Source organism: Microtus pennsylvanicus, chromosome 8 (assembly GCF_037038515.1).
Source record: "Microtus pennsylvanicus isolate mMicPen1 chromosome 8, mMicPen1.hap1, whole genome shotgun sequence".
Classification (NCBI taxonomy): domain Eukaryota; kingdom Metazoa; phylum Chordata; class Mammalia; order Rodentia; family Cricetidae; genus Microtus; species Microtus pennsylvanicus.
The window spans coordinates 94,448,628-94,520,716 of record NC_134586.1 but is presented as its reverse complement, the minus strand read 5'-3'; the positions used below and the strand labels follow the sequence as shown (position 1 = coordinate 94,520,716).

The following is a 72,089-nucleotide window of genomic DNA, read 5'->3' as shown; positions in this document are numbered from 1 at the left end:
TTCCAAGCCCTTTCAGGTTTATGTGGATTTAGTTAGCACATGTTGGAGTGCCAATCTGTTGTATGAGGTTGCTTGTTCGTTTCTGGCTGCTCAAACTCAAAACAACCACACAGAAACTGTATTAATTAAATCACTGCTTGACCCATTAGTTCTAAATTCGTTTTGACTAACTCTTACATCTTAATTTTATCCATTTCTAGTAATCTGTGTATCACCACAAGGCTGTGGCTTACCAGGTAAATTCCTGTATCTTTCTTGGTGGGGCTAAATGGCTTCTCCTTGACTCTACCTCCTTTCTCCCAACATTTAGTTTAGTTTTCCCCACCTAGCTCTATTCTACCCTATCACAGGCTCAAGACAGTTTCTTTATTAGCCGATGGTATTCACAGCATACAGAGGGAATCCCACATGGTGTGTGTGTGTGTGTGTGTGTATGTGTGTGTGAAAGAGAGAGAGAGAGAGAGAGAGAGAGAGAGAGAGAGAGAGAGAGAAAGAAAGAGAGAGAGAGGAGAGAGAGAGAAGAGGGGGAGGGGATACAGATATGGTGAGGGAGAGAGGGAGTTTACATTGTTTAGAAGTATATTAAAGCAAATAAACACTGCCTAGGTAATAGGTAAGCAAGATGGTTCTAGGCATTTGTATGAGAACTCTACAGATAAGCAAGTCTTTGGGCTAGCTCTAGACAGAGAAGTGGGTGTAGATATGATGTGGGTATAAAGATCAATCGAGTGAAAGAAGTTGAGGGTTCTTATTAGGAAATGTCAGTTATGATTTGGGAGTCCAGTAAATTCTTGGACCTTTCTGTTGAGTCAGCAAGATGGAAACCTATGGTGTCTGGAAGTGCGCTAAGGACCATAAAGTTGAGGGTACAACTGCACTTGGACTTCCCACAGGGCAGGGAATCCGGACTGCTCTTCAGATTTGAGAGGGAGGGGGAATGGAGTGGGGGGAGGGGGAGAAAAGTGGGGCAAGGGGGAGAGGAGTGGGGAGGGAGGAGTAGGGAGGAAAGGAGTGGGGGAAGGGAGAAAGGAGTGGGAGGTGAAGGAGGGAAATGGGAGGCAGGGAGGAAGTGGAAATTTTTTCAATAAAAAATAAAAAAAAAGAATTTGAGGTTAATTATTTGAGCAATAATGAGGAACAAAATGACTTACCTCAGACCAATTGTGTGAATAATAAATAGCTATGTAAAAAACAGAAAAAAAAGAGCAAGTAGGCTCGAGAAAATATCCTCCACTTGGTAGAAGATGAATCTTTGAGTTCTTGAGGCTCAAACTGAGTAGATGTGGCTCATCCACACAAAAAAGGGTGTTGATTTTACTCACGTTAAGTGCCTGACTCATCCTAAAACATCCTCAAATAAACATCCAGAAAAGTGTCCAACTATTTGGGCACTTTATGGTTCAGGGAAATTTACAATGGCTACAGTGTGAATATTTGTGACCCAAGGTATCTCATCATTGAAATAGCAATGCTCAGTACTGATATAAAGAATATTATGAAACCAAGAGCTGAAGTTTCTAGGGAGGTAATAGGTACAATGATTTTCATTTGCCATTCATTTCTACCATGTGCAGACAGAAAGGGCACCAGCTATCAGAAACTGAACCCTCACTAGGCAGAGTTTTTCTGTGACATGATCTTGGACTCTCTCACCTCCATGAAAAGCTAATCTTGCTATTTTATAAACCATGTGACCTAAAAGTTTCTCTGAAGTCAGAGCAGCAGCAGAAAGCATAGAAAATTAATGATGCCAGCAGTGGAAAACCTTTTCTTTGAAATAAATAAAGAAAGAAAGACAACTAAAGTTCTCCTATTTAGATTTAAAGATGTAACTTGAAAAATTGAAGGGAAAAAACCCACATTATTTCTGCAGCAAATTTCTGTTTCTTCCTTCATACCTAATTAGACTCCTTGAAATTGCCACAGCATCATATCCTACTGCTTCTTCCCACACATGCAATATGCTAAAAATGCCAGAACACTCTCTTCCCTCAAAACCCCATGCAGTCATGGACTCATTTGCCCCCAAGATTTTGATTACTCTGTATTCTGAGTACTTGTTTGGCACCCATACTTCATATGAACATGGAACAGGTTCTTTCTTATCAGATACCAAATCAAATGGGTCTTAGACTTTCTAGCCTCTGGGGAGACATATTTCTTTCTCTCCTATTCCCCCTCCGCTCCTTTCCCCTTCATGCCACTTTCCTCCCCCCTCCCCTTCCCTCTCTAGACACCCCTTCACATCTCATATAGGCCTGGCTAGTTTCAAATACTCTAAGCCTAGGATAGCTTGATCCTGATTTTCCTGCCTCTACTTGAGTCAATGCTAGGGAGCATTGGGAAGAAGTGAAAGCACTCCTGTGGTCATGTGAGTCTGCAGCCCGATTTTGCCTTTTCACTCTCCCATAGGGATTCACTATGGGAATATGATTAAGCGTCTCTTGGGAAGCCGGACTGTAGAGTAATTGGCCTGTCCATAACTTGTAAACAATGACCACATGTTCATCTGCCCTGGCTTTCTTCCAAGGAATGATGGTGATTAGCAGACTTGTTTTTGCACAGAATCTCACTATTCTTGCTTTTATTGTGTGCTGTTGAGCTGACATTGACAATGTGTTTTTCAAAATAAGTTTTCAAAAGGCTAAAAATAGAGCCATAATATGACTCAGCTATACCTCTCCTGGGCATATGCCCAACGGAAGAAGTGTGAATGAGAATGCAGAGTTTCCCTTTAGTCTTGGACTATGTGAGGCCAGGAACTGGAGAGCAGGGGTTGGTGAAAGTCACAGGAGATAGATGTGGTTTCTGGTAGGCTTCTGGGAGTTGCCTTTAAGCTTACAGCCTCCCCATGGGAGTCTGAGCAGAATGTGAAGATGTAAAGCCAACAAAGCCTGTTCCTTGCATCTGCCCTGGTGTTCCCCAAAGTTTATTTAGTGGCTTTCCTCCTGGTTGGGGGTCTTAGGGTTTTCCCACTGCCTAAAACATACCAAATAAAGAAAGGTCAACAAATACATTTAATAAGTAAGAGGAGCAATGCGGTAGTGGGTAGGCAGAAGCTTTAAAATTATCACCTACAATCCTTTTCCTCCAGACTGTAAAATTTCCCTGTAATATTTGGGCTAGATTCATATCAAGAAAGTAAATCTAAAGCCTTGAATATCAATAACCTAGAACAGAATAATAAGCATCCCTCTGATTTATAATTTCTTTTTGTATTTTATTACAGTTTCATTCACTTGCTAGCTGTTCACCGTCAGGGCGAAGCTCTCTTTCATTCAGGTTCGTGTACTCTTTGTCTATGTTATATTATCGTGGCATTCTGAGACATTGCTTTAAGTGTTTATTAAAGATTTAAAAACATACAGATTGCTGTAATTTAAATGAGAAGGTGTTGTCATTTCTCTATAAAATGAGTGAACTCTTTTCCAAGGGTTTGTCTTCTTAAATTGCCTTGGGAGAGGGGGGAAAAAGCCTGTCTGTGTCCCTTGCAATGTTATAATTGAAAGTCAGCCCAAGGTAGGTGTGATCAAGTTCATAATAATCTGTCACTACCGACTGAAAAGCAAATTAAGGGAACCAATTTATTTCAAAAGATGAAATATGAAACTTCTTCCCCCATAGAAATGATATAAATTTCTAGAGATCCCTTAATGACATTTTCACAATTCTCCCACAGCATGCTGTCAGGGAGGGATTTTATTCGATCATAATAACCATGGTGAAAATACAGTTGTAGGGATGGGGCACGGCCCAGATGGTATAGTGCTTGTCACATAAGAATGAACACCTAAGTTCGGGTCTCAGACAACCACGTAAAAAGCCTGTTTTGTACCTCTAATCCCAGGACTGAGGTAACTGACTCAGGAGGGCTTTGGAGGATTGCTAACTAGCCAGTCCAGCTAAACTGGTGGGTGAGCTTCAAGTTCAGTGAGGGACTTTGTCTCAAAAATAAAGTGGAGGGAGATAAAGGAAGAAACTGACATGGACCCCTTTTCTCCAAATGTGTGCACAAACACAAAAGTTTGTATACACGTGGTGCATAACACAAAAGGAAACAGCAAAATAGCAAAAAAAAAATGCCTCCTGATTGCTCAGGATGGAATACTTTATAAATCCACAATTCACTGTTATGAAATTTGTAAAGACAGCATTGTTACATTTTATTTTTGATGCTAAAAGCACAGGTTAATTCCTATTCTGTTATTCCCTATGGGACACTTACTTATCTTCTGGGTAACATCAAGCCTGCTCCTTCTCACATTCCACCAACACAGTTAGAAGACAGAGACACAGCTGATCTCATAAATAAATGGACATCAGTGTCAGACCGAAAACAAACAAGAACAAAAACCCAAACTAAATTCAAAACAAACCATATGTTTTTGAGGTTGAAGTTAAAGCTTTAAACAGAGAAATCCAAGAAGCCTATATGCTACTAACAATGAACTATTAATGGATGATATAAAATAAAGATCTGGCTCATTGCCTGGCTCCCCTAGGAATTAAGTGTTTACTTAGGTCAATTTATATTCCAAGCTTAAGATAATTGGAAAAGATGCTGAGAATTCTCTCTAGTCTCTTTCCATAAACATCCCATGTTGCCTGCTGAAGGATGTGGATAAATTTGTCTGTTACTTTCTGCCTTGATATAAATGGAGAGAAATATACTCATGAATGTAGTTTGAAGGACAGATAAATTAGGGTGAAATTCAGCCTTAAAAATTAATATTTCCATATACCATGCAGGTCTTGCCACTTTATAATAAAAGTTTATTTATAGAATTCAGTGTCAAAGACCATCTGTACTATTTTTTTGATGCAATATGTTCTGATTTAATAATGTCAACTCTTACCTAACTCAGGTTTTTGTATAATAAACATCTAATCAAAATCTCAAGAAGACTTTTCAAATCATTTACATATTGGCCCTCAGAAGGTTATTGATACACCAGATTTTTGAAAAATAGACTTTTTTTGGATTTTCGATACCAGGTTTCTCTGTAGCTTTGGAGCCTGTCCTGGAACTAGCTCTTGTAGACCAGGCTGGCCTTGAACTCACAGAGATCCACCTGCCTCTGCCTCCTGAGTGCTGGGATTAAAGGCTTGCGCCACCACCGCCTGGCACTTAAGTAAAATTTGAAGGTGTTGAGCATTGCTGGTGGACACAAGCTCTTCTGGCACTCGGTAAGTGGAGGATGAGTCCTGAGCACAAAGCCAGCTTGAGCTACCTAAGATTCTGCCTCAAAATGCCAAAAGAGCAGAGAATTACTCACCTCATCTTATGGTTTGGAAATGAAAGGTGCCCTCCCAATTCACATGTTCAAGCCCTTGGTCCCTAGATGGCAGTGCTGCTTTGGGAGGTATGGAATCTATTGGAAGTTGGCAGACAGACCCTTATGGATTCCAGCATTTGAGTGTTATAGCACATCTAGTTCTGGCTTAGCTCTCTCCCTCTGGTTCCAGATCCTCCAAGGTCCAAGCTGCTTTCATGGCAGCCATGATGCCTTCCTTGCCATGATTGTATCTTCTGAATCATCACCCAAAATATATCCTTCCTGCCTTCCTTAATTTGCTCCAATCAAGCATTTGACCAGAATGAAGAGAAAATTATCTAGTGCATCCAGCATGTACAAGGTTCTGAGGGATATCCTCTTCTACTATAACATACTTATGCAAAGAAATCAGTAACGAAGTCGTTTATCAATAGAATGAAGACCCAGTCCATTGAGTACAAAATACAACCTAGTATGGGACCCAATAGTACATGGTAATTGAATGCATGACAAGCCTTACATATTAGAAGTGGCATCACAAGCCAAAAATGAGATAGTAAAAAAAATGATTGTGACATCTATGACTGTGCATATGATAATATAAGAGTATATCTCAACTTTAGTTTCTGTCCTAAAATGAAATCTCATAATAATGTCTTAAATATAACAAATGAACCTTTTACATATATAAAGGAAGATAAACAAAGTCCTTTCTTATACTCGGTGCAGAAACTGTATGTACTGAAAACCAATGATGCTACTTGCAAAGAACAGGTATTCCTAGTCTTTTCTTAAAAGAACTTAACACCTAGCCTAAGTACAAAGCTCTTAGAATGCCTAGGGAAATTACTGAAATACTTGGAAAACATATGTAGCCAATTAGTGAGAATTGGACAGTCTATGGCTTGGAGCAAATTAAGTGGTGTTCAACTTCACAGGAACTAGAGAAGAGCAAGAGGAAGCATAACAGGTGCATATGACTTTACAACCCTTTGCTTTGCAATGTTGAAGAAATCAGGCCATAATCAACGGTCATGTAGATGAGGAAAATCACCAACTAAGGTTTTGGAAATCACAATGAAAATAATTTTCCCAATACATAGGGAAGATAAGTATGAACTTTGACTACTGTAGGCCCATATTTCTGTATGGCACAAGAGCCATTAGCCCAGTCTGAGCTGATCAAGTAACTCTGCAAACAAGCTGTGTCTGTTTAACAATAGCCAGGATGTGCTGCTCTTACTTTCTTTTGTTATAAATGTAGATTACCTGAGAAGAGTGTTGGCTGAAGCTGATGACTTAAGAGTTAAGAGGTTTGTTGCTTCCTCCCTTTGAAATTTGGAGGATGTCTTATAGAGATGCTAATTCATGGCCTAGGTGACTGCTAGCAGACAGGTAGATGCAGACTTGACTTGAGCCCATTCACCTGGTTGCCTAGGAGACAGCCTAATGTGTTTTCCCACTCAATTGATGTGATGATATATAAGGTGTTTGGAGAATAAACGAGAGATCTTTGGAGAGAGATCTTGCCCTTCCATGATGACCGTGTAAGCTGTGTCTGATTATTCCTCGTGACTCCGTTCCAGTCCAGGTAGGGAATCTGTGTTGAACCCACATGGCCTCCAATAGACTACCAGTAAACCATGGGACTTTTAGATAGGTACTTCACCAATTGGCTGATTAATTAAGCACATGCATATTTAAGTTCTGTTACGTGACGGGCATGTGGCTTTGTGTAGGTCTGTCAGGGATGTTAAGATGTTAAAATAAATGAACTTACACAATGTTAGTATGTTATAGTAAATGCCCCAGCAACATTAACATGGGACAATGAGAACAGGACTCGAAGAAGGTGCTTTTAAATAGGTTCCAGAGTGACTACTCTGAAGAATGGATATTTAAATAAAGGTGTCAATGGGCTTAGAAAGGGGCAATGTGAAAACCCTGGAGGAGACTGGAGAGGTTGAGCAAGAGGTTAGATATCATGGTTAGAGCATAGCTGAGTGAAAGTAAGAAAAAAAGAGACGGAGCGAGGTTTGCCTCTGGGGTTGAGGGTGTAGCCTAGCGATGGTAAGCTTGTCTAAACTCACCACTCTGCAATGGGCCACCTTGACATCTGACACAGGATAATGAAAGCCTTCCAGCCCACAGTAAACAGTTTGCTCTATAGTTGCCTTTGCTGTGCAAGGGTTTTTCCCCCGCAGGATCAGTGTATGGAGGGCAGAGAGAAAGTTCTGCAGATTCACAGGTGCGACGAATTGGTGACCATAAGCTCTGGGGTTTCACCCATGGAAGAGGAGAAACTGTCAATATGTTTGAGGTTCTATAAGAGCAGTGGAATAATTAGAGATGAATTCTCTAAGAATAGACTACCCTGCCTAACCTGGAAACAATGTGCAAAATAAAGTTACTTTTTTGTTATTTATTTATTTATTTTAGTGTATCAGTGGTCTGTCTGCACATATGCTTATACACCAGAAGAGGGCATCAGACCCCTTTATAGACAGTTGCATGGGTGCTGGGAATTGAACTCTGGAAGAGCAGCCAGTGCTCTTAACCACCGAGCTATCTCTTCAGCCCTTAAGTTACTTCTTCACAGGTGAACTTGAAGGAGGTGTCTTAGGCTTCACACTTACTCATACTCTGCAGATAGGCAAGCATAGGTAAGAAATGTTGGATATTTGTGAGCTGGCAGATGTGTAGAGCTCAAGTGTCCTATGGTGATAAAAAGTAGACCTATGTGGAGGAAGGTCTAGCCATAGCTGTCTTCGAGCCTTTCAGAGGGAGCAAGGCCCTAGGAACCTGAGCAAGCCAGCAGATGCCGCAAGTTGGAAACAGAATCTAGCTGCGCACTCAGTGATGCTGTTCCCTCTAAAATGTGCATTTTAATTGCCAGTTGGAATTAAAAATTTGAGATGATTGAAGTTGTATTAAGTCTTATGTTAATTTCTAGATACTGATCATTTTCCTTAGGGGAGCTTTTTCCCCTTAATTGAATAATTTGGCTAAAATTTCTCTTTACTAATCATTTTGGGTTTGTTTTTCCCCAAGCAAAATGTGCTCTTGCATTGATGTAAGTGTAGCGGCGTAAACGAATGCAGACAGTTTGTAAAGATATATATAGTTTTAATGTAGAAATAGACTTACAGAACCACCGTTCCCGCGGAGACCAGGAAAGTAGAAGAGAGCTCTCGGAGCACGCTCGCCAAATTTATAGGCAGACATTAGCCCGAGGCGAACACGCCCCCTAAGGGGCGGGACTTATCCCTACATCTCCCCTTTTTGTCTAAATAAGACAGAACTAAACCAAATACAACTACATACAATAACAACAAATAATAAATATAACAAACAATATTGAGAACAAAAGCTTTGCTAAACATTCTATCTCAAGGAGCCTAAATAATGTAGAGAGTAACTACAATTATATAATCTTCAACTCCATCAAAGATCTCAGAAGGGAATAAATATTACTTAACAAACGAGATATATCCAAAATGTGCAACAATTGACAGAGACAACTGACTACCTGGGCAATCACCCAAAGTCTCGTTTGCAATGTTGAGTCAACCAATTTTGGCTAAGGCCTAACATAACTGACATACCATTATTAAAGACAAGGAACTTTTCAAAACTATCTTACCCTGTCTTGGCAGGATATGACAGTCCTGTTTTGTCCATTGATGCACGTTCTGTATCTGTGTCAGTGGCTGAGGTATAGGCATTTCTTTGCCCAAAGGCCAGTTCTGCCAAATAGAAAGGCTCCAGGTGGAGTGTCTTTGGTGCTCAACATTCTCTCGGGAATGGAGTGGTATTGCCAGGAGCAATTGTGTCTCACTATCACGAAACTCTGAGTTAGATTAAAGGCCATTTTCTACAGCTCTTTGAAGAGGTTGAAGATTATCTATCTATACTGAGTATAATCTCTCTATATCTAAAGAACCTGATTAGTCTGATTATAAATGACAAACTTAGATGACTATTTATCTATATAATTCTCAATATCTATCTAACTTAAAGACTAAGACAATAAACAACTGTGTAACAAATGAGGATAATGACCTCCAAATATAAACACTGTACAAATATACATTGCAATATGGTAAATATATATCAATGCACAAACATTATATAAGTATCTTAATCAGAGGTAGAAATGTACATTGCAATATGGTAAATGTATACACTATATATATCAATACAATATATGTCAATACATAAAAATGTTTTAAACAGACATAGAAACATGCATGCATACAATAGTCAATATAATTTAACTTTGTTTCAATATACAAGAATTGATACCAATATATTTGTCTAAAAGCAGTAACTCACAATTATAAATCTATTATCCCATCATTCCCTCTTTTTTTTTTTTTTTTCAAAATGATCCCTGAGCTTATAAAATTCCTCCCCCAACCTCCCAACCCCTAAATGATGTCCCTAAACCCAGGGGTAAACTTTACTGGGAGAGGGGACGTCGTCCTCTAGAATTACTTCCAGCTGTCATAGGGGCGACGTTCTTTCTGGGGGATCCTGTGAAAGTAAAATGATGGTTAAATTTCAAGATCAATGTCTTTTAAAATTGCAAATAGTCTCTGAGTATTTTGTGGAGGTCTGGCCAGAATGTTGTACAAGATGTGCACCATTTCAGCTAACCAAGTTGGGATCGTCTTGTGCAGCTGGTATCCAAAACAGGTCTTGTAGTAGTGCTATCAGTATCATGACGTCATATCAACCAGGTAGAGTTGTTGTTGTGGGGCCCCATCTTCTTCCTGGAAACTTCAAATGTCACTTCGGGAAAAACTCATTGTTCATTGTGAAAAACTTAAACATTAATCATATAGACATATATATATACATACATATATATATTCAATAAAAGGCATGATACATATATTCAATGAAAAGTATGATAGATATGAAGAAAAGGACGTTTTTTAAACTCATATTTCTTTCTGTCCCATATCATGGCTCTTGACATGAGACAGAAACTCCAGAAACTCTGGGTTTTTCTCTTACTAACAGGCTTGGAATTGGAGAGGGACTGAGCCAGAGTCCAACTTCAAAACCAGCTCTATATATTTATAAAGAAATGTTTAATAAGATATATAAATAAAAATTAATACTTACAAAATGTGTCCATCCATCAGTAATTAAATATTCAGGGTCCCTCAATTTCTTTGAAGATGAGTATTTTCCTGTGGAGATAAGAAAAGAACCCTGCCTCCAAACCTATCTGTATTTCTTACCATCAGTATGTTCGCCATCCTTATGAAAGAATTGTTATTTATCTTTTCCAAGTGGCTTCTCTTCTTCAAACCGAACCTTTATTAATTTTGATGGTATCCATAATTTTTCCTCACCTGTGGAGATAAGAGCAAAACCCCTTCCCCAACGTAGCACATATCCTGGCTTCCATTGTGAGGTCAGCACATCCTTGAAATAAACTGGTTGATTTAGTTCAGTAGACTTTTCCATTATCCAATGTCTTTCTGCAGCCGTTGTTCCCTTCTCATTAGCGTTGAGAAAATTCAAGGTTAACAAAGCATTATGTAGCCTATTTCTGGGGGTGTTTTCCACCCCTTTCTGTTTGTTCAACATATCTTTTATAGTTCGATTTGATCTTTCTATGACTGCTTGACCTGTAGGATTGTATGGTATACCTGTAACATGCTTGATATTGTAATAATCAAAAAACCGTTTCATTTTCCTAGAAACATAAGCAGGACCATTGTCCGTTTTTATTTGTGTAGGTATACCCATGATAGCCATGACTTCTAATAAATGAGTGATTACTGAATCAGCTTTTTCTGAACTTAAAGCAGTTGCCCACTGAAAGCCTGAATAAGTGTCAATGGTGTGATGAACATATTTTAATTTGCCAAATTCTGCAAAGTGGAACACATCCATCTGCCAGATTTCATTCCTTTGGGTGCCCTTTGGATTAGCCCCTGCAGGCAGTGGCGTTTGGTTATAGAAAGAGCAAGTAGGGCATTTCTTTACAATCTCCTTAGCTTGTTGCCATGTAATTGAAAACTCTTTCTTCAAACCTTTGCTATTAACATGATGTTTTTTATGAAATTCAGAGGCTTGTAGCACACTACCAATCAGTAATTGATCAATTTCTGCATTACCTTGTGCTAGAGGACCTGGCAGACCCGTATGGGATCGGATGTGTGTTATGTACATAGGGCAAAGCCTGTTCCTGATCAAATCTTGAACCTGGAGAAACAATGAGGTTAGTTCAGTATCATCAGGTATAAATTCAGCAGTTTCAATATGTAAAATAACTCTTTCTGCGTATTGTGAATCTGTAACTATATTAATAGGTTCTTTAAAATCCCTTAGCACCATAAGAATGGCATATAATTCTGCCTTCTGGACAGAATTATACGGACTTTGTTCCACCTTATCCAAGTCTTCTGATTTGTAACCTGCCTTCCCTGATTTATTGGCATCAGTATAGAATGTACGGGCTCCAGTTATTGGAGCATCACGGACGATTCGAGGAAGAATCCAAGAAGTTCTCTTTATGAAGTTAAGCCGCTTGCTTTTTGGATAGTTGTTATTAATGTCTCCCAAAAAATTAGCACAAGCTCTTTGCCATGGTTCATTATCTTCCCATAATTTCTTTAGTTCATCAGCAGTGAAGGGCACTATAATTTCTGCTGGGTCTATGCCTGCTAGTTGACGAAGTCTCAGCTTGCCTTTTATAATTAACTCAGAGACTTTTTCCACATAAGTTTTCAGTTTCTTACTTGGTTTATGTGGTAAAAAGATCCATTCCAAAATAATATCATCTCTCTGCATTAAAATTCCTGTAGGAGAAATTTTTGATGGTAGTATGACAAGAATACAATCGAGCTCTGGATTCACCCTGTCCACATGTGCCTGTTGTAATTTTTCCTCAATCATTGTCAGTTCCTTTTCTGCTTCAGCTGTTAATTCTCTGGGACTGTTTAAATCTTTATCACCATCCAAGGTTTTGTTCAAATGAATTATTAGATCAGGTGTTATTCCAATAGCTGGTCGTAGACTGGAAATGTCTCCTAACAGTCTTTGAAAGTCATTAAGAGTCCGTAGGCGATCTCTCCTAATTTGTGCTTTTTGTGTCTTAATTTTTTGCAAACCTATTTTATAACCTAAATAATTAACAGAATCTCCCTTCTGAATCTTTTCAGGAGCGATTTGCAATCCCCATTTAGGTAAAAGTATCTTTATTTCTTCAAACAGTCTGTTCAAGGTATCCATGTTTGAATCGGATAACAAGATGTCGTCCATGTAATGGTATACTATAGATTTGGGAAATTTCTTGCGTATTATTTGCAATGGTTGGTTCACAAAATATTGGCACAGGGAGGGGCTATTTAACATACCCTGGGGGAGAACGGTCCAGTGGTACCTCCTCGAAGGTTGAGAATTGTTATAAGTAGGCACTGTGAAGGCAAATTTTTCTCTATCTTCTTTTTGCAAAGGTATAGTGAAAAAACAATCCTTTAAATCAATAACTATGAGAGGCCATCCTTTTGGTAATAAAGAGGGCAAAGGAATTCCAGATTGCAGAGGGCCCATAGGTTGAATAACCTTGTTGATGGCCCTGAGATCTGTCACCATTCTCCATTTACCTGATTTTTTCTTAACCACAAATACAGGAGAATTCCAAGGGCTGGTAGATTCTTCTATATGTCCAGCATCTAATTGTTCTTGTACCAGCTGTTCTAAAGCCTGTAACTTTTCCTCAGCTAAAGGCCATTGCTTTGTCCATATTGGTTTCTCAGTCAACCATTTTAGAGGCAAGGCTGTTGGTATCTCTGAAGGGACATCAATTGCTTGTTCTTGTACAGCCCGAATGGCCGGTTTTCTCCATTTGTAATATCTTTTAATATTATTCTCAGAACTATAGGCTCTAGAAGTAGCAGGAATGTTAATTTCGGTATTCCATTGTTGTAATAGGTCACGACCCCATAAATTCATTGCGATATTGGCTACATATGGCTTTAATTTTCCTATTTGTCCCTCTGGCCCTATACATTCAACCCATCTCGTGCTCTGCCTTACTCGAGATAGGGTTCCAATTCCCAGGAGCTGAACATTTACATTCTGAAGAGGCCAATACGGATGCCAAGATTCTGGGGTAATGATACTTACATCAGCACCTGTGTCCAGCAGGCCAGTAATAAAAATGCCATTTACACACACTCTCAGTTTAGGTCTTTGATCATTTATAGAAGTTTGCCAAAACACACGTAACTTATCTTTCTGATCATTATTGCTTGTAACAGTAGGCATGGGGCTTCCTAATTGTCCTGATGAGGCACGTTCTCTGCAGAAACTGGATATGACTGAACCATGTTTGCCATGGGGGCCTGTGAGGCCCCCCCTCTCACGTTTCCCGACTGTATCAGGTTGCCTTGTCTATCTCTTGTAGACCTGCATTCATTCGTCCAATGTCTGCCTTTTCCACATCTTCTACATAAACCTGAAGGCTGAGTCCTCCTATTTCTGTTATTTCTAGAAGATGCATTATTATTATTATTGTTTCTGAAAGATGCATTATTATTATTATTATTTCTGAAAATCCGTTGTCTACAATTCCTTTTCATATGACCCATTTTGCCACAATTAAAACATTTGGTATTCTGGTGTCTCCTTTTACCATTGGAAATTGCTTCTTCTACCCATGCTTCAGTGCCATAATCAAATGTATCAACATTGAGTGTATGCAAGACCCATTCTTCCAAAGGCGCTGATCTGAGCTTTAAAGGCCCCAAAATCCTTTTGCATTCCACATTTGCATTTTCATAAGCCAAAGACTCAATCATTATACGTCTTGCTTCTGGGTCAGATATCCCTATTTGTACAGCCTTAGTTAATCTTTGTAAAAAGTCACTAAAGGGTTCTCTCTGACCCTGTTTAACTCTGACAAATGATTCTATTCTCTGTCCTGGGTCTTGTACCCTGTCCCAAGCCCTTAAGGCTGCTGTAGTACACATGGAGAGTGTGTTTTCATCCAAATTAGCTTGTTCCTGAGGGTCGGAAAAGAGCCCTTCACCTATAATTTTATCTAGGGAAATGTCAATTCCCTTTGCTTTTTCCTGCTGTTCTAAGAGTTTAGCCTCTTGCCTGAATAAGCATTGCCATTTCAATTGTGGTCCACTCTCAAGTACTGCAGAGCTCAGCTGGAGCCAGTCCAAGGGGGTTGCTTTGTTTGTCGTGGCCCAAGATCTTAGCATCTCTTTAACAAAAGAGGCTTGCATCCCAAAAGTCATGACAGCCTGTTTAATTTCCTTGAGGTCATTCATACGGACAGGCTCCCATGTATCCTCCTTGATGACCCTAGGGTTTCTGGAACCAACCACCTTCTCTGTTGTTATTACTGGAAAGGCAGGTAGAGCTGTCGGTAGAGCTTTGTGGAAATTGTCCCGGAGAGATTTACCCACAGATGTAGTTAAAATTTGCCCTTCTACCCTTTGCTCTTCTTCATCAGAATTTAGAAATTCCTCAATCTTTTCAATTCTATTCACTATTGCCTTCTGCAATGTCTGAATCTCCTGTCCAGAATTATGTTCCAAAGCCTTCATTGAGGATTCTAAAGTATGAAGTTTGTCTGTTAGAGATAACATCTTATCTTTGGACATAATTTTTATGGCATAAACTGTGCCTTCTTGTATTGACACTCTTTCCATCAATTTGTCATAAGCTTTAGACAAAATCCAATTGTCACATTCAGCAGTTTTGATTCTCTCAGTTAATGTTTCATTTCCTACAGAAAGGGACTGAATCTTATTGTCCAAATCAGCTGTTCCCTCTTCCATAGTAATGAATTTCTCCTTAATATCAGCCACTAATGTTTCAGTTCCTACAGAGAGGGACTGAACCTTACGATCCAGATCAGCTGTTCCCTCTTCCATAGTAATGAATTTCTCCTTGACATCAGCCTGGAGAGCCTCAAACTGATTCTTGAGAAGATTGTTATCAGCCTGGAGAACTTCAAACCGATTCTCGAGAAGATTGTTATCAGCCTGGAGAACTCCAAACTGATTCTTGAGAAGATTGTTATCAGTCTGGAGAACTTCAAACTGATTCTTGAGAAGATTGTTATCAGTCTGGAGAACTTCAAACTGATTCTTGAGAAGATTGTTATCAGTCTGAAGAACTTCAAACTGATTCTTGAGAAGATTGTTATCATTCTCAATTGTTTTTAAGCGTTCTATCTCTGCCTTAAGAATCCTGGATTCGTCTCGTAAAGACTTTATCATATTTCTATTATCAAACCATTTGGTGCCAATGAAAACTACGAATCCCAGAAGGATCCATAGAGGTGGCGTGACAGACACCTCTTGTAAAATCTCCCACATGGTACAATTAAAAAAACTGTTAAATTCTTGAACAGTAATGTGTTCAGACATTTTATTTATAAAAGAAAAATTTTTTTACCTGCAATATTCGGTTCCTGCCAGTTGTTGGTCTCTGTGTTTTTGGAGCCTGTCCTAGAACTAGCTCTTGTAGACCAGGCTGGCCTCGAACTCACAGAGATCCGCCTGTCTCTGCCTCCCAAGTGCTGGGATTAAAGGCGTGCACTACCACGGCCTGGCAGGCCTCAAACTCACAGAGATCCGTCTGCCTCTGCTTCCCAAGTGCTGGGATTAAAGGCGTGTGCTACCACTGCCTGGCAGGCCTCAAACTCACAGAGATCCGTCCGCCTCTGCTTCCCAAGTGCTGGGATTAAAGGCTTGTGCTACCACTGCCTGGCCGGCCTCAAACTCACAGAGATCCGCCTGCCTCTGCTTCCCAAGTGCTGGGATTAAAGGCGTGTGCTACCACTGCCTGGCCGGCCTCAAACTCACAGAGATCCGCCTGCCCTTGCCTCCCAAGTGCTGGTATCAAAAGCGTGCGCCACCACTGCCCTGCCAAGTCACTTTGTGTCAGACCAAATCTGCCGCTGTGGCAGCTTTTGTTGCAAAACCGCAGGTACTTAAACTTCCGCTAATTCAGGCAGTGGGGTTCCGCTGTAAAACTTAGCCAAGGCAGGCAGAATGGGCCTGTGTGGCCGAGTATGTCTCGGACTCGGCACTAGGGCCGGAGTCACGAACTGAAAAACAGCACCCAGGAGGGTGCTGTGTTAGCTAGCGGGCTACCCGCTTGAGTCGAGGGCAAAATAGCCCGACGTTGGACGCCAAAATGTAGCGGCGTAAACGAATGCAGACAGTTTGTAAAGATATATATAGTTTTAATGTAGAAATAGACTTACAGAACCACCGTTCCCGCGGAGACCAGGAAAGTAGAAGAGAGCTCTCGGAGCACGCTCGCCAAATTTATAGGCAGACATTAGCCCGAGGCGAACACGCCCCCTAAGGGGCGGGACTTATCCCTACATGTAAGACATTTTATAATTTCAGAAACATGTTCTTAGATCATATCTTTAAGTAAAAATCTAATTGTTGACATTTATTATTTTAGTGGGAACTTTAGTAGTTTGGTCTCTATCTCATTTTATCTCATTTTTCTTTTTAAAATCTTTTTTATTCTGGGATATTTTTCTCCTTTCCTTTCCTTTTTTATCTCTAAGTCAGTTTTATATCAGCATGCTAGGTATGTAGGGCCCAGTCATGAAAAGCTCAATAGAGGCCCGATTATCCTAAGGCAATAACTGGTTTCAGAAAAGACCACAAACTGAGACCACCCACACAATACCCAGGAACAGACCATTCAAAAGAAATTTCTAAAGTTCCAAAGGAAATTCCTAACATTCCAACCATGATAGACAGAATCACCTGAAGTCTTTTAGGCCAGCACACACCCATCCCCTTTCAACAAGATGTCCCTAAACAAATGGCAGCCAATCAGGGTTCCTGAACCTTAGAAATTCCTCATGCCAAACTCTGCTATGATAAAACTCTCACCCCAACTGAGCTCAAGGCTTTCTTCTCATGCCACTTCATTGTACACACGAAGAATTCAATTTCAAACTTGTGTAATTATCTGTTCTGTCCCTTTAAGAGACAATCCACACCCACTCCCTTCCTGTTTGCAGCCTTAGTCTCTCTCTTCTCTTCCCATCTCCCTCTTGGAGAGGCAGGTTCTCTCTCTCTCTCTTTCTCTCTCCCTCTCTGCCCTCCTCCCTTCCCTTCCATAACCACTAAATAAATATCCAATCTCAGTCTGTATGGTGTGCCTATCTGTCTGTCTCTCACTTGCTGCCCATATGGCTAGCTGCAGCAGACGCCCCAGAGACCAGCCACCTTCGGAGACCTGACTCGTGTTCTCATGTGCTGTCCCTGCCTCTAGGACTGGCTGTTCTCAGGACCCCGTGCCCACTGTGTGCCTGCTGGGATCCCGCAGCAAGCTACTAGGGGATCTGTAGCAATTTTTAATTTTTTCATTACAACTTGAATAAAGACTCTTTGATTTTACATAAGGGATTTGGTCTCCATGGTGGTCTTTGGAGGTCCCTATGATCTGGGCTTAACAGGTACACAGACCTCTTTAGTTCCCACAGTTACCAAGTGCACAACTTTAAAGTACCTCACTTTGGTAGCTTGCAGGGGACTAGGGGTACCCTAGGACACACGTTTTTCATGTTTAGAACTGAGATAGTCTCCATTACACTGGATCCAATTGGTCAGCATCCATGTAATTGCAACTGAGGGCAGAGCTCCCCTTGCCTAGGATAAGGATGGTACTGCTACCATGCCAAATACTGCATGAGAACAGCATGATCAGTTACAAAGCTAAGAGTATGAGGAATCTGAAGAACACCCCTGGCCAAATGTCCTAATGCAATGCATCTTTTCTCTGCCTGTGTTTGTGCTGTGTTCAGACCCACTGTGCCATCAGCTATAAAGCCTGGGCAGTAGGTAGGATGGTTGGTGTTGAGCGCCAACTTCAGGACCTAGAATAACCTCGGAGATGAGCCTCCAGGTACCCTTTCAGAAGATTATTTAGATTAGGTTACATTCTGGGTACACCTGTGAAAGATTATAGTGATTAATTGCAGTGGGAAGATCCACCTTAAGGTATGGGCTTTGAAAGTGAACTGAGCAGCTGCTCCAAATTCCAGCTGCCATGACTTCTCACCACGATTCAGAACTTTCAAGTGGGAACTAAAAGAAACTCTTTTTCCCTGGAGCTGTGTTTGCCAGGGTATTTTATCATGACAACAGGGCAAATGAGTGGCACCGCATATATATGTATTATGTACTATATATACTGCAATATATAACTTCTATATTTTATTTATTATCAGAAATGTTTTTGAAATCAAACTTAATAATTAAAAGAAATAACATTTTGTCTTCAAACTTCCTTAAGTGATAAGATTTTCCTTATGGGTCATAGGGCACATCTGCTTTGTTTACATAAGCTTAGACTGTTTAGAGGTAATGGTTCACAGCCATTCTTAGTGTATCATTTTGTTAATAAATAATTATCTATTATTTTCATATTATGAAAATAATTTATTAATAAAAATCATTTATTATTGTTGTCGGGACAATCTTTAAAAAATGTGAGGGCACAGCTGAAACCCTTCTGAGCTGAATCATTTGCAGAAAAAGTCTTTTCTATATTAATATGAAAATTTAATTAGTACTCTGTAAAGTTGTGTATTAGGCAGAGGAAAGGCATGCCCAATCACAAGTATTTTTAAATAAGTGGTCTAAGGACTTGTAGAGAATGTCTCTCACCCCACCAACTAGCTGAATATCATCTATTACCACATTGTTCCCATTGGCTGTGGGGTGGTTTTCTACTGAGTATAGAATCTGACTGTTTTCGTTTTACACAGTACAGAGCTATTATGACAGAAGACAGTCTTCAACCTCTGGACTTTTGTGCAAAGGTTTAGCGTCTCTGAGAGGATGTGAAAGTAGTTTTATTTAATCTATGCTTTTTGCTTGCTCTCTTCAATAACAGTGGATGTTAATAAGACTTCTGAGTTCTCAGAAGCTAGCACATACAGAAATTGCTCAGTTAGGCAGCCATAGGAAAACATTTTCATTTTGCAAAGGGTAATATTTTGAGTTTAGATCCAAGAGAGTCGTGATTATTTTCTTATCAGTTGAAAAACTAATTAGAGACAGTGTTTATTGTATCCTAGGTTTCCTTCAAACTCTCTAGTTTGCTAACTGGAGATTACTTGGCATTCTCATCTTCTGCCTCCACCTCCTTCTCAAGAGCTGGGTTTATGAGTATGCACCATAACATGTAGTATAAGGGGTGCTGGGTGTGAACCAAGGTTTGCTGCATGCTAGGCAAGCTTTCCATTGGGCTATACCTTCATCTGTAATGATTCTTAATTTTACTTCACATTCAGCCACTCACCCTTCAGTCTATGGAGACTTTTTGGTTCAATGTATTTCTCATCAGTGTGGCATAGAGTATAGACAGAAAAAGAAAGAAACCCCAGTCTCTTACTCAATAAAATTACTTGTAACAATACAGCTACATCAAGTGCTACCTGTAGCCAAATACTTCTTCAAGGTTAATAATAAATGGATTCAAAGTACTGAGCAATACTGAGGAATAGGGAGATGAGTGTATTCTTCCTACTAAAGCCACTGAGAAAGGCTTTGATAAGTTGATCAAATTAGTATATATATATATATATATATATATATATATATATATATATATATATATATATTGAACTTCCTGAATATCAATATAGGTAGAAGTATCCCACCAATAAGGGCTGGAAAACTTGAGAGCTCCTGGCAGGGAGATAGACCAGAGGGGCTTTGAGGAAAACTGGAATTCCCAAGCTCTTCATTGATTAAGCACAATTTACAGGTCTGCAGTGAGTACATTTCAGTGGTCAGAGCCCCTTTTCTTGGATCCCTTTGTACAGATCTGCCTTGGAAAACAGCTTTTAAAAAATAGTCAAAACAAATTCTTTCCCATTGCATTTATAGACTGGAAAGGCTCCTCCCTAGTTCTTTCTCCTAGGACACCAAGGGAGGTCATCATCTCCTTAAGACATAGTGAACGGACTGTGAGTTCAAACCTATGATAGATTGCTGTGGTTTGTGGCTATTGATCAGTACTGCAGAGAGATATTTTAAGGTAATTCTACCAGTGGATTAGCGCATCGAGTCAGACACCAGCTGTGAATCTAATGGTAGAGGCTAGCCCATGGCTGCAGTTAAATCCTGCCTTTACTGCTGTATTCCCCCGAAGCACAAAGCTACCCACATGTATGGTACACAATTAAACCAGTGGACATTTTGCTGCTAGATTGGTATTTCTGGTCTAAACACCTCTGACTGTGGTTAGCTACTGGAAATAAAGTTTAGCCAGTTCTTGAAAAATCAAAAAGTATACCTGGAGACGCTGCTTGCTGCCCAGAGCTGCCAGAGTCACGCCTGCTCCCTTTGGTAAGTACACTCTTGGGAAGCATCATTCCTCAGCTTTTGTCATTGCAGGGCTAGGCAATGGGCAAGTGAGCACCGCGCCTGCAGTTCAGAGCTTAAACCAGCCAATCCTGCATGGCTTTTTGTGTCCTTCATGGTCCTCAGATTTCCTTAAAGCCTGAGCTCTGGGAACTCTCCTCCTGTTCCTCTGCTTCCCACTTCCTGCCTGCTAAGTGATGCAGGGGAATATCCTTGCTGCCCCCTGTAAAGGACTGTGTTCCTCCTTCTGGAACTTGTAAATAAAATAAATGGTGTCTTCCTGAGCTTTCTGTAGTTGTACTAGAATGGTCATCTAAATAAAGAATGGAGGAAGGAAGAAAGGAAGGAAGGAAGGAAGGAAGGAAGGAAGGAAAGAAGGAAAGAAGGAAAGAAGGAAGGGAAAGGTGAATCTCTTTCCTATATGGTGATATTAACTTCCTCCTTGTCTCATAAAATCCAGAGTGATTCTTAATTCTATAAACATTCCTAGTTCTTACAAAACCGTTGAAACCATGTGACATCAGAAGGTATGAGCTTAGGAAGCTTGGAATATTTTCTTCAGGTTTAAGTGGGAACAATGTGTAAGGAAACCCAAGACTAAAGGTCTATGATACATGGGTCAGTATATTTCAAGATGTTCTTCCAAGGGCGAGTTATCAGCAATGATCCTCAGGGCACCCAATACCTCTGACCATTTTCTTTTTCCATTGTGCAGAGCATTGTATTATCAAAGCCTTTGCAGTGAAGCAGGGACACATGACTAGTTCTGACCAATGAAAAGTGAGAGAGAAAAGGCCAAGTATAGTTTTTGTTTTTCTCTTGTCTCTAATGTACACAGAAGGCCAGGTGTTCTCCACAGGATAGCTTCAGTGAGCACATAGGACTTTTCGATAAAAATGAGAAGATCCTCAGATATCTTCTTTACTATTTTAGTTAGGTTTCTTTTTGAATAATAATTTTACTCATTCTTTAAAAATGTCACATATGAGTATAATCCTTTACTACATTTCTCCAACTCCCCCTGAGTTCTCCAACCTCTCTTTGTCTTTGTCTTCACGTCACTGTCATCATTGTAGTAATAAGGAGCGGCGGGGCTGCGTCCCCAGCACCCAGGCAGCCTGCTCGACTACCTTATGCCCCTAAATAACAATACACAAATTGTATTCATTTAATCACTGCTTGGCCCATTTCTACCTAGCCTCTTCTTGGCTAACTCTCACACCTGGACTAGCCATTTCTAATATTCTACGTAGCACAGCTAGGTGCGCTTACCGGGAAGATTCTAGCCTAAGTCCTTCCTGGGTCAGAGCTTCATTGCGTGCATCTTCCCTGGAGCGGGGAGCATGGCGTCTCCCTGAGGCGTCTGCTCCCGAGAGGAGAGCTGTGGAGTCTGAGCTCACTTCCTCTTCCTCCCAGCGTTCTGTTCTGTTTATTCCTCCCACCTATCTTCTAACCAATGAGGGCCAAGCAGTTTTTTTTATTTAACCAATGACCTTCCTCCATCACATCATCATCATCATCATTATTAATTATCAACCTGAGTTTCTAACCAACATTATCTCATGGCTAATCTGGTTTCAGTGACACAAATTCACCCAGATTCTTCCACCTCCAGACCAAATTGAAGCAAACCCCAGTACCACCCAATTCACTTTGATATGTTTCCCTGTATGTCTCTAAAATATTACCCTGAGAGAACAGGTTTAAATATGACTATGACACATCAGTTATGACCACTCTTAAAGAAGACACCATCAAATATCCCCAAGGTGCCCTTTCCTCTATCTGCTCTCATATTGTATGTGCTGGCCTGTTTTTGTCAGGTTGATGTAATACTAGACCTACCTAGGAAGAGAGAAGCTCAATTGAGGAATTACTTCTGTCAGATTGGCCTGAGGACAGATTTGTGGGGATATTTTATTTATTGGAGTTGTTGTAGAAAGAGCCAGCCCACTGTGGGTGGTGCCACCCCTCGAACAGGAGGCCTTGGGTTGTACAGGAAAGGCAGATGAAGAAGCCAGGGGAAGCAAGCCATTAAGCCACATTTCTCTATGATCTCTACTTTGGTTCCTGCCTAGAGTGTCCTGCCTTGAGCTCCTGTCCTGACTTCCTTCAGTGATGGGTTGTAGTCATAGTCAGTAAAACCTTTGTTCAGCGTTTTATCACAGCAACAGAAATCAAACTAGAATACTGGATGTCTTGTTTGAATTAAGGAAAATTATAATTTAGATATTTCAGGTATTCAATATGTCTCTCTGCCTTAGAAAACACTGTGGATCTCCCTCCTTCAATTTTTTTTTGGTTTTGGTTTTTGTTTTTAATATAGAAATCTATTTTTACTCAAGGAGTCCCATGGTGTGAACTTTAAAGATTGTGTCTCTATAGAATGCTTTATCACAATCTCTTCTCCCTGGGTTTCTTTTCTGTTCGAAGTTACATGTGAACACTCTGTGAAGGTGAGAGATGGTTTTGTGTCCTGACTGCTTTACAATGCTGGGTGTGTATCCATGTCAATTTGTTTACCGTTGGGTAGCTTGATATTATGTGATGCTGATTGGTCATCACTGGATACTATATTGACCAATTATTGAGCAGAATCTATAATATGTTAATGTCAGAATTGTATAAGTGTTCATTCGTATCTTATATGCAATGTGTCTACAACAAAAATATACTTCTTATAAACTCTTTGCTTATTCTGAGATGCAGTTTGATGGGGAAAATAGGATGGATGCTAAATTTAAAAAAGTAAGATTCAGTTATCTCATCGGCTTTCCAAGAAGTCTTTTTGTTTACTATAAATGGAAAAACCATTCTTTCCTCTGCATTTGTTGTGTTTTATTTATCTCATTTTTAATATTTATTATCTTCACCTGTATGTGTATCTACATATATATACATATATATATATATATATATATGTGTGTGTGTGTGTGTGTGTGTGTGTGTGTGTGTGTATGTATATATCCATATATACATGTATCCATGCAGATTCATTCAGAGAATAGAAGTCAATATTGGGTGTCTATTTCTCTTGTTCTCTGCTGTATTTCTTGAGGTGAAGTCTCTGAAATTTGAGCTTACTCCTTAGATAGATGGGTTGGCCATCAAGTCCCAGGCCTGCCTGTCTCTGTATCCGATACTTAGCATTGTCATTACACACATGACCACCTTGCTGGCTTGTACATGGTCGCTGGGAATTTGAACTTATGTTTGAGCAGAAAACACCCTACCCACTGACCATCTTCCACAGACCCTTAGGTGTGTTTTATTGAGTTTTTTTTTTAGATTTTCCATCCAAAATTAATGTCTTATTTGCTACCAAGTTTATAGAGATTTCCATATCCTTAGAAAATCAGTGGAAACCGAAGTACACTTTTTCTACCTGCTTTTTTGCAGGGAAGTTTCTAAAAGCACCGACATTTTATATCTACATAGTGCTGCCTTGTACGGAACATTAAGCCTACAGCTCTTTTGCTGTCTTAAATAGTGTTCCAATAAATAGCTTTGTGCATACATCCTTTTCATAGACATGGCAGCTGTCGCTATGATATCTGGTTCTGCCAGCAACATTGTTGGATTAGAGAAGAAAAGAAATGCATATCCAATCTTGCTAAATGTGGCCAAGTCCCCCTCCTAAAATCCCATAGCCTTTGGCAAAGCTAGGGGCAATGTGAGCAAAATCTGCTTCCCTGTAGTTTTGCCAAAAGGGTATGTGAACAAGCTTGAATTTTTAACAACGGAAGGATACAGAAAGCACTCATACTTCAATGTCATCTTTCATTGCTCCCGAGGCTCTTTCCCCCTTTCTTACATTTCTATACAATTGAAGTATTCTTCTTCTTCCAAAGGTGAGCTGGATTTTTCGATTTCTCTACATATGTGTTTATATATGCGGGCAGGTGCATGTGTACACACATGTTTCCATGTATGTGTACAGCTCCCTTTGCTCATATATGCACATGTGGGGGATTGAATCTTGATGCTGGGTGTTCAGGTGTCTTTGTCAGTTGGGCTTGCTCTCCACAGTTACCAAGTCCAGGAAAATTGGGGACTCTAGAGCTTACCAATTCTGCTGGTCCAGTCAGTTTGTCCCAGCATCCTTGCATCCCCATCCCATCTTAGGACTGCAGGCCTAGTCTAGCTTTAGCTGAGTTCCGAGGATCTGAACCCCAGGTGTTAAATTTTGGGATAAGCATTTCATCCCCTGAGTCATCCCCCTAGCCAGATGGTCCTATTTTGTGAACATTTTTCTATGAGGTAGGCATAATTTTTTCTTTATCAAGAGTTTCCTATAAGGCTTGCTAACATTTCATTTTATATAGATTCTCCTGAGGTCAATTTGATTTTTGCTCCCCTATGAGTAATTTAAAAAAAAATTAAAATGTTCTTAATCTCTTTCTATTAACTTTTAAAGGCCAATAGTCTTATTCTAAAATCTGGTGCACATTTTTAATGTCCAAATTTAACTATCTTTTGTTTTTGAAAATGTTATTAATTGTTCTCAACTGACTTTACAGGTTTGTTTTTTGTTTTTTTTTTTTAACAGACTTAATTCACTTTTATTTTCCTTGTATAAAAACCCTTATATGGCGGCCACAGCAGGAGCCTGGGTCCTCTGAACAGAGACTCTGGTGTGGGTTTTCACAAGATGGTCAGTGAATTCCTGATAAGGAGACTTGGTGAACACAGTCTCTATCCAGAGGTCTGGGGTCAGGTAGCTGTAGGTCTTAGAGATGTCATCAAAGGTGGCCTTGGCAAAGTTGCCCAGGGTGGCAGTACAGCCCCTGGCTGGTGTGTAGCAGTCATCAATGCCAGCCATCATCAGTAGCTTCTTGGGCACAGGAGCGGAAACTATGTCAGTGCCTCTGGGGGCAGGGATGAGACGCACCAGCACAGAACCACAGCGGCCTGTCGCTTTGCAAGGAACAGTGTGGGGCTTGCCAATCTTGTTCCCCCAGTAGCCTCTCCGCCCAGGGACAATGGAAAGCTTGGCCAAGATAATGGTCCCTTGGATGGCAGTGGCTATCTCCTTGGAGCACTTGACACCGAGACCTATGTGACCATTGTAGTCTCCAATAGCGACGAAAGCCTTGAACCTGGTCCTCTGGCCTGCCCTAGTCTGCTTCTGCATGGGCATGATCTTCAGAACCTCATCCTTTAGGGAAGCTCCCAGGAAAAAGTCAATAATCTCAGACTCCTTAATGGGCAGGGAGAACAGGTAGATCTCCTCTAGGGATTTGATTTTCATGTCCTTAACCAGGCGGTCCAGCTTGGTGACGGAATCCACACCTTGTCTGCAGCTTTACTTCCGCGAGCCCCGTGGCCTCTGCCTAGGCCACGGCCTTGACCACGGTCTAGGCCCATTAGACCGCCACCAAATCCTCCTAATCCTGGGGCCCCAGGTACTCCGGGCCCTCCTGCTGCACCGGCATCTTCCACTATTTGGTGTTTTTCAGAAGAAGAAGAAGCCACGTGACAGGCTTATAATCTATTCACGCCCTGGTTTTCTCTCCTAGATCTGTCACTTGTATCATTTTGACTATTTTTGTTTTCTTGAAAGTTTTGTTTTAAAATGCCTCCTTTCTTATGAGTTCTGTTTAAGGTATAATATTTGGCACTGTTCATTTGTTTTCATAGTCCTGTTGTAATCTTGATTTCTGTAATAATTTTTTTTCTTAAACAAGGTCTCGTTTAGATTAGGCCACCCTCAAATCATTATTAAATCAAGGCTACTTCAAAATCCAAATCTCCTGCTGCCACCTGCCAAGTGTTGGGGTTACAATCATGCACCCCACAACTGCTTCTTCTTTCTTTAGCTTTGTATAAGATATTTTTCATATCTAAATATAATCTTAATTTCATATTTCACATTTGCAGTTTGTTTACTATATTCTTTTGGTGAGTGGCAATGTTATGTGTTCACACACAATGATTCATGTGATTATGGAACCCTGTAAATTCAGAACTGTGGTGAGCATTCAACCTAAACCTATTCAGAGGCTACAACATCAGGAAGATCATCTGGTTCTTAATCCGTATTTATTGTTTTCCTATCCCCTTTTGTTCTTCTTTTCTTCCTTCTCTCCTTCTTTTGGTCCTACATTTCTTTTCGTTTCTGTTTTTGAGACAGGGTCTTGCTGTGTAGACAAGTCTGGCCTCAAACACGCTAGCTTGTCTAGACTTGTCTTTTTTGTTTGTTTGTTTGTTTGTTTTTCGAGACAGGGTTTCTCTGTGGTTTTGGAGCCTGTCCTGGAACTAGCTCTTGTAGACCAGGCTGGTCTCGAACTCACAGAGATCCGCCTGCCTTTGCCTCCCAAGTGCTGGGATTAAAGGCGTGAGCCACCACTGCCCGGCCTAGACTTGTCTTGAAGTTATGTGAATTCATTATACTCTTGACTCTTTTCATTTCTGAGATAAAGCACCATGACTGAAGTTGACTTATGGAAGAAAAGATTTATCTGGCTTAAAGTTCTAAAAAGAAAGTCCATACTGGAAGAGGAAGCCAGAGGTCAGGGTAGGAAACGGAGAGATCACATCTTCAACCACAAAAACAAAGCAGAGAGAGGGGGAAACAGGTGTGGGGCAAGACGCTAAACTTTCAGATGAAACTGAGCATGCTCAGGGTGGTACAGCCTTAGACAAGACTACATGCTTTCAAAGCACCCTCCTGTGGTGTAGTCTCTGCAGCAAGGCCGTATCTATGCCCCTTCTAAAAGTTACATCAAGCAGTACCATCAAGGGACAAGAGTTCCAAGATGTGAGCCTATGGGTTAGAGGGTATTTCTCATTCAAACTATCACACAGGGCTTGCAGGAATGAGCCACCACACGCAGCAACAATATTCTTTCTTAAATACATTAATGTTTTACTTCTAATGAGGAAAAATAATGATCTCAAGAGACACTACACATTAAGGACTGTCTTTATAATTTACTCTGGGGCAGATTTTGAAGTTTGCCTACACATTTTCCTAAGACAAAATGATTAATGAAGTTTTTTTTTCCATCTTAAACTATTTTCTATGCTATTTCACATCTGGCTCTTCTTTTCACAGATATTTCTAGAAATAAAAATAGCAACTGAAAAGAATATCTGTAGAAACAGCAAGAATCAGATTCAAAACTTACTTTGTAATTCATTTTGAGCCTTTAGGTTTTCTATTTAACAACAGGTAACATAAAAATGCTGTTTCCAGAAATCTGTAAATGTTCCAAATCTGCAAATGTTCCAAACAACTTGGTCTGAAATCAGAATCTCATGCAATCAACTCCTGCTGTACAGGAGCAGCAACTGAAATTCCCCAGCTCCAGTAAAGGCGTTCACCTCGCTTCCTTTGTCATTTGCTCACTGGGACCGTTGTGTCCAAAAATCACCTCTAAGGTTGTGGCTGAAATCAACACAATGTTATTCTTCAGGATCTTCTAGAAGTCTGGCTTGGGTATTCCTGGGTGAAAATCAAGGTTTTCATGGAGCTTCCTTTTCCGTGAAATCTTTGTGAGAGGATTTGGTCATCTTTGCTGTTGCTGTTCTATATTATCCATCCTGCAGAGCTGCTGCTGTTTCATGGCTGGGTGTCCTACAACGGCCCTTATGGTAGCCTTCTGCTGCCAGGCAATGCTGCCATGGGAGGTGGTAGAAACTTACCTGGGCCCTGGAAGAAGGAAGCGAGGTCTTTAGGGGTGCCCCCTTAAAGAAGATAACAGTCCTGTATTCTGATGACAGATGAATCGTTAGAGGTGATTCCACAGATGAAAGATGACTAGCCTAGGCAAAGATATAGTCAGCCTTGCTCGCTGCAGGCATGGGGAAAGATGGAAAGATCAACTTAGCCTTGCTCACTGGAGTCATGGGGAGTGCCCGTTTTGCCTGATCAAATCTTTCCTCAGCTTAGCCTGGATTTCCTTGAATTTGCCTTCTCTTGGTTTCCTGAAAAAGCCACACAATCTGTTGGTCAACACTTTACTGTGCTGTATGGTAAAACAGGTGTACGGTCTCAGCACTGGGGAAGTAGAGATAGGAGGATTGGGAAATCCAAGGCCATGCTGAGCTATATAGTGAGACTCAAGCTCGAATGAGCAAAATTAAATAAATGAAGCATGCTAGTAAAACCTGAGTATCTGACTCAATAAATTCCTTATTATAGGATTGTCTTTTACTTTATCCATCATTTCTTGACTATCTCCTATGGGTGCCAAACACAATGAAAATGATTTTACTCTCTTACACTTTCTTTGGGATTGAGGGGGAGATACAAAAGTGTTTACTATAATAAGGTATATAGTATAACAAGTCAAACATTCTAACAAATATTCAAAGAAAGAGATACAACAGAATAGAACATTTTACAGGTGTTTTGAAGCTGAGTGTAGAGTGTGGAAACTTTGAACAGTAAGGTGGAGCCTTTTCAAAATCATTGTATTTTACAAAAATAATGATTCTACTTAGCAAAATTCTTTGTGTTGTAGGAGTTGGCTCTGTGGCTTTCTGAACGAGTGTCTTTTGCATTAGGGATGCTTGTGAATTGGCTTAGCCAACTTTGATAGGGTTCGATATCACCTAAAGAACTTTGGATCACCAATGCCTGATCGGGAAACTAGGATTTAGTAGATAGAAGAGGTCTAGCCACACTCAAAGGAGAAAACGGAATCAGAGATCTGGAAAAGGGTAGTGGTCAGGTGAGACTGAAGAACAGCCCAGAAGACCACTCAGGCAATGAAAGAAAGGAAGGCAATGGACACAGCTGAAGAGACAAGACTGAGGCCATTTAAAGCCCAGGCCCCATCTTTGTGAGAGCCTAACCTAGAAGGCACCCTAGCCAAGGTGCCCCATCCCATGTATGCCTGTGAATTCAGAGAAAAGCCACAACAGGCCCCAAAGCTACCTGACTTCCCAGAGACTTGAAGACAGCCAATCCAGAAGCTAGAAAAAAAAAAATTTGTTTTTTGTTTGTTACAAGAATCCTCTCTTGTCTTGCAATCTGATAATTCCAAGGCATGTAACTCCCTACTTGAGATTTTTCCCCTTAAAGACTCCCTGTGCTGTGAGCATCCACTTAGTCGGTGAGTGGGAAAAAGCCCCTGCTTTCAAGCCTGTACCGTAAAAAAAAAAAAAAAAAAAAAAAAAACCTTGGGTAACTGAATGGGAAGTCGGCTCTGTGGTGGACTTGCTTGCATGAGGGGCGGGGTGGCAGGAGTCTCACAACTCAGGCATAACTCAGCAATCAGGATTGGCTGGAACCTGTGGGCTATGGATAGCTTGCCAGGCCCCTAAGAACGAACTCACAAAGAAAGACCACACCCACTTCCTACTACATCTCTGTGAAAACTTGCCTTTACCCATGCTTTACATATCCTCATCTTTGTTCATCCTTTCTGATCTGTCACAAATCTAACGCCTTACAAAACTGATGGGTTGTTGCTGTTATTGTTGCTTTCCTCTACAACCGTTCCACTGACATCTCTTGGTATGTTGGAAGATTTCAACAATTCCATATGGCTCTCTGAGATAAGCACGATTAACTCTTTAATGGTGAATTACACTTTCTTTTGGATTTGAAAAGAATGGACTCCCCATGTTCCCATGGACATTTCTGGGCATTTAGCACAGGACTATGTTCTAAGCTATACCTAGCTGCCTGCTTGTCTGGGCTAGCTTCCTCCCACATTTTCCTTCTGTCAAGACACTTGCCTTTTTCAAACCCAGTTAAACATTGAATCCTCTGGAATGTTACTTTTCACCCTCTCAGAGGGTGCTATCTCCAACCCAAGGATACTGTTTTCTCTATTATGGTCACACTTAGCTTCGAAAAGTTCCTTTAAGGCACAAACACATTTTATTCACTTTCATTTGTTTATACTATCCAGCACAGATGTTTGAGAGGGAACAATGCACGTTTTCTTCAGTTAAAAAAATATGAAATAATTAAAGCTAAAGGAATAACATTGCTTTCTTCTAAATTTTAAATGGAAAGAAATTGGAAAATATGGCTGGCGAGAAGGATCAGTCAGCAAAGTGCTTGTTTTCCAAGCACTGAGCACATGTGTTCAATCCATAAAAATCATATTAAAAACAAACAAACAAAAAACTCAGTAGGCATTTGTAATCCTAGCACTCCTGAGGGAGAAGCAAGAAAAGAAGCCCCCTGGCGCTCACTGGGTAGACTGGCATCTTCCAGGTCACTAACAAAATGGGACCAGGGTATAGCAAGATGGCTGGAAAAGGAACTTGATGCCAAGGCAGATGACCTGCATTTGATGCCTGGAGCCACATGATGAAAAGAGAAAGCTAACTTCCTGAAAGTTGTTTTCTGACATTTACACATATGCTGTGCCTTTTGCACGATGGCATACATACTGAGAGCTCTTTGCTGTGCACACACCCATCCTGCCCTGACATGGATAAACAGAAATAAGTAAATGTAAAGGCTGATTTTAAAAGGAAACAAGAAACAAAACAAGATGGACAGAATATAATGAACGGCCACCAAGATTGTCTGCCACGCACACGGCTCATGCTCACACACAAATGTCAAATTTGTTCTAAAGGCTATAATTTGGTAGGTTACATAGGAAAGTTTTAATATGTGCTAATTTTTATATATTTTTAACAAAAAACTATACTGAGTCTACTAATCTTTTTATACATCTGTAAAATCTTGTTGTTATAATTAGATATCTGCTTATACATGGAAATTTATAAATATTTTATAATCAAGTGGCCAGATTGTGTCTTCTAGGCATGCACAGCCAGGAGAGCATGGCAAATTTCCACCACTATACACAGAGATATGTCCTGGCTTCGTGGACTACTGTATGGAAGATTTGGCTTTTATTCAGGCAAAAAAAGGTTTATGTGCTGCAAATTCCCTCCCAGAGTTGAGGTTGTGAGCATAGCTCTCAGAGGGCAGTCCCAGAGCTGGTGGTGAATGTACCTCTGCTATATTAAAAGATCAAGAGAGGCAGAGCCAGCATCCATGGCTGCAGCAACCATGCTGCTTACCAGTTTTAAAAAGTGTCCCTTGTCAAAAAAGGATTTCAGATGGAAAATACACAGAAAATCTGGATACTGTATGTTATTGTGTTCTTTGAATGTTTGAATGCTGAGGAAGGGGCTACAGCTCTAAAAGATATTTGCTTATAAATGCTGATGAATTAATCCAAGATAGGTATTTTGAAAATACTTTGACTTTGGAGAAGAGATTTTGCTTTTGTTTCCACAGAAAATGAGAGGCTATGGATTCATTCTGAGTTTAAAAAAAAAACATGTTTGATCAAGGAAGACCACCTGAGAAATCTCCAGTAGGAACAGATGGCCCAGATGTCTGAGTTCTACATCCAGAACAGATTCAAGACTGCTGCCTGAGATGATCAAGACTCACAAGATACTCCAGTCAAGACTTGATCATAATTCAAAATTTTCTTTAAGTCCCCATAAGATTATCAGCACCCCAACCAGCATGGAGTAGCCTGGAAAACTATGCCCACATTCCCCAAAAATGGATTATGGATGTTATTTTATTTTTTTAAAGGGGGAGAAGTGGTGTGGGACAATTGTCTATATTCTGTCAATTACGTTTTAAATAAATGCTGATTGGCTAGTAGTCAAGCAGGAAGTATAGGTGGGTCAACCAGATAGGAAGTATAGGCAAGTAAGTGAGAACAGGAGAATTCTGGGAAGGAGGAATCCCATTACTCCTCAGTCTCATCCCAACCACAGAAGAAGGAAGATGTGATTGCCCTGCTGAAATCGTATTGAGCCACATAGTTAACATAGATAAGAATAATGGGTTAATATAAGTTATAAGAGTTAGTAAAAAGCCTGAGCTAATGGGCCAATCAGTTTATCATTAATATAGATCTCTGTGTGATTTCTTTGGGGCTAAATAGCTGTGGGACCTGGTGGGAGAACAGAAACCAGGCAGGACAAAAAACCTCAACAGATTTCAGATACAGAGTAGGAGAGATTCAGACACAAAAGACCACTAAATGAGACACAATGTATTTAAAAAATATATGTAGGCTTGGGAGAAAAAAGAGTGTAGACAGTTATAAAAAGAAATAGTTTTAAAAATAGTTATAAAAGAAAGTATTTAAAGAGACAGTAAAAATAATACAAAACAAATAAGCCTCATAAAAATAAAAAATACACAGAGAGTCTAGATTATGCATATTATTGTGTTTTCTTTGCATTTTTTGACTACAGAGAGACATTTGATTCTGGGGGCTGCTAGACTAAACCAACATATATATTTTAAAAGTATCTTGACTTCAGAATTTGAATCTAAGGATATATTTGAATCTTTGGAAAAGAGGTTCTGTCTTTGTTTCCACAGAGGATGAGGACCTGTGGATTCCTTCCAGGCTAATGTAGCTTTATGGAACAAGTCCCCCTGAAGGGTCTCGATGAATCCTCAAAATACTTCACCTCCCAAAACAGCAGGAAGCATCTTGGAGAAAACTACACCAAAATTCTCAAAATGATTGTTATAAATGTTTATTTTTATTTTAAAAAGGGTTGGTTATAAATGATTAATGTCATAGTCAATTTCTAAACAAAATAAGGGGGAGATGAAGGTTGGTATGGACCTTGGTCTACTGATACAAATTTAAGGTCGATTTTGTTACATTGTATATGTGTATTTCTGTTCTTATTTAAGGTATTGTGATTGTGCAGCTCATTTAAAAATGTAATGAATAGTTAAGAAATACATATTAATAGAGAGTCATCTGTAATAATCAAACTTTTAATTACATTAATTAGGTTTTCTAGATATACAGAGATATATTTTATTTTGAGAAATAATCTTCAATATTTCAAAGACCTACAGAATATGGCATTTAAAAGGTTTTAAGAACTTAGACTTTTCTTGACAGTGAGACATATCTGCTTCTGACATCACCAAGTACTTCAGAGATGTTGATGGACATTGAAGAAACTCCTTATGGAATTTGCTTTCAATGTGACAAGGCTAGTCATTTGGGCAAGAAATTGCTCTATCCTGGACTGCTAGATGGTATGTTGTGTAAACTGGATATGCAGGAGTTATAAGAAAAAATGACTACTGAACTTGACAAAAGAAGTTGAGACAGTCGTTCAGGGTTCCTGCTTCATGAGAGTTTGCTAGACATTATGTTGGACACAGAGCAACTGATGGACTTTGTCATTATAAGGCAGAACAGATGTCCAAATTTCCTGCTTAATGGAAAAGTCTGCCAGATACTGTAGGTTGAAGATTGGATGCCCCAACAAAACAGAAGAACTTTGGATGACTGTCCAGGCAATGAGATATTTCTGTCAATTCTAGAGTTTTGGAAGTTGTTTGCAATTACTTCCTGTTTACTTAGGTGGTATTATATCCTTCTGGAGGCTTTGATTAAATTGAAGACATAGTTATATTTATAGTTTTCCTTAGTTATGATAAAAGATAAATTAGGTATGAAACTTTAGACTTCCAAAGATAAAATAGATGATAGAATTTTTAAAATTTGGCCATATACAAATAGACTGAATATTATAACTATAATTTGCTTGATACTTGTTTTGTTATATATAATTTTACTATGTTAAAGTTAAAACCTGTCTTTTTATTTTTATAGAAAAGGGAAGCTGATGTGGGATTCCCTCTGTATGCTGTGAATATATTTTATCATCACTGTTTAAAAAACAAACTGCTTTGGCCTATGGCTGGGCCAAATATTGTTATGCAGGAAAACTAAACTAAATGCAGGGAGAAAGAAGGCATAGTGGGCAGCCACCATGTAGCTGCTGAAAGAGAAAGACATCATGTAGCCACTCAAGAAACAGCAGGTAACCAACCACAAGCATCGTGGTAAAATATAAAATAATAGAAATGGGTTAATTTTACATGTAAGAGCTAGATAGATATATGCCCGAGTCCAGTCAAGCAGTGTTGTAATTAACATAGTTTCTGTGTGATTTTTGGGTCTAGGCAGCTGGAAAAAGTAAGCACAGTTTCCATTACAACTATTGACTGGAATGACCTTAGTCAAAATTTCAATAAAGTGTAAAATATTTTTCAGTGAGTACCAGCCCTATTTTGAATCCATCACTAGATTAATTTCTAGATTAGCTGTGTGATTGATTTAAGGCCTAAAGGGGTTTATTGTTAATATTTGATTTGCTTCTCTATCTGTTGCAATTGAAAAAGAGTTGAGACAATAAAATAAAGATATCTTTAATGTGCCCAAGAACATGGAGCTGGAATCTGGTGAGGGTACTCAGATCAAGCTTGCCAGAGACAACTTTTGTGTATAACCAAGTCACTGTCTATAAGCTATTAACTTGTTTACCCATTAATTCACAAATAGATTTTGACCTCTCTAAGGGCAGACTTCATAAGCCTCAGTGTTCTCTCAAGGATTCCAGCTTTAAATATCACTCACATATGAATTGAGGGGACACATTTAAATCATAGTAATTCATAACCAATTTTAATATAATGCAGTGTAATTTAGGTAAGTACTATGCACCCAATTGACTTAGTTTACATTGATTTTATTTCAATGTTTTCAGTGTCACATTGAGCATACAGGTTTAGAAAGTGTGTGAATTATTGTAAAATCTAGGTCTCTGTTGGACATGTGGAAGAGCAGAGGACCCAAGAGGAGAAATGAACAGACCCAGGTCAATGTGTTTGCCATTTGGCTCTAAGACTCTTAGCCAGTAGTCTGCTCTCTAAGACCCATGGTTCATTTTGTTTCAAATGTCCTGCCAGAAATGACTGATCTTTCCAAAGCTGTCTTAATCCCTAGAGGTGGTAGTTAATCCCCTAAGAATTTTAAATAATATAGTGTAGCTCCTTGATGATTTACAAATCTTTCATAAGCAGAAAATCTCATACCAGTTCTTGCTAGCATCCAATTTTAGGGATTTGTGTTCCTTGTTTCTTCCTTCAAAGACCAAATAATGAATTCATTTAAACTTTTAGTTATTTATAGTCATTAATTTCCCTCATCTATGCATGAATTGCTAAGCTCATTTTTTTTTCCTGGTACCTTCTTAACTGTGAGTATTTCTGGGAACGCTTGTTTTCTTCTCGTTTTGTTCTGCTGGTAATATTAATTAACGTTATGCTCTGTTGTATGACTTTTCACAAATTTTCTCCTAAATCCTCTTTTCTGAGTGCTAATCACTCTGTTGTCCTTTCTCAATTTCCATATTATTTCAGTATTCTTGAATGACAGCACAGTGAAAGCTTTAAGGACACACCCCTTAGTCTTCTTCCTGAATACGAAGCTGTGTGTGAAAGTTTGATGGCAATTTTACTGTTTTTTTTATTTCTCTCACAATTAAAATGGGGAGAGTACTGGTCTTCTAGATTTCTAAGTTTCTGATTAATAATGAGAATTTCAAATGTGAGATACACAGGATGCCTGGTATATTGGAGGAATCTAAAAGTTTATTGTGAATTTATTACTGTTAGCAATATAACTTTGCTTTTCAAAATTCTTACTCTTACTACAAGTTTTAAAGAGAACATATTTATCATGTGTGAAGAAATGTGGATTCCAAACATGTAAGGCAAGTGGGTAACTGTATTATACAGACCTAATAAACTAATTAGTGCAGTTGACTATGAGGCATGAAGCTTCTTACTTCAGACAAAGTATAAGAAACAATATTTACATACTTGATACCAGGTGGAATAGCCATGTGATCCTCGACAACATAGGACCACTAAGTGGAAGACCACTTTAGCTCAGGTTATCTAACTGGAGATTCTGACTTCTCCGGTGCAGGAAGTTGGAAGTTGATTCCAAGGGAAGAGAGTGCTAGTCGGGATGATGGGCAGGAAATCAGAGAGGTACAGGGCTGAAAAGTATTAGAAGAAGTGAAAGTCTACGATATTCTCGGAATGTGGAGGAAAGGGGAAACTTACATAGCCTTTGTTTGGTATTTTGATTTTGCATCGATTGATTGTAACTCCACAAAGTCATTTTAAGATGTAAGGTTAAAAGATTAGCAGAAATATTCAAAGATATGTCATACTGGAAGACTTTAAGAGTTCAGTTTGCGGGCTTCAGCCACTAAGTCAGGAAGCCACTGTGATTATGAATTAAGAATGAGGACTTTTCTGCTTAGTTAGTGATGAATCTTAGGACTATGTGGAAATGAGGTAGACACATTGTAGGATAAAGAAGAAACAAACCTAGTATCAAAAGCATATGCCAGTAGTACAACCATGTGTGATGAAGCCCAGCATCAGATCAGGTAGATGCTGCAGTCTACTCTGTCTTGACTGTACCAAAATCAAGACAAAGGCAGCAAAAAAAACCCCTCCATATTCCGAGATGAACCAGATGTTCCAGGCAGTCAACAGAGACATAAGAAGCAATGGATCACAATAAAGAAAAACAGAAACTTTCTTTGGAGGAAAATTATAAAATAAGAACCTAAAGGGAGTTCTAGCAATGAGAAGTAAACTTCATGAAATGCTAAACAAAATCCACACAAGTGGAAACATTGGATAAGCTTAACAGTGCTGTGGGGGATATCTCAGATATGCAAAGTAAACAGAAAAAACAAACATGCAAGCAAAATATTAAAAAGAATGAAATGAAGTGACCTGAGTGGTGTATGATCAAATTTTACCTAATTACTGTCCCAAAGGGCACAGATGAATCAGATGAAGTACCTAAAACTGTATTGGGCAGGCTTTCCCAGACAGCAGGTGCACAGGTTAGCACTGACGGATGCTGTTGAAACTAAAATAGGATGGAGTAAGTACCACACGTGAACAAGGTCTGTTGTTTGTGGAACCAAGAAGCGAGTATACAAGGTCTTATAAGTAGATTCCCAGAATGGATTCAGGACATCAGGGGGCAGAGATAGAAGGACCCCCCTCAGGCTGCTGAGGACCACTAAATGGGGCCAAGTACTGGAGTCTTATTTCTCGTTGCTTCACACCCAATAGGAAGTAGCTAGAATCTGGTTTAAACGGGGAAGAGTGTTCTGCAACTGCTGGTCCTGATCTCTGATGTGGAAGGTTTAGAAAAAGAAATGGGACCCATGACAGTTCTAGTTTAAGTATTTTTTTTCCTTATTTCTCCTCAAGGACTTAGTTTGAATGTTTGTGGGCAGCTTTGTTAGGTGTGTGTTCATGCCATCTGCTGTAATAGAACTCTCATTTGACAACCCTGCAGAGGCAGAACACAATGTTTCATGTTAAACTCCATAATTTTATCGTGGGGATCTTATCCATTAAAGACATACAGAACAACAAACTGGCCATGTCTTGTTAATATCAAGGGATGCTCTAAATTGGAAAAAACAAAACCTGAAAATGTCAGCATTTGTTCTACCTGTGAACACAGGCGAGGAAGACCTAATAAGATCACAGACCTTACTGAGTGTTATGTCTTCTCAAAAAAAAAAAAAAAAAAAGAAAAGAAAAGAACTGAAGAGGAACTTCACACCATAGCTACTGTCAGAATTCATGGCCAAAATCTAAAAAGAAAAGTAAATATGTAGGATTTAAAAAAAAACCAGATTGGCCAGTTTGTTGTAGGCCACAACAACGTGGTGATACACAGATTAATAGAAATGGGTTAATTTAAGATATAAGAGCTAGCCAATAAAAAGTATGAACTAATAGGCCAAACAGTGTTGTAATAATACAGTTTCTATGTAATTATTTCAGGTCTGGGTGGCTGGGAATGAATAAGCAGCCTCTGCCTACAGATCTTCCCAACCTGTCTGTGAGATTTAAGGTGTATAGATATGCTTCTGTTTATACATGCATGTCCTTTAATTCTTGTACAGGTGCCAACTAAATTCCACCTTCTTCTGTCTGAAATGTATTCATTTTAAGGAAGTTATATTCCTCAAATTAAGTTGGTTGAAGTCTATTACAGCTCATCATTCCAATGTTTATAAATATTTACATATGTATATTCGTCTATACTGAAGGTCTGAGGAATCATCTTCTTGTGTGCTTTAGAGAGCAGACAATTTTGAATACTTAAGTACATGTGAGTGAGTAAGCCTGTAAAACTGAATTAGTTCTGGAATTAAAATGAAAATTTGAGCACGTCCTCAGCTTAAATGTTTGAACTTTTGCTGTCCCATAGAGCAGCCGATTATTAAAGTATGGGTCAAGGTCAGAATAACTCCCTTTAGATATTGTCCTGATAATTTGATTTAGTTATATAAACATAAAATAGTATTTATTTTGCTTTAGACTTTCTTAGACATTTGGTCCATTCCCGAGTGCTGGGCTGAATAATATCTCTGAACTGTGGACAGTCTTGCAAATTGGCAGCCATAATGAGACAGGGGACAGAACTGTAGTGCCATGGGACTCTAAGAGGGCACCCAGCTTTTTCTCTCAACTAGAATGCTCAAGTAATGTATCAGAGAATAAAAATGACTGATTATATATTCTTTTCTCACATTATAATTTAACTTATAAAATGAATGGCTTCCCGATCACATTTGTATGCATCCTTGGTTTTCATTAGCCAACACTTGTGCCTTCTGTACTCCTGTGGTCTTAATGAATTTCATTAATTGACCCTTCGTGTTAATGCTGCATTGGGGTGCCTAGAGAAGTTGGTTTGAAATGTGAATTTTCATCTCTTATTCTGGACTTGGTAGATATTGTACATAAATTAGTCCTAGTTAAGGAATCATCTCTAAAACTGCTGAGATCTTGTGTCTTAATTTCATATTCACATCCACATGATATTCATCAGACACACCTGGTACCTGGAAATGTTTGTGACTTCTTTGCCTTTTTTTTTGATTTTCCAAGACAGGGTTTCTCCGTAGCTTTTTTGGTTCCTGTCCTGGAACTAGCTCTTCTAGACCAGGCTGGCCTCGAACTCACAGAGACCCGTCTGCCTCTGCCTCCCGAGTGCTGGGATTAAAGGCGTGAGCCTTCTTTGCCATTTTTATATGTGATAAAAATAAGTAAGCAATGGATTAATCATAAAACTAAGGAATTTTATATCCCAGTATAGTTTTAATTTTTAAGAATTTCTTATATGTGAATGTTAATATCTACATTTTTGCAGGTTAACTGTGTAAATTTTATGAGATATGCTCCCAATAATGAGATGAACAGTTTATCTATTGCGTATGTTGTAAATGTTTATAGCTTAAAGTTAAATTTTTATTTCAATTTTAATTTGTAATATAAAATGATTTTACTTACTTTAGATTTAACTTTATTACTTTATAATTATTTCCTAAAGCAAGAGTTTGGCTTATTATGCAAAGCCTTCACTGTTGTATAAAATAAATACTTGTTTTTGTTTTAGACATATGCACTGTTGTTCTCTTATGTGCTTTTTGAGATGTTCCTTTAAGTAATAGCAGTTTGTAATTTCTTTTTTTTCAATTATGTTAACCTTTTATTTTCACAACCATATAAGGGTATTGTTCATTTATAAAACTGAAATAATTTTCATCTTGAGTATTTTTAGTATTTTTTTCTTTTTCTTTTTTTTAAATCTTTTTTTTATTGAGAAAATGAGAAAAAAAAAGTTTCCACCTCCTCTCAGCCTCCCATTTCCCTCCCCCTCCTCCCACCCTTCTCCCCCTCCCCCCACTCCTTTCACCCTCACTCTCCAGTTCAAAGAGCAGTCAGGATTTCCTGCCCTGTGGTAAGGAGCAATGAGGAGCAGAAGGAGGGAGAACATGAGCAAAGAAGTCGGGACCACAAGGGGTGCACCCACCCACTGAGATAGTGGAGCTGATCTATTGGGAGCTCACCAAGGCCAGATGGACTGTGACTGAAAAAGCATGGGATAACACCGGACTCTCTGAACGTGGCGAACAATGAGAGCTGATGAGACGCCAAGGACAATGGCAAGGGGTTTTGATCCTACGTAATGTGCTGGCTTTGTGGGAGCCTAGCCAGTTTGGATGTTCACCTTCCTAGATATGGACGGTGTTGTTCCTTTGCCGAACTATTTGCTTTTTATTAAAAGCAAGATGTGGGAATGTTGTTCCTTTGGTCCCTGCCCTGGCCACGCCCACTCCTTTTAACTCCTGACCCCGCCCTGACATCGCTCTCTTTCTGCTTTTCCTCTCACACGGGGCTTTGGCCTCTCTCTCTCTCTTCTCTCTCTCTCTCTCTCTCTCTCTCTCTCTCTCTCTCTCTCTCTCTCCCCCTCTCTTTCTCTCTCTCTCTCTCTCCCTCTCTCTCTCCCTCTCTCTCTCTCTTCCTTTATTTCTTTCTCTCCTTGTTAATAAATTCTTATATAGCTATTTTCTGTGTTTATATGTCTGACCCACCGCCACAGCCGCGTGTATGCCCTCCCGCTGGTGGGAAGCTGCAGCCTTTTGCTCGGGTGCCTAGAGCTGGCGCCCGGCACTGCTGTGACCCGCCTGAGTTTGCTGCGGGCGGGGGGACCCCAGATATTTTATTATTTAACAACAGACAGAGTTTGTAATTTCTTGTATGGTGTCTTCTTCTACTGTGATCCTCAATTTCCACCCATTAGGTTATTTTCTAGATACCTTACACATTTTTATTTTGTGTTTAATTTTACTTTGGTTATATATCATGATTACTGTAACTTTCTTCATAACCCAGAATAGTGTGTTCCTTAGTGAATCTACAAGGAAGTTCAAAGGTGTGGTTATCTTCCTTGTTGTCTGGCCCTGTCAGCATCAGTTAGGTCAAACTGGTGGTGTGTTGGTGGGGTCAGCAATGCTAGTGAATTTCTGACTGCTCCTTCTATCACTCACTAAGGGGAACAATTCACTGTCCAGCTTCCCCTGTAGATTTGTCTCTACCCCTTGCAGTTCCTTCTGCTTTCTATTTTGTTTGTAATTGCGGACACTAGTGTCAGTCTCCTGGACAAATGGGATTCATGTATTCCTAATTAGCTGATCACTTTATCTTTATCCAATACCTCTTTTCATCCCTGGCTCTATATCTTGATTACTCCAACAAAGTATATATCTGATTTCAACAGCGTTGTTCCATGGTTCTTTCGATTGGAGTATAAAAAGATGTAGAGTGTCTTATTGTTAAACAGATATTTTATAGACAGTGTACAGATGTTATTGAGCAGTACTATATGTAGCTACCTTGGTAGTGTCTAAGACCTCCAGCAAGTACTTTCTTGAGACAGGTCTCTCACTGAACATGAAGTCAATCAATTAGCTAGCCTAGGTGGCCTCAAATCTCAAGGCATGGCTGCTCCCTCATTCATAATCCTTGGGTTTCAGATATGCATGGCTGCACAAAGCTTTTTAATTTTGCTAAGGTGTTGGGGATTCAAAATGAGACACTCATGCTTTATACAGAAGCTCTGGCCAATATCAAGTGGAAAAGACCAAATGCCAAATGACATGAGAAATAGGTTGTTGCTCTATAGACAAAGCCAGCTGAGTCAAGGTGTTACCTGGGTGCAGTTTCACCTGGAGCATGGGTTCTTATTCCAAGAAGCCAGGGATTACTTTCACATCGATCTACAATTGGTTCTGAGCTGCTAGAGGTGTTCTGTCCACAGACAGTTGGCAGCAGGACTGTTGGCTCCTTTGAAGATACCAGGAGGGCTTTTTTTCTCTTAAAAGTTGCATGGCTGTTTCTAAAAGAACTAAAAATAGATCTGCTGCATGGCACAGTTATCAAAGCACTGGTCACAATAGATTACTTATAAAACCAACTTAACAGTCCAACAGAAGAATGGATAAAGGTGTGTGTGTGTGTGAGAAAGTGTGTATGTGTATAAATATATATACATATATATGGAGATACATGCACATAGAGAGTCATATATATAAACATTCACACACACACACACACACACACACACACACACACACACACACACACACACACACACACACACATATGTTTGTATATCCCCATGGCTGAGGAAGTTTAAGTTTTAGGAAGGAACTTACTGCAATTGTTTTGCTAATGTGACAGAACATCCTAATACTGTTTTTTAAATATACTCTTAGACAAATTCTATGACAAGCTTAATCAGTAAAAGAAATATTCAAATGAAGAGAAGCTTTTATATAAAGCCTTACTGAAAGGCTTGTTTGAAAGCATAATTCTATGGAATAACTATTCGTGAAAGCAAAAACTGGATGTGTGTTGAAATGAAGTCTAAAAAGACTTGGTATAAAATTAATCCAAATGATTGCAGAATTCAATTCAACAAAGCAATTCTTGCCCTAAAACAGGTTTTGATTCAGTTAGGAAAGGATTTGAATGGCATACCAGCAAAAGTCCCGTATTTGGTCATCAGAGCTGAGGGTGTAGCTCAGTCAATAAAGGGCTCTTGTCTATCATCTGTCCAGCAAAGTTAGAAGATGGAGATGAGGTTCCCAGGCTTTGTAGTCAGTCACCAAGGACTTCCCCTGGACCTCAGAACATTTCAGGATTTGCTTACAAGATAAATGAACAGTGGGCACTTTCCTTCAGTAGACGTTAAAGAAGTAAAGCATTAAAATTCAGATGTCACAGTTGAGCCAAAGCAGAAACATTAGGGGAAGTGGCAATAACAGTCATCCCAGCTGTCACAATTGACTCCCATTCCTAAGGGCGAATAGCACTTATTTATCCCATTGGTAACATCAACTTTTGAATAACCTGTGTGAAAAGATTATACATGGGCCTGATTTCCAACCTTCTTAACTTCTGCATACAAATCCAGGTTTTATAATAATCTTATGAGGATCACTGTTTAATGTTAATACTGTCAGTTTTTATGAAAGAATACAAATAAAAAAAAACAAATAATGGTTTTGGCTGTTCTTTTAACAGAATTCACTGTTTTGATTTAAGAATATGTATTTTACATTTTGTTAAACAAAAGATAAACCACAATCTGAAATGCGTGGGAAGTAGTCCTGCTTAGCCAGCTATGGGTATGACGTGTACAATTTAGAAGTTATGCCTTCTTGGATATAATCGTCTATAAAACATCATATCACACTCCGCCCTCCAAGGCCCAAGGTTCCTCCTGGAAGAGGAAGTAGAAAGATCATAATATCCAGCGCTAGCAGACATCTGCAGTGAAGTGGTGTTTGTTAGACATGGCATAAGCCGGAACTGCACACACAGGACCATTTCAAGCTCACGTGGGAATTAATCCAGGTATAGACGGGAGATGGCTCAGGAAGCCTCAGCTTTCTGAAGAGCCTTCAGTGATTGATAGGTCCTCCAGGAGCAAAAGTCAGTTTTATTCATTGATGCATCCTTGAGAGGCTACCCATCCTCCAGTAGATGGTCTTACAGAGAGCACTAAGGGGACACAGAAAATTTGAGAAATAAGAGTGCATGAATTTGGGAGAGAAAATTGTTGTGTATGAAGGGCTGTGGAAGTGGATTTTATTAAAACACAGCTTATGTATATATAAAATCTTTAATACAAATTAATAAAAATGAATACAGAGGGGAAATTCTTTTTAAAGACGGCATTTCTAGTTTTCTGAATCCTCATTAAGCTTCCGTGTTATAAATGGATGACTCACTGCTAATTAAGTTGGAGACAGAAAAGGAAAAATATTTTCTGATCTTTTCCTTAAAATAGAGGTCACCATGACACGAGGAAATAAATAACTCTAGCTGTATCACAAATTAAGCCGTAGGCAGAATTGAAAGTTTGCATAACTTTATTTATTGTCAATTTCCACAAGGTAAAGACTGCACATTTTACAGAAAAAAAAATGAAAAGAACCAGAATCAAAATGCGGCTTAGACACACCATGCAAATGTTTCATACAAGAATTAGAAACACTACTTTTTTAAAAATTAACAATTAAGTGTATTCTTATTCTGCCCATGATAGCATTTGTATGATCCAAAAACTCATTAAAACTATTTACGCCATTAGCCAAACTCCTCTTTTTAATGCAAGAGTGCACAGCATGTCTTAGGTATGATGAATGTGTAGATATTTGGTGCTTGTAAGGCGACAAGCATTGAATACGCTTTGTGTTTTGTGCTCTGGGCAGCTTGAAAGGTTTTTGCCTGTGTTGTTTACAGATGACTCATTGCGCGGAAGATCTTAAAGTGTGTGCAGCCATTATGTCCCTTAAAGGTACCGAAAATCCCATTTTTATCATTTTCTTTATTAGTTTTACTCCTATATAATGCCCATTTATTCCATCTGCTCATAACAGTGTCGCTAGGAAAGGAGATTTTATTGGCCTACTAGTCTTTTTATCTTTTTATGGTTAGTTGCTTTGAATGAGTTTTTCTACCTTCCTTTTCTTTTTTCTTCCCCTTTTCTCCAGGACCAGGAATGGCACACAGAGCTGCACTGCATCCCAGAACTATACCCTCATCCCCTGACTCTTGGCTTGGTTTTAAAGTTCATTTGAAGGTCCAATATCTGTCAATACTCATCGGAGAAGCTACATTTTATTTTCCTGCAGAAGGTGATGAATACTGAGTCCTAGACCTGGTAAAGGTGTAAGCAATAAGCAACAACAGAATGGTCAGCCCCTTAAGGGAGATCTACAACACAGGCTTTACTGCCACAGTTCAGCACTCACTGTGGAAGAGGGGGTAGAAAGACTGCAAGACAAGAAGGAGACAGGTGGAGTTGTGCATAGGAATTCACAGCATTGGAGATAGTAGACACAATCTGTGCAAGCTCAGGCAAACAACGTTCTGGCAGGTGAGCATAAAATCCTCAAGAGAGTGAGCTGATGGCAATTGATTGTTTCTAGGAAAGGGGAAGTTAGTTTTCTTTAAGGGCGTGGTCTCTCGTAGGTAGACAAAGCTGCAGTGAAGGTCCTACATCCAAGAGTATACAGGAAGTTGAAACTGTATTGGATGGGTTTAAATAATGGAGGACACAAATTGGGCGGTAGATAAGGAAGAGATGATGGATCTGGAGCCAGGGTAGGGAAAGAGGTGATTTTGATAAGAAGTACATTGTGTGGAATTCTCAAAGGACTCATACAATCTCTATGTATATTTGACTTTCATCCTTTCTAAAAAATATTATTTGACTGGGATAGAATTACACCATTTCCTTCATTCCCTCTTCTCACTTCAGCCCCTCCATCTTCCCTCACACCTCTCCCACCTGCCCCTCTTCTCTACTTGACAGCCGCTTTGTCTTTTATCCTTATTGTTACACACATACAAATGTACACATGTATCTGTATGTGCATACATACAGATATACACACAGACACACACGGACACACACATTCACACATACAACCTGCTGAGTCCAGTTTTGTTTCTTGTGAATATATGACTTCAAAGCTGACCACTCCACATTATATATCCAATAAGGTAGATTAATATTCCTTTTCCCAGAAGGTATTAGTTGCTTGTAGTTTTTTTTTTTTTTTTTGGTCTAGGGGTGTGACGCTGCGAAATTTTCCCCATCCATGTTATCATGTCCTTTGATGACAGTGTTCATATAGTTACTTTTTAAAATAGCAATTCCATCAATGAAGAATAAAACCTTTCTTAACATTTTGACCTGAGGAAGGTCTGGTTTATTACCTTGAAGCAGGAGAAACAACCCAGTGTTAGGTGGACGTTGGCTTCAAGTCAGCTTCTGCGGTCTTGAATCTATGCCCCAAATTGCAACTTAGCACGCGAAGGAAAGCCTATTGTGCAGAATGCACCTTAACAAATTTCCAGCTCTCAGCCGATTAGAGCAGACTAGTTTCAACTAATCGCAACCTGCCAATCCTCAGAGATACTCCCACTACGCTTTCATGAGGCAGATGCCTGGCGAGAAGAACTTTTCTGCTTCTCATTCACTCTTTCTGTCTATAACCTCTACCTACCAGTACTTGAGGGAGATTCTGTCAAGCCCCTCCTGGTCCTGACTAGTATTCCATTCCTCAGTCGCCTTTTGCCTGAGAGCCAGAGGTAAGCGAGGGAGGGCTGCTATAGATACTCTCTTCTGACCACAGCAGGACCATTGCACTCAGGAAAGCAGAGACTCAGTGTCTGAGCCTGACCTGAACCAGATCAATCCAGTCCCTAGTCCAGCAAGAATGAGGTAGGAAAAAGTCCCAACACCCACACACTTGCTGGTAACATATAGCTGTTGGCAATGAAAGGCTGGTATGGCCACTCCTAAGTGACCCCTGTTCACTATGCCAAGGTGCACATGGGCAATCCTAATTGGTCTCAGTGGCTTTCAAAGAGAACAGAAAGAAAAGGAGGAGGAAGAGGACAGGGAAGAAAGGAGGGGGAGAAACGGGAAAATGGAGAAGAAGAAAGAAAGGTTGGTGAGGGTTGGTGGGGTTGTAGAGTGTAAAGGTGGATATAATCTAAATGTATACATGTAAGAATGAAGAAATGGATAAAATAAACTTGAGGTATGGTGTCCATCTTAGTGTCGGAATACTTTCCCAACATGTGAGAGGGGAGAAAACAAAATCTTGATTACTGTAAATAGAAACAATTTTCAGAGAAAATAGAATTGTTTACTTTCTTAATTTTAGCATTCCTTACAAACACCATACAAAAAACTACCACATTTCTGTGAATGCTGGCTATCTCATTGCTTAATGGGCTTAAAGGCATCATATTTGAATTGTCATGGAAAATGTCACAATAATGTAGCAGTTTTAACTTATATCGAATGCTGTAATGGAAACGATCCCATTTGTATGGGACAATATTCCCTTTTAATAACTAGCATGAGGCCATGTTGCCTCTAAAAGACGAAGGACTATGAAAGCGTGGGTGTAGTTGACCTGTTCTGCGTTCCACACAATTACTCCTTATATTATGTGGCTGTTATTTCAGATGGGAGAACATAACCTCTGAGCCCGGAGCACAGTACTTTCTATACTGTTAGATTTGACCGCATACGGCATTGATGCAGCTCCCTAGAATCACCACCAGAGGGCACAAAAAGCCACGAAACAGTCTCTCCTGGTGATTCTTTGTTTCCCCCCTGTTCAAATTGACTTGAAGTAGGGGAGATGGCAAAGAGAGAGGAGAAGGAGATACGTTTTATGTAATTGAATTCCAACTATTTTTAATTTTGACATTACAGGCAGATGATCTGAAATTTAAAGTACTTCTGCTTGCTAGACTTGATAATCAGAAGCCCTGTGAAGATGTGGGGCATTCAGGAAAATTCTCGGAAAAATACTTATCAATACATACTGCCTATATAGGGGTTGACATACAGAAGTATATTCTTATGACCCCTTGGAAGGTACATGGAGGCTGCAGAAATTCTTTACATGATGGGGACCACTTCCTCTTTAAACCCATATGTCCTTTGGTGTCAAGCTCAACTCTCATTTTCTTTGGGGATCTTCCTTTAAATGTACCAGTCATAGGAATTAATTCTTCCTCTCATGAGCATTAATAATCCCATCATCCATCTGTTTATTCCGTCCATCTGTGGAGTGTTGTGCTATGTGTCAGACTGCATCCCAATGGAGGATGCAGTAACTGTAATGCAATCCTGGCCTTGAAGAAATTCAAAGTGCAGAGAAATGGGAAAAATAAATGCAACCATCCTTATTTTTTCTTCTTGAAAAAGGAGACAAGGGGACATTAATAGCTGTTATTTTATAATTGCCTCGTAAGTTTCAGGGAACTCCCCTGAATCATACTGGAGACAATTTGAGTGTTTAGCCTGTGGTTTTCTGTTTCATCTAGCAAGTATAAGAGATTTTTATTTCTTCTCAGTGCTTTGAGCTTTGGAATAGCTGCTCAATAACATGTTAGATGTCACTGAACCTTAATGGAGATCATTGGGTAAGTAATATTATTTTAATCCTTTCTGCATTCAAAATATTTATGGAGTATATTGGAAACAACAGAAAAATTCTATTTTACGACTTTTTCTTCACATACATTGGTTATGTAAGAGTGGGATTAATTATGAATTTGTCAGATATCTCTATGTTCTATCTTTCTATCTGTCACCATTTAACTACCTATCAATAATAATCTATCTATCTATCTATCTATCTATCTATCTATCTATCTATCTATCTATCTATCTATCTATCATCTGTCATCTATCTTCTATCTACCTACCTACCTATCTACTGTCTACTTATATATGTGTCATTACTCTCTCACATCCACACTTTGCTAATTCTTCTTATTCCCCTTTCTTTTATACATTACCGCTAGCCTCCTATGTTCATTCCCATCCTCCCCTCCCTGAGTTCTAAACCCCACCTATGAGAAAAAAACAGGGGGCACTCATTTACATGTATCTAGATTATTTTGGCTGGTGTGTGTGTGTGTTTTTATGTGTGTGTGAGAGAGAGAGAGAGAGAGAGGGAGAGAGACAGAGAGACAGAGAGAATCTTCATCTCTCCAGCGATGATGTCTTAGTGGTTGTGAAGGATTTTACTTTGTATTTATCTTGTGGAGTCTTTATTTTTCCACCACACTAAAAGTTGACTGATGGATACAGTAATCTTGACCATGAATCCTGTTTAATTTCAGTGCTTCAGATATTTTCTTCTTTGCTTTCTTGCCTTTTAGTTTCTGCTGAGTGGTGCTATGCAATTCTGAGTTTCTCTTGTAAATAACATGATTATTCTGTCCTGTAACTTTGATTATTTTTCCTTTGTTCTTACTTCTGGTCCCTTACCCTTTTTACTAGAACATGACATGGAGAGATTGTTTTCTGGTCATGTGTATTTCAGGTTCCTTTTCTTTGATATACATTCTTTCTATGGATTTTAGGAATTTTTGCTAGAATTTCATTGAATATGTTTTATATGACTTTATTCTATGCCTCCACTTCTTCAACCTTAGATTAGTCTGTTAAATATTAGCCAGTAGTCATGGAAGCTATAGTCATAGTGGATTCAATCTTCTTTATTGATATCTTACTATAATAAGTACCCATTTGTCTTAGTCACTGTTCTATTGCTATGAACAGACCATGACCATTGTAGCATCTCTTATAAAAGAAAATGTTTGTCTGGGGCTTGCTTATAGTTTTAGAGGTTGAACCTACTATCTTTAAGGCAGGGTGCATGGTGGTACACAGGCAGACAAGGAGCTGGAGAGTAGCTTGGAGCTCAACACCTGGATCCCAGAAACAGGCAGAAAAAGCCCCGGGTCTTGCTTTGATGTGGGAGTGTCATATATCAATATGTTGATTTCATTGGTTAAGCAATAAAGAAACTGTTTTGGCCCTCATAGGTTAAAACATAGGTGGGAGGAGTAAACAGAACAGAATTCCAGGAGCAAGAAGCTGAGTCAAGGAGTCGCCATGATTCTCCCACTCCAGACAGACATAGGCTAGAATCTCCCTGGTAAGCGCACCTCATGGTGCTACATAGATTAATAGAAATGGGTTAAGAGGCTGAAACTAAGGGGCCAAACAGTGTTTAAAAGAATACAGTTTCCGTGTAATTATTTCAGGGCATAAGCTAAAGCTAGCCGTGCAGGCGGCGGGGGTGCAGGGGATACAGCCCCGCCGCTCCAATTGTTATATTGCTTGAGCCCCTGAAACCTCAAAGCTCACCCCCACAGTGACACACTTCCTCCAATAAGGCCACATCTACTCCAACAAGGCCATATCTCCCAATTCCTGTCAAGTAGAGCCACATACTGATGACCAAGCATTTAAATATATGAGCCTATGGGGGCCATTCTTATGCAAACCATCAAACTACCTTTGTCTTCATTCAATCTTATTACCTCTTCCACTTATTCTAATGTGTTGGTGATTCCACTTAGATATAAAAATTGGATTTATAAAGTATTCCACTTCCAAACTTTTATTCAAAGCACCTCCCACCAGAATTTCTATCCTGGTAAATCATTTCTTTCATCCTCAACTGACTTCTTCTCTTTCCTCATCTGCTCAATTTTCTCTTTTTTGAAGTAATTGGTCATTTTAAAAATTATATTGTTTAATATTTTGTCTGATGTTTCAAAGACTTCAATACATTTTTATTCAATGCATTAAGTTCAATTCATATATATTTAATGCATCAAAGCCACTATTTATGAGCTATAAACTTTTGGGATAGTCACATTTTCTTGCTCATTCATTTCTTGGGTTTCTATTGAGATTTATGGGTTTTTTTTGTTGTTTTTTTGAGACAGGGTTTCTCTGTAGCTTTGGAGCCTGTCCTGGAACTCCCTTTGTAGACCAGGCTTGCCTCGAACTCACAGACATCCGCCTGCCTCTGCCTTCCGAGTGCTGGGATTACTGGTGTGCGCCACCACCGCCCGGCTTATTGAGATTTATGCATTGGTTGGGGCAGATATCTCTTCCATTCTTCCAGACAGACTTTCACTGTAAACACCTTTCTTCTTATCTTCTGCCTCTTGAAGTACTTACAGGAAAGAAAGAAAATGCCAGCAACAATGACTCTGAAGAAAACCAGATATTCACATAATGTACATATAGAAGTAACAAGCACACTACCAAATGGGACAGAAAATAAAGGGCTAAACTATGCGTAGGATGCATTAATTTTTAAAAATTCATCCATTTAAAAATAGTAACCATCAAGTAATAAAAAGTTTATGCCAGGAAAGGGGAAAAAGAACAGCAAGATAGCAGAGGGGTAATAAAGCAAGTATTATGATCAATAACAATGCAGATCAATTTATCTCGCTTCCTTTCTGGGACTATGGAAAGCTGAGATGGTTTGATTTTCTCCAAGGCTTCTCCTTTTGCAGATCATTTGCTGCATATGAGAATGCAAGGCCTTTTCTCCCTGAGATTCAAACTGGTGAAGCCCAAAACCTCATTCGTTGATGAAGCTCTGCTTTGGTTTTTGTTGATGTTCGCAAGTTGTTTTGACTTCCTCCGGGTAGAATTTCCTCCAGTGTTTCTCTACTCAGACCCAGTGAGTAGGTGCATAGGGTAGACCCTTCAGTCAAGCCACTCCAGCTCCGGTACCCTGGGACTATCTAGTTAGATTTGTCTTTATACTGGAGGCACCCTGCCAGCAGGCACGACCACGGAAAAGGCTGACCAAATGCTTGTCCACAAAGATACCCCTGATTCCACGAGAGCAATGTGTACAGTGTAAAGAGTGAGCTACAGGCAGGCACTGAGCATACCTGTGTGCTCGCATTCTGGTCTCTGTCCCCGTCATACCTGTGTGTTCTCATTCTGGTCTCTGTCCCCGTCATACCTGTGTGTTCTCATTCTGGTCTCTGTCCCCGTCATACCCGTGTGCTCGCATTCTGGTCTCTGTCCCCGTCTCCACTTCAGAGCTATACATAGCAGGGCTTGTCCTTCTTCTCATACTATCTTCTCAACCGGAACCTGCTTTTGCTTTTTCCTTTTCAGTGCAGTATCTGCTTCCTACCAGCTACATCTGAGTCTGTGGGTGGAGTGCACATTCTAATCGGTCTTAATAATAAAAATCTAGAGTTAAACCGGGTGGTGGTGGCACACATCTTTAATCCCAGCACTTGGGAGGTAGAATCAGGTGGATTTCTGTGAGCCTGGTCTACAGAGTGAGTTCCAGGACAGGCTCCAAAGCTATAGGGAAACCCTGTCTCAAAAAAACAACCAATCAGACACCCCCCCCAATAAAAACAAACAAGCAGCAAACAAACAAGAAAAACAAAAAACAAAACAAAAAAGCAAAAAAAAAAAAAAACACCCGAACAAACCTGGAGTCAGATATAGGGATTAATGCTGAAAGGTCAGAGAGGCAGAGCAGCCAGTCACTTGTTCTTACCTCTATTGAATCCTTAGACCTAATGGGCTATCCTGTCCCTAAGAATCCTCAGACTGGAAGCTGAGCTCTTGTCTCCTCCCACCTTACATCCCTCTCTCTGCCCAGTCATATCATGTCCTGTCTACACTTCCAAGTACTAGTATTAAAGATGTGAACCACCACCACTTGGCTCTACTTCTCTTTTAGACAGATTCAGTCTCAGGTAGCCCAGGGTGGCCTTGACCTCATAGACACCCATTTCTCTGTCTCCCAACTGCTAGGATTAAAGGTGTGCACCACCATTGTCTGGCCTCTATGGCTAACTAGTGGCTTAGCTCTGCACTCCTATCTTCAGGCAAGCTTTATTTCTTATAGCACAAACAGAATATCACCACACATGGGCCCAAGTTGCAACCAGATTCCTGTCCAACATGGATCATCTGGTGCTTATGCTCTCAGTCACCGAAGTGAGGAGGCCTTTGGAGCTTAGTTATATAAAAACACAGCGACTTAGGACCCCTCAAGCCAAAAGGTTTGATGGTAAGATAGTTGCTGAAGATTGTTCCCCACCACGTGCCTGTACCAGTGAGCTAGCTGTGGCAACAGGAACCTAACTTCCATAGTGTTTACTTGTTACAGGAATGACAGATCCCTTGTCATAAGCAGTTTGCAGAATGCCAGTCTGTGTGACGGCAGGGCCGGCGGAGGTATTTTCTTCTCTCTGCTTTAAAAACCCTTTTGGGACGAGACACCCCTTTTCTTCATCTTGTTACTCAGGGACTGAGGTTAGTTTTATTTTTGTTGTTTGTTTGCTTCTTTTCCAAATCTAAAAGTCACTGTTTCGAGCTTCCCGCATCTCTGTCTCCTGTTTCCTTTTGAATTCCTGTGAATGTGTTCCTCATTTCCCAGCACTCCCTTCAGAATTTTCCTTGATATATTTATTGTTTTAGCATCACGAAGATGGGGATTAATGCTACTGTCTCTAACCCACCGCCTCCCTTCCTTCTCCTCTTATTTTTGATGGAAGATGTAGTCAGATGTAGAACTTTTAAGAAAAATTAAACTGGACATTTATTCATGAAAATATAATCAAAGGATATTTTTGGTTGCTGAATAATTGTGGCATGAGAGCAAACTGAAGAAACAATTGAATCAACTTGGTGATTGGCTACCTGGTGGACATGGCAGAGGGAATTCTGGTAAATATTATTTTAAAGACTGTGAAAGGAAATTTGTAGTAAACAGGAGTAAAAACTTTTCCAAGAAACGTCTAACTTGAAATGTGCCAGCAATAAATATTTAAAGGGACAGTTACACACTTTGGCAATTTGGAGATGATATTTAATTTATTATAAAAGAAAATGTCATTTATTGCCATTTGCTTGCCCGGTAGACAAGAAATATTAAAAATTTTGAAGGAAAGTATATATACAAAAACCATACACATTAAGCACATACCTACAAAGTATATGAAAATATGCTTTCAACTAAGTGGTTATATGCATTTTCCAAGGATGAAGGTCATTTGTATAGATTTAAAACAAAGTGAGTGGATTGTTAAAGACTCTATGTAGGAAACGTGACTTGAAACATACAGAACTGGAGAGCTAATAATCCAATAACTTTGTGTTTATCTTCAGATTCCTGAGAAAACTAAAATTTATCTCCTGAAATCTCCTGAAATTGTCAGTCTTATTACCTTCAAAGCTTAGGCTGATAGAGAGAGATGATGGAGAAAAACCAGAAAATAAATAATATTCATGAATTTTCATGAATATCAAAGGATGAGTAGGGTGTTAGCTATGATTCACCTAAGTTTCTAACTCTTTCTTTAAAGAAATGCTCTCTGGAATAGATTTCAGGTAATAAAATTATAAATGATGTTTACATATGCAATATCCATTCAAATTTGTGAACATAAAAGATATATCACCATAGAAATCAAATATAAACAGTAACGAACAATGCTGCTTAATATTTAAGAAACCATGTGCCCATCCTAAAATAATTTAGTTCCATAGATCTAAGTCTCAGAGGACAAATAAAATCTAACAACTCCTAACTTAATAGTAAAAGCTATTCTTATAACCATGATTGTGTCATGCATTTGATACTATAGAAGAGACAGTATTACTATATTAAAGTGGCCATTATTATAAACCCTAGGTTTATTCCTTTATGTTATTACAGTATCGTTTTTCATAAATATTGATTCTTAATTTAGAACCACAGGTTGATAATTGGTCATTTACAACTATCTCATTTACTACAAAAACATATGAATAAGAGGAATCTTGAGACCTTCCAATCAGACTCGCAATATTATCAGTAGTTTTGAGTGATTTACATTGATTAAGAGTTAATAAATTCAGTTTCTACCCTGATACATCTATTAGTTTCTCTCTAAACTTAGAGGAAAAATAATTATTCGGACTTGATGGCAGTGAACAAAAAGGAACTGATCTGTAAACATGAGCTTAAGCTGACTCACAAACCATGCAATTTTCATTGATTCAGGAATGACCCAGGAGTGAGGCTATTTAATACATGACCTGTATGAAAAGATAGGAATAGAAGCAGTCTATTGTGACTGCAGAGCAAGGGGAGAAGCTGAGGTAATTAATAATGTGTGCTTGAGGAATCAGAGTAATTGAGGGCAGGCAATTTTCTCTGCATGCTTACTTATATTCGGTAACACATAGTGCCAAGAGACAAAATATTACCTTACGTGGCCCCAAGAGGAGATTAAAGTATGCAGTCACTCTGAATACATGTAGCCAAATGAAGGAACAAAATAGAAAGGGATGAACAGGGTGCTTTTGGGAACATTAAGATGTGGCGTGCATACACACATACAGAGTGTGTTCAAAGGCGCGCTCAAGTCTTCAGTCTGCTGTCTTCTCTCTGGGAGATAATGAAGACAAGACCAAACCTCCCCTCCCCTCCCCTCCCCTCCCCTCCCCTCCGCTCCCCTCCCCTCCCTCTCTCTTTCTGTCTCTCTCCCCTTTCCTCTTTCCCTCTTTCCTCTTTTTTTTTCATCACTGGGGATGAAACACTGGGATTTGTACACAACAGGCAAACACTCTTCCACCTGAGCAATCTGTAGTGACTTCATTTTTACCTTTTATTTTAGACAGTCCCTGTAAGCTGCCCATGCTGCACTTGGGCATACTATGTGGTCCACGCTAGCAATGAATCTCCTGCAGTCTTCAGAATAACTGCGATTACAGATTTGCACCACTAGATTTGAAAGTTCTCATAGTAAAATAAAAAAAAAAAACTCTCACATTTTCATGACTAATCTTTGGCCAGTATGGGTCTGGGGAAACAGCTCAGTGATTAAGAACCCACGTTCAGTTCCCAGCATCCACATGGCAGTTCACAACTATCTGCAGCTCTAGTTCCAGGGTATCCAGCTCTCTCGTGACCTCCATGGACACTGGCACACGTGCTGCATGTATGTATACTTGGGCTCACACACATAGACTCAAAATGAAATAAATGAATGGCAGCATTTAAAAACGGTTAATATAGATGCGAGGGACCACTCCATTCACATCAGTTAAAATCTGAGTGCAATTTAAGTACTGTCTCATGTCACCTATAGGGCTATTTACATATATCTAAGTGCTCATCTTCAAATTTTTCAATATATTCTTAGAGATAAGGTTATATCATTTCTACCTCCGTTCTACACTGCAGTTTTATATTGAGTAGACAATTGCCCCCAGAATAATCACAGACGGAACTAATGATTGTTCGGTGGTAATAATACGAATGGGAAAATCTGAAGAATCTAGAATGGTCTACATTAAGTTCAGAGCAATGTGACGGTTATTGTTCAGTGATGTCTGATTTATTCTTTATGGACTCTATCTCACTAAAGAACTGAAAAATTTTAGACAAGAAAGATGAAGAAATGGAAAGCATTAAAGATCAGCAGAACATAAAAATTTCCAGACAGGATCCAGGAAATGGGCCAGAGAGCAAGTCAGTAGTGAGACCTGGTCTCACAAAACTCAAATGCATATATATACATACATATATATATATGTATGTATATATATGCATACATAAAGAAAAGAACAGAAAAAGACAGGTGTTAAGATTATAGTTGAAAAGAGGCTTATAATTTCTTTAGGAAGAAAAAGAAGATCAGAAATTGTGCCTTTTGATAGAATAAGACAAAGATTCTTAACCTAGTAGCTTTAACTAACAGTAAGCTCTCTCTGGAGGAACACACCACTATCCACAGTTTCTAATAGGCTTTTTATAAATTTATATACTATCTGAGTTGCATTTAAAATCATTTGTAAAAACTGAAAAAATAAGGTAACCAATAAGAAAATATAAAGATGTCCAAATGATACCCAAAGATGCCCATTACTATACAGAAATTATAAATACAATCATTTTTAAATACTAAATTACAAAAATTAAAATTCAGAAGAGAATGAGAAATTTTAAAAATATGTAAAATAATAGGGTAAACATATATGGTTAATGGTATTAAGAAAAACCAAAGTAGAGCTTCGGTAAAATAATATGCAGAAGTGGAAAAGAACATTTGTTAACTAAATAACAAGGAGATATCATAACCAGAAAGGGAAAAACAGTATGAAATACAAAAAGAGCATAAAGGTACATGGGAGCAGAGTATGAAGAGCCTTAGATTATTAATTTGCTTTCTATTTACCATTTTATCTATCATCTTTCTGTCTCATCTTTCTAACATCTATCTATCTATCTATCTATCTATCACCTATCTATCTATCTATCTATCTATCTATCTATCTATCTATCTATCAACTATCTATCTATCTATGCTAAAGAAAGAGTTATTATATGCAGCCCCTACCCCCAGCTGGCCTTGGCCTCTGGTTCCTAATATTCAGGATTACAGGTATGCACCAGCAAGCCTGACCTTCTACATCTGAACAAATTTCCTCTACATAAAGAGATGGAAGTAAAGCATTATGAATATTTAGTGTATGATCTCAAGAAAAAAATGAACTATTTTCTATAGAGCATCTTAGTCTGCACAGTCTAGAAGAGATGGATGCATGTGCAAGTGATTCATTCACATCATGAACAAACATAGAAACAACTGTTCTTTATTTTTTCTCTGACTATAGACCACTCTTACATTTTTATGCTAGAAGGCAAAACTGTCGTCAACACTGAGAAAGTTTGTCTTCCTACTAGGAACCCGGTGGTGTGGACTAAAGAGTTTAGAGGTGACTCAGTATACACAATATCCCTCAGTGGATAAATCTGATGTAAAAATGTGAGGAACAGAGCTCAGATTCTCAGTGCCCATTTAAGTACTCTAGTGCAGGGCAAGCAGAGAGAGCAGCACCTCCCTGGAGCCGTCCTGGCTAATCTGTCTAGGCAACTGGTGAACTCTGGGAAATAGAGTATCAAAAAGTAAATAAATAAGGTAAAGCACAATATTGGAAGGCACAAGACACTGACCTTTGTCCCCCATCCCACATACAAATGCAGCCATGTATACAAATACACAAAACTACAGTCAATTGTAAACTATACACACATATACACATGCATACACATACCCACAAAGTGTTCAAGAGAACATATGGTATGTGGAAATATCACTCTACATTTTGATTAGCATTAACTATCTGGTTAATATGACCAGAATATCAAGTATGTTTCACATTTTTCGTAAAATAATGAGTAAGAATCACAATGTTTCAGTTGCAGGCCAGATTTGCTGCCAGCAGCCTAGTGGCTGCTGCAAGATCATTAGTAACTGTGTAAACCAATGTTGGGTAGGATCCACATTAAATCAATGAGTTTCAGTTGCTCTTCAGTGCAAGAGGCTGGGTGTGTGTGCTCAGTTTTTCACAGTTACTGTAACCTGTCCGCCTCCATCCTATAGTGTTACACTGTAGCCTTTAAGTATACACAATAGAATTTATTAAAATAAAAACTAGCACCAGAGAGTTGCAGAGATGAAAAGCTATGTTGCATCAAAAGAAATGCATTTTGAGAGAAATGGAATTACTGGTAAGTATAGCCTTGTTCTTTCTCCCAGTTAAAGACATGAAATTTGATAACAAAAATATACCAAATTATGACTTATAGTCTTTAACGGAAAGCAATGTTGTCTGGATATTTTTATAATGTAAATAAAGAACAATAAACAATGATGTTTGTCCCTCAAGGCTTCTCTATGATATAAATAATTGCACTTAACAAGTTATCCAAGGACTTCAAGTCAGCTATCACAGAGATCCTTGCACATCAGAGTTCACAATAGCTAAATTGTGCAACAAAGTCAAGGGTCCCACTCAGAGACATGGAAAAGGAAAACATGGCAATGAGCAGAATGGAAAAGTTTGGTGTCTCTAAAGAGAAGTGTTATGTCATTTGCAGGGCAGTGACTGAGATGGAAGATTATTGTATTTAATGAACTAAGTCAATCTCAGAAGGAAAAATATAATGTTTCCTCTCATTTTTTATGTCCTAGAAGTTACATGGATATCTGGATAAACACATGCATGTACATGTGCAAGAAAGCAGAAGAAAAACTGCCTAGGAAGAAGAGAAGCGTAATGGGAGAGAAGAGGGTAAGAAAGAGGAAGGTGGGGACTGAGGGTGGAAATGCTGAAGATACAACACACACACACACACGCACGCACGCACACACTCACACACACATGCATAAAACTTAAAAATAAATATATTTACTTTCTTCAAACTTTTTTAACTTTTAAAATGCATTTATTTTTTGTGCTTTGTGAGTGTGTGTGTGTGTGCATGTGTTTCTGTGTGTGCATAGATATGACATAGCACATGAGTGACCAAAGAGCAACAGGCAGGTGTCTTCTCTCTTCTACCCACCATGTAGGTCCCTGAAGACAATTCAGATTGTCAGGCTGCCAAGTTCAGTAACAGCACTTTCACATCCTGTGCTATCACAACCTCACTGGGCTCAGATTTTCTGTATGTATATGGACCATTCGAAAATAATAATTCAATGGGTTTAGTGTCTCTATTTCTCTAACTCAATTGGGGTATATCTATGGAGGATTAATTTTCAAAAAGATTTCCAAGGTTCTTGGACTGTCTAAAAACAATAAAGACATTATTTTGTATCTCTGTTGAAAATAAGGGTACAGCAGCCAAAATGAAAGATAGTAACAATCAAGGGGAAATGCAGAAAAATAGAAATAATTTAAATCCAAATACTATGGTTTAAATGTACATCTCCCTATAACATCCTTTATAGAAACCCTAGTTTCAAGCAACAGTTTTAGAAAGTTGTTCAATTATGCTTTGAACAATAAGAATTGAACTCATTCTGAGAATTAATCATAGATGTTTTAGATACTATACATGCATGTAAATATAACATATATGCTTATATATGTATACTGCACTTATTCTGAGAATTAATCACAGATGTTTTAGATATTGTACATGCATATATATAATATACATATATGTACATGCTTATATTTATATCACATATATGCATGTACAGTATCTAAAACATCTTTGGTTTATTCTCAGAACAAGTGCAATTCACAATTGTTCAATAGATAATTGGTTATATAAATATGTGTGTGCATGTACACACTGATAAATATAAACTGTAAACTGACAATGTTTACAAATAGTAATAGAGCTTTGCCTCAGTACACATAATTTTTTCTCTCAATGGTCTAGCTAGAGAGTCTCAGACAGATATTTAATGAAAGTGAATAGTGTTTCTTTTCTCTATTCCTAATATCAGAGTAAATGTTTACTGTAGCCCACCAGCAGATATGACGCCTTAATTTATCCTTTCTCGCCTGTGGGAGCACTAGGAGAAGACACCATTATGCATATGGAAACATGTTCCCCGGGGATCCCAAACCCATTGCTTCTCTGATGATGGATTCCCCAGTCTTCTTAACAAAGAGAAACAAATACTTACTGTTTATGAGTGACCCTGTGTCTGATTTCCACTGGGGCACAAAACAAAATACAAAGACTTTTAAAACACAGAGTAGGTAGACTGTATTTCTTCCATGAGTGTTATAGGCATCCTTTTCTTCCTCCTGATACCAGAGACAAGTTTCAAATTTCCTATTAATTATGACTCTGTCTCTTTTCTCATTTTTTGTTTGTCTCCCATTACTCAAACATTCCTTTATTCTTATAATGGATTGGAATTTGATGTTATAAGCAGATAGTTGCATTCATTTGGATACTGTGAATTCCTCTGTTTTTCTATTACAGTGATAAATTACAGAAAATTTAGAAATAATAACAACCTATATTTCTGTATAATTATTTTTGCTGTTTTTTATTAATATTTTTAATATGACAATGTATTTGTAGATTAGGTTGGTTTGTGATTTCCTTTTTATGTGAGGCTGCACTGTATTTTACTAAAGAGAAAAGAAAAGAATCACCATTATGATGATATTAGAAAAAATCTGACCAAATAAATACCTTTCCTTCCTCATTTCCTCCCTCCATCACCTTCCTCTCTTTCTTATCCTTTCCCTGGCTCTTTCCCTTCACCTTGTATTCAACCTATAGGTCATGGCTGAAATAATTTCTTTATCTGTTTGTTGGGTGAAACTATACCTCATCATTCTTTCTGAGATCATTTCAATGACTGTCTCATATGAATTGTTCTCTCAGATGCCATGGCAATGATAAGAAAAGCAGTTTCTGTTGTACTTTGGCAGCCACACTTCCCTGAGCCAAGTCAAGGAAGAGCTCTGCCCTCACTGGTTTGCAGTTGCTGAGTATCCTATTGTGCTAGAACTCTCTCAGCTATGAAAACCTCTGAAACTCAGGAAGCTCATGGAGGCCATGGGATTTAATTAATACTCATTTGGTCTTCTTGGCTTCTTGAGGATGGAGGATTTTTCTGAATCAAGGGTAGTAGCTACACTATAGAAAGGAAAATCAAAAGAATGTTTGTAGCCAGATGCAGCAGTGAATACATACAGGTGCAATCCTAGTGACCCCGTAGGAGATGGGAGGCACAGATAGGAAGATCTCCACACACCCCCTCCTCAGTCTGGTAAACATGGCAGTGAACAAACAGGAAGGTGGAAGGTGAGAGTTCATTCTTGAATTTGTCCTTTGAATGTTCTCCCACATCCTCTTCTCCCTTCCCTCTAAAAAAACATTACTGAGGAAAAGGAAAAAGACATAACAGCTATGCCAGCAGTTCAGAAAGGAAAATAATCTAAAGTTATGGTTTTATTTAAACACACAATCCCCAGAACATGTTTCTTCAATTATAGAATGCCTTACATATTGGACATATTGTGTGTCTGGGTAAACAAACATAGAGTGATTAATGACCAGAAAAACCTTTCTGAGCTCTATAGAAACTGACAAACCAAACCAAGCAACCCAAACAGAAGACATTAAGCATCATAGGAAATGCTGAGAAAAGTCGGTTTAAATATAACCAACATCTAATGCCAAACCAATAAAAATTCTAGGTTTTTTTCCAAACTGGAATTCCTCTTTACAGATTGGTGATATGTACCTGCATGTGCACATCTTTCTCCCTGTCATGTGCATGAGAATGCGCACAGAGACCACAGAGGTTGTCACACACCCTGGAACTGGAACTACAGGTGGACCTGAGCTTCCTGGTGTGGATGCTGGGCAGTGAAGTCTGGTCCTCTGCAAGGGCTGTAAACACTCCACTGCTGAGCCAGGTCTCCATCCCTAATCTTATAGGAGAGACAAGAATTAGAATACTCAAGGAGTAAATGGTTATGATAATAATTGAAATTAGAGAATAAAAGGAAACAAGGGTTAGTATACAGTTTATAATATATATGTCCATCAAGAAGAGTGAACTGAAGATAGAACACATTCCCATATGGAACCTTGAAATTCAATAAGTACTCATGGGACCAACTGATTTTTTTGTTGTAAATAAAATGGGCCATTTGTAGAAAAAAATATGTACCTAATGAGTACATGATAAGAATACGAGCTTAAGAAAACAAAGGAAGCTGTAGAATCTATTCAGTGTGGACATATGAAATCTAGATCTGCGCACACACACACACATACATACACACACACACACACACACACACCTGCACATCCATCCTTTACAGGTATGTGTTAAAATACATGAGGCAAAACTATGTAGAAAGAGTATAGAATGTGAATCAGTGGAGACTTGGGAAAGGTGGAGGAAAGGACTATTATATTTCAAGAGAGGCATGCAAGCATTCTAAAAGCAATGACCAAATACTTCTTGAATTGGCAGCTGGAACTCAAATGTTCACCAGTAGCTATTTAGTTTAAGACGGACTTCATCTTCCCAAGATTGGCATAAGATATACACTGTTCTTCATATCCTGACTGCAGTGTGAGGTTGAGATTTTCCAGTTGAGAGCATTTGTGTACTTTCTTTTTTAATTTGTGTGGATCTTTCAGTTTTTCTTCCACCAGGCCAGTAAGTAGCACAGCAAATGGAACAAACGTCCAGAGAGTGGATATGAGACCAGGTCCTAGGTAGTAATTTCTCTTTCCTTCCATCCTCTGTTTTCATTAAAGTACCTGCCTTTGAATCTATGAGTCATCATATATGGCTACAATATACCAGGAAGATCATGCTATAAGGAGGGAGGAGAGAGAGACAGGGGTAGCATAGGCAGTGGAGAGGGAGGGAAGAGAAAGAGGTGGGGAGGAGGGAGAGAAAAGTCTAACTGCTTCCTAATCTCCAGCCTTTGGGGCAATCCTGGACAGAAGTCATATGTACGACTGAATGAGCTTTCAGATAATTGCTGCAAACACCTTTAAAGTCCGAGTCAAGGCCAGGGCTTTGCAAACCAAAAGTGCCCTGTCTGATCTTGTATAATGGAAAATTCGTGAGTGTTATGAAAGTTCCATGCAGATTGGGTATAATTTATTCACGCATTCATCATTCCTGGCACTGCATTTAACGTGCTGTATTTTAAGCATTCCTTGTATCTTCTCATACTCTAGGGCAAGGGATTTTAGTAAGGAAAGATAATCATCACAATTTTGAGGGACAACATGGAGTTCCCAAGTGTTTTATTCTTACCATATTCCCATGGATAAAATGAAACACCAGATCTGAGTTTGAAATATGTCTGAGACTCAACTATGTAATGAAGTGTTCCCCTTTCCGAACACTTTCCTCTGGGAACTGGACATCCTTGACATGAGGAGTTGACTCATAAATGATGAAGTCACCCATCCGTTTTGCATGTCAGTTTTTACCTTCCCACAAGCTCATTATTGGATTATTATATTCACGTGGTCTTTACTCTTCATCAGGCACAAAGAGATGCTAAAAAACCCAAACAGTTTAAAAGCCACAAGCTGTGTCTTTCACAAATGCATCTTCAAAATCACTAAATTTATTTTGAAACATTTTAAGAATGAAATATTAATATCCAAAGAGCTTTTTGCTATCCCCATCTCTTTAGAAAATTTTAAAGCTGGATTATAGTGTGTGGACGTGGTGCATATGTGGGCATGCATGTCATGGCACATGTATAGAGGTCAGGACACAGCCCCATGGAAGTGGGTCTTTTCTTCCGTCTTGAAATGAGTTCTGGTATCCAACTCTGATTTGTTTTTGCTGATAAGCCAGCTTGCCAACCCAACTACTTCTATCTTCTAGTGTCTACTTTTACTTGTTTTTTTTTCTTTTCTTTTCTCACGAGATCACCCTCTCTCATATACTGTGATGCTTTCATTATTGTTTAACAGTGTCCTGTCAAACTTTCAATAAATGGCTCCCCAAATTAATTTCTTCTAATTCAATAAAAATTTCTTGAAACATTTAGCCTCACTTTTCAGATGTGGTTGCTAATGCTTCATCATTATTATTGCATGCTTGGTCATATTCATTAATTTCAGTCAAATGCAGACTGGCTATGTAACTATTTGTATTTATAGTCCATTTGCAAAGAAAATGCAAACTATTTGAGGCTATTTTATAATGATACTAATACAAAGCTTTCAAGTTTGTGCAAATTCTTAGCTAGAATAGTAGCATGAAAGCAGATATAAAACTTTATGTACAATTGAATATCAAGAATATAAAAAAACTGTATCATAAAGAAGTTATTTAGTATTATCCTTGCAAAGCTATAAAGGATAGCCATATCTCCTTGTAATATATTCTTCCTATGTATGGTCTGTATACTTTGTTATTACTATGGAGTAAAACTATTTAATTAAAATTATTTCCCATTTTAACAAAAATGAAAATAACTTCACTTTATTTAGACTAATTCATATAGGCTAATTAATGGCATTTTAATAATTTCCTAAATATCCATATTAAAGATTCATCTCTATTTCGGTGATATTCCTTCTATAGCAATTATTCTATTAAGGATACTTGCGTGAGTGCAGCACTCTTTTGTGGAATTGGCTTCTAATTTCTTCAAGAATGGAAAGTGATGAGGGTGTTAAAATTAATTTAATATTATTAAAATACTCGTTCAATACATATGGTCATAGAGACAATTGCATACATTGTATGTACTCATTACTCCTAAAATCTCTCGTAGCTCAGAAGTTATTTTTGTGAATGTTTTTGAGAAGAGGCTATTGTATGTGTGTAGGTTTTATACCTTTCATCTATGATCACCCAGTTGCACATATAAAAGAATAGTTCAAATATGATCTAAGACTTGCACATATCTGTCATCCGTGATATCTGTCATTTTCTTTTGTGTGTCCACTCAAAGTTAACACACAACTGTGCATTTATCAAGTGTGATGGCCAAGGACATACTAACTACCATTTTTTAAAGGAACAAAATTAAAATGTTTCAGTTTATGTACTTGAGTTAATATTTAAGAAACGGCATGCTTCCTACCTGCTATGTCCTTGGTGTTTGTTGTGGTAACTCTGCTCTTCATTTGCAATTCAATAGCTCACAAATGAAGTCACAACTTCCTCTTTCTCTTCTGTTTTCCAACAAGTTCCCTCTAAAGTATAATTAGAGATTTATGTTCATATGTATGTGTGTGTGTGTGTGTGTGTGTGTGTATGTGTAAGTTTTCTGCATGCAACATTTTGTGTCTTTAAAGGAAAATTCTATGTTTTTCTATTTAAGTATGAAAAAGAAAATTTAAACATCCATATCCAGTAAATAAAATGGATTTTCATGACATTTAAATTCATATTCATAATTTATTTATTGTCCCAAGCATGGGTGATCAGTGCTTCTCCCAGAGGACATTTTGGTGGCAGGACATAGAGAAATCAGTCTTGAACTGACCAGGAAATTATCTCCCAGATGGCTAGCTTTCTTAGTGCTGGAAGGTGTTATGCTAGGTTTAGAGTAGAAAAATACTTTATTGTTTTTACCTGTGATACCTCGTAGATTGCAGTACCAACCTGCCAAGCATGGTGTGCCCACTGGTGCAATAGCAGCGAGACTGGTCATGGGGTAACTAACCCCTCCCTTAATTGGATTGAGGCCTGCTTCTAAGGAGGAATTTCTAAAACCATAGTCAAAAACAATAGCCAAGGGAGTCACAGGCCAAGTCAAGAATCTAATCTTGTTGCTTTACTTACTGGCCATTAGTCAAACTGTCTCACTATTTATGCTTATATCCATAGATGTGTGGTGGAGATGTTTCTTCTTCTTATAGCAGGGAATAGTTATACAGAGACTCATAGCTAGTCCTGGAAATAAGTAACAACAAGTATTTAGCCAGCAAGGCGAGAGCTAAGTCCCTTGCCAAAATGTTAAAGAATATTGTGGAAAAGAGAGAAGAAAGAAAGGAAAGGAACAGAAAGAGGACGAGAAGGGCTGTGCACTCCTGTTTTCTGGTCATGACACAGCGGCTACACATGGGAACTCATGGTACATGAATTGAGCTGCATAGCATTGAAGCAAGATAATGCCAGTTAAAAATCCAGTTAAAAATAACCGAGGAACTGTGGGTAGTTTATGGCTGCTGTGGGAGAGAGTCTCTCTCTCTCTCTCTCTGTTTTTTTTTTTTGGGGGGTTCATGGCCACTACGAGGCTGTTCACTCCCTGGTGGATGACCTCACATTCATGAACATACCAATAATACTCACAAACAAGTCTCTGATACCAAATGCATGAAAACATAAAGAAGACATAAAGTCGTGGAGTTGTGTTGTGAGGGACTCAGGGGTAGTTGGAGGGGGTGAATGGTGGGTAGATAGAATCAAGATACAATGGATACATGTGTGGCATTTTCGTATGCTAAATTTAGAAGTTGTCTTTCTTATTTACCTTTTTATTACTTGAAGGAAGGCAAAGCCGTGGAATGTTTTCTATAGAAACCCTATCATAAGTGCCACCTCTCACACCTGTGCCCCAGATATCTGTGATGAGATCACTTGCACATGTCTATACCGTAAGTATAGCAAGAAGCCTCACACTGCTTTACCGTGTTATACACATAATTACGGACAAGCTTCATCATCTGTTACACACCACGTGTGCTGAGACTCTGGCCTGGGAAATCCTGTGAGTAGGTCATTACCAGCTGCCCCTATGACAGTTTTTGTATAACAAGGCCCAATTGTAAGGCTAATCACACTTTCCAGAGGAAAATGTTCCTTGTCATGTCAGACTGCAAGGGTTACTGGTATAAATTATGTGCTTTACTTTCCAGAGTTCAATCCCCTTTGATTTTCTGGGGATTGGAAGTATGCGTCACTGATTCTAACATTCCACACAGAAATGTCTCCCCTCGAGTCACTTTATGAGATCAGTTAACTTTTTGTTTTGTATCCAGTTTCGAAAAGTTATCCTCGTGAAAAGCATAGAGAAGAGACTTTAAAACTAATCAGCAAGTTGAACAAAGCCATTACCATTCTACTAGGAATGATGTTTTGAGTGATATACGGACTACTTAAAATTTGCACCCATGACCTTGGTTTTTAAACTCCGGACTGAAGAATGACACCATTGTCTGAGGTTTTATTCTCTTACTGTGAAGTTTGGCTTGTGTGTATATTTTGGATGTCAGACGAATCTCATCGGAAACGGTGGGAGCACAAAAACAGTATATCCATGAAGCAGAATGGGGTTAAAGCTAGGAAAATTTTACTGCTGCTGACTAGAATGAGTTGCTCTTTCTTAATATATCAGTTGACATTTCATGTGCAGAATTCATGCATTTCTAATAGTCCTCATAAAATGTCAGCCTGTTCAGGAACAGTAGGCTGCCTGAGCACCGTTTTCAGTAGCGTGGATGGTGGCCCTGCGCAGCCCGACTGCAGTCAGTACCCCAGTAAAGAGTTGCAGGCACCTTCTCTGAATATGTGCAGATGAACTCCAAATGCCAACCACAGTTCCGTTCTCCATTCTTATCCCCAAATTGAACTTGAAGGTCTACATTCTTTTTTTGAAAAATCTCTGTACCCAAAGCGACAAAGTGAAAAGAAAGCTAAATTTTGCATTAGATTACTTGACTAAAAGAAGACTTTAAAAATTGCAATTGAATAAATCCATTTCATTACCAATCAAAACAACTCATTTGCCTCTAAAATTCTCTCTTATCTCCTTTACACCTAAACCCCTCCCCCCCCCTCTCTCTCTCTCTCTCACACACACACACACACACACACACACCACACACAAACACACACATACACACACCCACTGAAAGAGAAAGAGTGTGTGAAGGAGAGAGATGCACACACAAACACACATGTTTCACAAATTATGTAAGATGGTCTAATGGGAAGAAAAGTTGCGATCTCATGTATTAAAATATGCTTTAAAACACAAAATATGACCCAAACAGTGGTGTCACACACCTTTAATCCCAGTACCCAGGAGGCAGAAGCAGGTAGACCTCTGTGAGTATGAGGCCAGCCTGGTCTATAGAGTGAGTTCCCGGACAGTCAGGGCTATACAGAAAAATCCTGTTTTGAAAAATCAAAAACAAAACAATAAAAAGCAAAACAAAAACAGAAGCAACAAAACAAAAACCCACCACAAAATGTGTTCCAAACATTATTCCAAAGCTTTACTACTGTTTAAAACCTATTAATTTCAATGTAGTTAAACTTCAGATTACTAAGTACCTACCCTGATTCACCAGTTAGTTCTATACCTGGTCTTTGAGTTACACCAAAGGAGAACAATTGATAACAGGAAACTTAGAGCCAGACCATCTGAATGGGTGGCCCGTTTTGTTTATTACAATCTCTGACTTTGGGATGTCATTTAGTCTCAAGTGTCTTAATTACCTTATCTAAAAGTGTGTGGATGATAATTTCACTATGTAATTGATAGATTGGTTCTGAAGAATAAATGAATTAATAAAAGTAAAGTTATTGTTGACAGTGATGACTGAGAAGGTGAATGACTCTTTTCCTTATAAGTCACTTATCCTAAAGAAGCTATGGGGTTGACACACATCCATCCATGAAGGCCATCAAATGCTGAACTCCACGGAGTACATTATGTTCTATGATTCCCACAGAGGTCACTCATCCAGAGTAGCATCAGATGGCTTTCTTTTAGAAAACACTATAGATTATTTTCAGTGTTTGGTTAGTCAAGTGTGAACCACTGCCTGGATCTCATCTTCTCCATCATCTGGAAATTCAGCTACAATTAGTGTGGAATGAATATTTAATAAAATATTGACATGGAAAGCAATAATCAGTCAAAGGATTGATGAATTTAAATAGATGATTGATTTTCTGCATCTAGGAAGTTCAGAGATTCTACCAAAAGCATCTTTCTAAGCAAATTCTTAGGAATTAAAATTCTGAATCACAGACTAATGGGAAAGCAGAGAAGGACCTATAAGAATTCTCTTGGGTTCCTCACGCAGTTCATTACACATTGGATAGAAACTGGAAGGTCCTTAAGTGTCTGTAGTAAAAGTCAGTAATGGGTTTCTTGACCAGGAAACAAACATCTTCTCACAACTCTCTCTGCCCATTCCTTTCATTCCCCCCCTCTCTCACACACACAGACAGAGACAGACACAGCATTCTAGATTTTTATACAGAAGTATTCATGGTGTCATCTGCCTATGCTACCATGTGAAGCACCTGGTGTTGTGTGTTAGAAGTCTATATAAAACATAATGCCATGTTTATCACATATATATATATATACAGCTTCAAGCTTTTGCTTCAACTCGGTGCATTTAGTTTCTATAGTGTAGACACTAATTTTTCTTTACAGTATTTTTATTAGGCCAACAATCCCACATATGTAAAAGTCCTTTGGGAATTTTGAGAAAATTCACTAATCGATGGCACCATCTTCAATCTATCTTATAAATGCTTTTAATTTTATAAAAACACATGTTAAAGTAAGTGCAATTTTAAGGGACTAAAGTCTCCTGCAACTTCCAATATAAAGGGTTCATAATTAATGGCATCACCATCCTGATGACTGAAGCTTGGAAAGAAAATTCAGCACCGTCACTCAATCCTGTCTCAAGAAATGCTTACTCTGGAACTCCATGCATAAATATTCAGAGAACACGTTTCAAAAGCTAAGTAAATTGTCTTTCTAAAATATAAATACATATGAGAGTAGAAAATCAAGGACTCAGGCAAATGGCTCTCTTTGTGTTCTCTAACAATAGCCCCCATCTGGAAGGATAATGAAGTTTTCTGTTCGCATAGCACCTGTTTAAGCAAACTCAGGCTGAGAAAAAAAGTGCCCCTTGCACCATGGCCTGGGCCTGTAAGTATTGAGAACAAAAGAGAAAAGTGGCTTTGAATTCCGCCAAGCCAGCTCTGTGCTATGCCTGTGAATATTATACACACACACATACACACAAACACGCACGCACACACACATGCAGTCATGCATGCACACACACGCACACACACCACATTTATTGGGTTTTTTACAATAAATAAGTCACACACATCAAAAGTTGCTTACATTTTCTCTCTGAATGCTGCCTGCAAAGGTTAACAGATGCATTTAGTTTTTCTCTTCATTAAGAAAAAATTGTCACAATTATTCTTAGGTTGTGTTTAAAGTTTTGCCAACTTTGAGTTTTTGGCTTTCTTGTTTAAAGGTGATGCGCATGAAAGATTTGGAACTGGTTATTCTCTGAAAGCTTCCTGCCCTAGATATTTTTCTAGTCATGAGGACTCAGCAGAATTTTGAAGCAACTTTTTGAGAAAAGCAACAGCATAAGTAACTACCAGCTATTTGGCCTCATATCATGCACTTCCTTCTCCTTTTCTCAAACCAGTAGCATCTCTCACTTTTGTTAAATAAGAATTCAGCAAGTATCACAATCATAATGAATATCACATTATGATGTATGGGATACTGAGATTTTTATAACTCCAGGTAGTAGCAAGGAATGGAGATAATAGTTTGTATCCGATGCCCATTTAACCTTTTCATGTCATAATTATTTTAAATACATGGGCTGATGTGTTTTATCTATGTAGTTGACCTTAACTTGATTAATTAACTTTAAAGTCAAATTGTTAGTTATTTATACTTATTAGAGGCAACAACAGTCAAAATGTAGAGCCATACATCGGAGAAATACATATTTTTAGTATTACTGAGAATGAGGTTGGAGTCCAAGATCTGCTACTTGAAGTTCCTTGAAGAAAGTTAAAACCTCCATGGATGTTTTTGCATTTCCCCTTATCTGAAAAAAATGGACCAATAAAAATTAGCCTTTAAAATTTATGATAAGCTGCAGCAAATGTCCAAAGGAGAGGTACTTCTCTCCTTATGATCAAATGTTCTCAAATGGCTGAAATACACATGGGCTTGTTTATAATTATATGATTACCTACTTGAATTTTAATAGAAATAATTTCCTTGTTATAAATTTGAATAATTAAAAAATATCACTTAGAAATGTTTTCAATAATGATTAATTATTTGATGGTCAGGAACCCATGTTCTTTAACAGATTTCTATCTCTTCAGAACGATTGGACTTTAAATATTTCCGATTATTAAACTATGAATGAAGAATAAGTCTTATTTTGAGAGTCAGTCAAATATGTCATAAGTAATTCCAAATTCAATGCAAAGTGGCCCCAAAGAAAGCAATAGCAAGCATTTTAAGTGTGAATTCTTTAGATCAATAGATCAATATTTAATAAATTAGCCTTCTGGGAAAGGCAGTCTCCAGGTATAATCCAAGATGAACTGATAACTCGGGAGTGTGCCAACCCTATTCTAGTTGGGAATTCTATAAAAAGGAGCAGATAACAATGCACTAGAAAATATGTTCTTTCTGGTCGAGGATGACTGTGGCATGTGATCCAGGAAAGGAGGCAGACCATTTCACTCTAACAAGGAAGGAACTCTTCCTGTCAAATACCAGCAGTAATGAATATTATTTTCTAATGTCAATAATCATTACTGCCTCACTGTGAATAGTGATATTTATTAGTATAGCTCTGATATTTGTTCAAATACTAAGGCAATTTTGTGAGCACTTGTGTTCCTTTTGTGGACTATGTGGGTGTGCGTGTGCATGTTTACCTGTGTTTTGAGCACCTGTGCATGTATACACATGTTTACCTGTGTTTTGAGCACCTGTGCATGTATACACATGTTTACCTGTGTTTTGAGCACCTGTGCATGTATACACATGTTTACCTGTGTTTTGAGCACCTGTGCATGTATACACATGTTTACCTGTGTTTTGAGCACCTGTGCATGTATACAGATGTTTACCTGTGTTTTGAGTACCTGTGCGTGTATACACATGTTTACCTGTGTTTTGAGTACCTGTGCATGTATACACATGTTTACATGTGTTTTGAGCACCTGTGCATGTATACAGATGTTTACCTGTGTTTTGAGTACCTGTGCGTGTATACACAT

At 38.8% G+C, this 72,089-nt stretch overlaps 1 pseudogene; it reads right to left on the bottom strand.

Moving 5' to 3' along the window:
* Positions 1-25,245: 25,245 nt before the first annotated feature.
* Positions 25,246-51,765, bottom strand: LOC142855728 (small ribosomal subunit protein uS5 pseudogene; annotated as a pseudogene).
* Positions 51,766-72,089: the final 20,324 nt, after the last annotated feature.